This window comes from Lygodium microphyllum, chromosome 1 (assembly GCF_053477565.2).
Source record: "Lygodium microphyllum isolate KBCC chromosome 1, Lygodium_microphyllum_v1.1.10, whole genome shotgun sequence".
NCBI lineage: Eukaryota > Viridiplantae > Streptophyta > Polypodiopsida > Schizaeales > Lygodiaceae > Lygodium > Lygodium microphyllum.
In genome coordinates this window covers 154,401,380-154,473,468 of record NC_141135.1, presented here as the reverse complement: position 1 = coordinate 154,473,468, position 72,089 = coordinate 154,401,380, and the positions used below count along the sequence as shown (strand labels likewise).

The window sequence follows — 72,089 nt, the reverse complement described above, 5'->3', positions numbered from 1 at the left end:
TCTTTATGGCCTTAAGAAGACACCTAGGAATGGTATCACAAGTTTGACGCCTTTATGCATTCAGAGGGATATTTCCATAGTGGTATGGATTCATGTTTATACAGAGGCAGGATCATGATAGCAACTTTACGATTTTGATCCTCTATGTGGATATAATATAGATTGCTAGGAGTGCTCATGATGAGTTGGATGCCTTGAAAGGTTGACTCAAGAAGAGCTTTGAGATGAAGGACATGGGACAAACCTCACACATTCTTGGGACGTGCATTATGTGTGATTGCTCTAAGGGGATCCTCTACTTGTCACACAGAAGGAGTACATCTCAAATGTTCTTGACCAGTTTCATTTGCAGGATGTCAAGCCTATTGGCTATCCTTTACCTTCTCATGTGAAGGTTAATCAAGTTAATTGTCCATAGTCAAATGAACAAAAGGCCGAGATGGCCAAGATCCCTTATGTATTTGTAGTGGGTAGTTTGATATATGCCATGATAGCCACTCATTCTGTCATAGCATTTGTAGTGGGATTTGTGTCATGCTATATGGATACACCTTGTAGATGGCATTGGGATGCCGTCAAGGGTATCATGAGGTACTTGAAGGACACAACAACTATGTGCATATGTTATGGTGGCCAGGATACAGGAGTTGTGGGGTACATTGACTCTCTTTATGCAAAACATGCAGATAGTAGGAAGTCCACCTTTGGCTATGTTTTTCTAGAGGTGTTGTTTCTTGGATGTCCAAGGTGCAGAAATGCATGGCCCTCTCTACTACCAGAGGTAGAGTATGTTGTAGCCACCATTGAGGCTTGAAAGGAGGCTCTCTAGTTAGGCCCACACCTTGGCATTACTGATGTGGTCCCTACACTGGATTTGGATTCAATGAGTGCTATTCATTTGACCAAGAATCAAGTATTCCATGCGAAGATGAAGCAGATTGAGGTGTGTTACCACTTTATTTGAGAGGTTGTTGAGGACAAGTCTATTGAGCTTGTCAAGATCTCAACTGACCAAAATCCTACAGATCTACTCATAAAAGTCTCTTAGCGAAGTGTTTTTCCTTCCTTAGGAAGCTGATGGGCGTTGGATGAGATGATGTCTTTTCTCATCCTGTTGTACTTACATACATTTGTATTTCGTCACATTTTTTTCTTGTTCTCTCCTCACTAGGGGTACATTTGCCTTTAAGTGAGATTGTTGGGGGTAAATGCGTCTATGCCTACTGCCCGTGTATTAGTTACACTAATAGTACCTGCACACCTGTACACTGTAGGTGGCGGGTGCCCATCACTGTCACTTTATTCTTTATTCTTTAAGTAACATTTAAATAAAGGGAAGGCCCATCACACATTGTGATTGTTGGAGTTCCCACATCGTGTGTGTGTCTCTCTTGCTCTTGCTCCTTCCACTATAGCTCTTCCTTCCACTCCGTGCTTCCACTTTAGAGTTCACTCCCTTTAGAAAGTGAAAAAGATATGGGAGTAAAATCTATTAGATTCCCAATCGATGACCATACAATGAAATTCACTAGTTCATGCACAAACACCAACCCCTAAGATAACTCCCTAGTGCTAATGCTCCATCTTGTGCGGGTGGACATTTATATATACTTAAACATGTTATAATAAAAGTTCCTTAATTATTTTTCTCTCACGTGTTCCATAACTACTTATTTTTAACTCCAAATAATTCAAAATAGAGAGATTGATATGTCAAGTCTTATCCAAACAAAATAACAATTTGAGGAACAAGATATGAAACAACCATTGTGACTCTAGAAGATAGTTGATATACGTGTAGTATGGCTCCCAAATCAAAACGATAACCAAATCTTCATTGAGATTAGACACTAACAATACACCATTACTAGATTAGAGTTGTCACTTAAAAAATCTCATGGAAAATAAGAATTTGAGTATGTTGATGTCATAATATCGATATGTCTTCCTATCTTGGTGTTTTTCCAACTAAACTATTTTCTTATAGTATCATGCATTGTCAACTTGTCTATTTTGGCATATAAAGCTATCTACATATCTAAATGTAATTGTCATTAGTTTCCCAATATTGAAGGGATCACCTAACCGTGCATGCAACTAACTACCAAGCTACATGAAAACTAATTATGCTATAGTATGTGAGAAATTAAAAATAATAAAGATTGAAACAAAGTGTGATGTGATTTGTTTTTTTCCCCCCTTTTTGGGATCATAGTAAAATGGACACTAAAAAACCTAAGAGAACAATAGATCTAAGTGAAAGTCTTTACTTCTCTAAACTCCTCTAAGACAAACAAAAATCGAAGACAAAATTATCTACACTATCAAAATCAAACCTATCAACCAAACTACAAGATAAAGGATGCTCATGAATGGCCTCTAATGTAGGCACATAAGATATAACTGAACTACTATCAAGTGCATCATTGAAAATCCCCATCACTTCATGGAGTGGAGCCTCTGCTACATTGTCATAAGAAGACTTGGGTGCCACTGGTAAACATCCCAAGGAGTAGCCCTTGGTCATATCCATGTATTGGCAAATATAGTCCCAATAGGAACAACTATTATCTAGTGGAAGGTCAAGATATGATGGAGTAAGATGATATATATTAGATTGATATTAGGCAAATGACTATTGCTCTCTATCCATCCTATACTTAACTAGGCTACACTCATGTGAAAAGACACGATCATAGTCATGGTGCTTATAGGTAAAGCCTATAATCTTGTACATAGCAATGGTACCATAGCATCAAAATTAAGTGCGACACTACCAACACAATAGTTGTACATGGATGTAAAGATGGCACTGACAAGGCCTACAACTAAATTGTGGATGGTACTGTAAACAAAAAATAACTACAAAATGACAACTAGAACATGCCTTATCTCTCAGTGCATACAAAAGACTTGTCATGTGATTGAAATCAAGGAATACTATAAGGTCCTACATACATAGGTCAACATTGTCAGCATCAAGATGAGGGTGAAGCACATCCATCCATAGAATATCCATATATGTATCCCATTAAAAATCCCCCCCCCCCCCCCCCCCAAAACAAAAGAAATCCAAAAGTCAAATTAGTTGGGGATTTTTCCTAACTACTAATCAAATTATACCTTGCTAACTCTAGTCAAAATGCTTAAAGCATAGGCCATTGACCCTAAATATCTCATTTTAAGCATTAATATCTTGCACATCAATAGACTCATTATTGTAGACTTTGATAGCCATAAAGGACCCTAACCAATGAATTTTGAGCTTCCTTGGAAATTTGTTATAACAAGTATATAGTAAAACTAAATCATCCTCTTTAAACTCCCATACTTTAAGATTCTAATCATGCCAACCTTTATGAAATTTTTGCATTGCTTCTAAACTCTATAAAGTCAATAATCTCTCCTCATCTAGTTGTACTAATTATAAAATTCTACATTTCAAAACTTAGCTTCTCCCAATTGTAACAAAAGGGATACTCGGAGAGTGGGCAATTCTTGCTCAATAGGGAATATGACATTGGTTCCATAAACCAAATTAGATGGCATATTTTGCACTTGCATCTTATAGGTAGTTTGATAGGCCCGAAGTGCCTCTGAATAAAGATGCTCATCCCAGTCTCATCTATGACAAACACTTATTTTAGGTAAAATCCCACAAATAATTCGAATCACCACTTCTACTTGGCCATTTTCTCTAGGATAATAAGGCACTAATTTATGATTCTTAATCTTATATAATTCAATTAACTCACTAATGAAACCATTTAAGAAATGGGAATCTCTATCGCTTTACTAATTCCAATGGGCAACCAAAATGTGTTATGATATTTTTATACATAAACTTAGCCACCTCAATGGCTTTATTGGTCTTAAGTGCTTTGGCTTCCATCCACTTAGTAATTACATTAGTATATTCTAGAATATATTGATTAGATTGATATCTTGTAGGTAGGTAAATTTATAATTTTGTGTTTTACTATTAAGCTTTCTATAATCAATAGAGATGCAAATTTTCTTACCATTCTTCTTGGGTACTACCACAATGGGAGATACCCATTTAGTATATGCAACAAAATACATAAATCTGCATATAAAAGCTTAGTAATTTGAGCTTTTACCCATTTCACATACACAGGATTTGTTCTTCATCGATATTCAAGTTTTGTACTTGGTTCTAGATCAATATAATGCCGACAAAGTTTAGTCTTGATGCCTTTAAGATCCTTATATGACTAAGGAAATCCCCCAACATGCGCTTGCAATACTTCTTTAAAATTTCACAATCATGGGGTTCCAATTAAGCGTCTAAATTTAGATATTTCCCTTTCACCATTTCTATCTTAATTATATCCACCTCCAGCTCCTCACCATATAAGGGGGCTATTTTGCAAGGTTTAACCATAGGCACATCTTCTTATATCTTTATTGAAATTTTTTCGAGTAGAGTATGCCTTATACTTGTTTTTTATGTTGTGTCCTCCACATTCACAAAATGGACCAAGGGGAAATCCCTATAAGGTATAATAGGTAGATTCTTTTAAACATCATTAGGAGTTTCTATGTTATAGACACTTGATACATTAAGCAAAGATCTTCTTGTAGATCGTTTTGGATTTGTACTTGTGTAGCACATAGTAGCTTTCAAATCCGTATTGGACTTTACGATAAATGAGGTTTTCATAGAACCAATTGCACATAGTATTTGCTTTGTTCCACATGGATGTTGAGCATGTAACATTCAACAATAGTGGCATAAGATCCGGTTATGTCTTTCCAAACATTCTTGAGCATTTGAGCTCTAGGACTATTGGTTACCTCTAAGCTTGAGGATTAATGAGTGCAAATCCTCATCATCTTCACCTTAGATCTAGCAAGCTAGGTAATGCATGACTCATTTAAATCTTTGTAAAGTTATGAGGTGCTAATGGTTCAAACCATCTAAGGTATGGTTTAACTCCATCCCCATGAATAGTAAAATCAATTGCAATTTCTTGCGGGACAAGGCATCACAATCTCATGAATGTCTCACATGCAAGTCTTAATCAATTTGATGTGACTTCTATAATACCCAACCATCTGCCTCTCATAATGTAGGTGCATCTTTCGATTATTATTGAGAGAGTGCTTAAGGGATTGATGTAACTAAGGAGCATCGGTGGGACTTTTCACTTGTACTCTAGTTCTGAGAGAGAATGTAGAATTGTCTTCCTTCCAAGAATTATCCATTTGCCCATGTTTGATTGAATATTTGTTATAGTAGAGGAGGGCCATTTCATTCATAGAATATCACTATTTAATTTAGATTCTTGCTCCTATAAATACATCTATAGAAGTGAAATTTCTTCGACATATCACCTCTCCCTAAATTGGAATTCTGACTTCTCTTTTTGTAACTCAAAAATTTTCTTAATTGCTTCATTTACAAAAGTCATTGCTGCTTCTTGCTTGCTTTCTAATTCCTCATTCAATTCTCTAATTATATGTTCATAGTTGTCCTAACATCTATTGGTAGTCTGCACAAATATATTCAATGGTGAAGATGGATCATCCTTATCATTAGATAACATCGACCCTTGTAAATGCTTGCAATTATCCTTGTTTCTCCTATCCCTTTCCTTCTTTTTTAGCTGGCAATAGTAAGTCCTTTTAGCTACACTTAGAAGTTATTCAAATTCAAAAGGCATAAATCATTCCCATCAACATCAACTTTCTTCATAGTTCCTGAAGAGTTGTCGATATTTCATCTAGATATGATGTTAGTCTTTCATCCACCACCTCCTCTTCTATGTCATCAGTGGAAAATATTTCCAACCCATTATATCCAAAGAATGCATCCTCAAGGTCACTTCCCTCCTTCTTTGCAGTAAATTTAGGATATGCCTCCATGAACAAATCATTTGATTCATTGTCATTGTGTCTTGCAGTACTGGAACCTTTATCTCCCTCGCATGAAATCATTAAACAATCTAGGGTTGTATCTTCCGATGTAGATAACCTATGGGTAATATCACTATTAGAATCATCATTGATGGATGAGACATTAACAACATATTCACCAATACCTATTTGTTTGACTTTGTGAGGCTGATGTACTGCTTTCACTTCTACTTTTTTTGTTCTTACTAGTCATTGTGTCTTAAATAACAAGGCATAAGGGCCTTTGTTATGGGTTTCCTCTAATTCCAAATCATAAAACTCACTATTGGATTTCTCATCCATTTCACTAAATACTTCATCTCTTGACTCTCTTAAAAATCCCTTTGAGATAACGTGTATTTTGACCCTATCATTCGAAGGATCAATCACAATCAAACCTTTATACCAAGCTTGATTGCAACATACTTGGTATATCCAAGGTCAACCCACTATACAAAATATGAAGTGGTATTTGTTGAAGAGCGGACTACTAAATAATTCACATGAAATTCTAATCCAGTAATCACAAATTGCACATTTGCAAAGTAACCCAAAGGAGTTACTTTTCTTTGATCAACCATATGTAAAACTATGTGAGTAGGCTATAGATTTTTCAACTTTAGTACTTGCATAGTTTGTTTTGCCATCAAATTTACTATTGATCCACCATCTAATTGTATGTCATTTAACAAATGGCCATTAATGGTAGTATCTATTACTACTACTCCTAGATCCACAATAGATTTACTATCTTTATCTCCTTAGTTGTTTTCCTTTTGGATGCATTTGCACTTTAGAGGTGTTAGTGTCAATTCTTTTTCTTTTGCATCAAACTAATTAATGATAAAGTTGTCTTTAGCATGTAGGTGCTATTCAAGTAATTTTTGGAGGTTATTTGTTAAGTGTATTTCCTCCAATGATTCCCAAAGATCATAAGCTTTATTCTAGGTTTTCACTTTTTGCTCTTTACTTAACCCTTTGGGGTACTAATCTTTCACAGAATAGAGCTATCCCCACCTAAATTTTAGGATTTTCCAAGGTCACATGCATTAACTGATGATTAGAAGAATGTTGATGAGAATTTGATCCATGTAACTCCACATTAGGATCTATACCCTTAGATTTTTCTCCCATAGCTCCTTTTGGTTGCGAACTCTCTTACTCTGAACCTTATTTCTTTTGTTGTTGCTTTTGCACTCTAATGGCAACATCAATCATGGGGTTAGCTTTAAAAGTCACTTTGTGAGGAGGTAGGAATTTTGACTTAACTTAGCACTCTTCCTCTTTTGTTTCCACCTTGACTAAATTTGCAGATGAAGTCAAGGGATTAGTAGAGACTTGTTTATCTTTATTGTTAATATTGCTATTATTATGATTTGAAAAACTTTCTTTATAATGCCTTTTGTCGATACAGTTCCTGCAAAGAGACGTATAAGCTTGATTCTTATGTGCATTCGGATTGTGTGTAGCTCTGTGACCTTCTTGTTGGCATCAATAATAAATTGCTAGTCCTCTAGGCCATTGTTGTCCATTTTGCCCCATTGTATTACGGAAGTTTCCATTATTTCTCATGAAAGGAGAATTCCTTTTGCGATGCCAATCACTACTATAATAGTTTTGGGGCACTAGAGATCTTCCTTGTGTATGCAAATCTCACAGCCTAAATAGTTGGTTGGGTGGTCCAATCTTGTAAGTAGTATTATTCTTATCCATATAATTGTAATTTGTTTACGTTGCTCGTGCTTGTTGCTACTCTAAACCTATGTTATGCCAACAATTTGTATCGAGGTGCCTAGTCTTTACACAAAAGGTGCAAAACGGTGGATGATCTAGTAGTGTTAGCCTCGAAGGCATCAGACATTTAGTAGCCACATTACCGTACCCATGGCACTTACCATACCAAATGTTTGATCAAAGTAGATAGGAGTTGAACTACTTGAAGGCTATTGTATATTGATGGTTGGCATCATTATTGAAAATTTTTCTTTTAATGGTGCTTGAACTACATCAATTATCTCCTCTTTTAATTTTCTTAAGACTTTGCGATTATGTCTGCTACTTTAGCTTCATCTAGTGTAGACTAAGTCTGAGACATAGATGGCATGCATGTATGTGTCATGTAGGCTGGAATTGAAGTGTATGGATTCAAAGGTACACTTAACACATTAGAACTTGTAGTTGTAAATGGATCTAGGAGAATGGTCACATATGACATGTTTTTAGGTAGCCCACTTCTTAAAGTACTTGGATGTTCCATTCAAGGTTCCTTGAAAAGATCTTTCCATTGTTGTTGGTTGAGTTGCACCTCTTTCCACCATTTAGCATGTGTTTTAGCATCTACTAATGTGATGGCCTTTACATTGAGCATCTTGGTTATCGTACCACCATGCAGCTTCATCTTTTCATGTTGCACGAGAAATATAAAGCTTTTGATTGTCATCAACTATCTCATTCGTGATGCAAGTTACTAATCTCTATATGTATGCATTAGGATCTTCATCCCATAGTCCCCAAATTGGGTAAAATCACCTAGCCTTACAAGATTGTGAGTCATCGACTATCTCATTTGTGATGCAAGTCACTTCAAATCTCTACATATGCGCAATAGGATCTTCATCCCACAATCCCCAAAATTGGGTAAAATCGTCTAGCCTTACAAGGTTGTGAGCCATTGCTTTTCTAAATAATATTCATAACCCAAAATCTTGAGTTAAGTCAAATCGTGGGGGTTCCTTAGGCTCCTTAAATAGGGATCTTAACCCTATATCAAGTACATCTTGCAATGAATCTCGTTGGTGGAAAATTCTAAATTAGGACCATAATTCTAAATTTGATACTCGCTTTATCTACAAAACTTGGGTTGGCTCTTTAAGCAATTATTTAAAACCAAAGTTAGACTCTAAAGTTCAATTGATGGATGGTTCATCACTTTCCATTGTAGCCTTAGACTCCCTTTTTATACTTTCTCTTTGTCTACTTCTTTCCCTAGTGGGACTATTGGTACTTGAGACCACTTAGTCTCATTGATATGAATCTCCTTTGCTTTCTTTCGATAATGTTCTATCAATTGGCATGTTAGGTCCAAGAGTCTCCTTGTTCGAGCTAAACATAGGGTCTATGCCTAGATTCAACAACACGTTCACCCTTTCTAGCCTCTCTAGCAACCAAGCTTCCTATCGAGTTGCTTGTTCCCTTGCTTGTTGATCTTGGGCTTCATTCTATTGTTTTTGCCCCTAGAGCCTCTTAATTCATCCACAATTAATTTAGTGCCTACTAATGTCATACTATGTAATCTCTTTCCACTTATACATTTTCACTTAAAGCTCTATTAGAGTCTTTGTGGTCATGCACGTGCTCAATAGTTTGAGAATAGTCACTAATTTTGGGTCTGCTTCTCCAATCAGTTTCTCCTCCTACTTATGAATTAAACCTAAAATCTCTACAACCTCTCTCATGTCTTTTGTATCAAAAGTACCTCTCAAGCCTCTGGATACACAAATCCAAGGCAACACATCATCCCACTCTACCCTTCTAAAAGTCCTATAGGCTGTCTAATAGTACCAATCAAAGTGGTATGACATACTAATCATATTTATCTCAATTTCATCTACCAACCCAAAATGTGCCATTGAAAAAACATTGGTTTGCATGCAATCATTATATACAATGTCTATTGCTAATTGTAGGCCCCCTCGACTAATTCTATATCTCTTTCCCAATCTAACACTTGCCTTTGGCAATCTTGGAAAAAATTCACAAAATAGTTCCTTAAGAAAGAAACTTTGTATTCACTCATTAATTTAACTACCCATTCGTAGGGTACATGTCCTAAGCAGATTCATCACCTGTTTGAGTGCACTTGGCTCCCACTACCAAACATACCAAAAAATGACTAGCCAAAGTCCAAGCCACTTTTAACCAAGTTTTCAAGCCAACTCTAAGAGTTGTTGCACTAGATAGATGGGATTTAGCACTAATACCAATCACTCTAACTAACCTTCCAAGCTTTTGTTATTAATTGCTATAGTAGTATAACCAACATAATGTAATATCTATGAACTAAGTAAACCTACTTAGTTCCATTTACATTACTTTTCACAATGACTCACATATGGTTTCTAGATAAGCACTAGAATTCTAACACAAGCTAACTATGGCTTTCCCCTATCTTGCAGGGACAGCTCTTGACAATTTTCCTTGTCTCTTTGAGACGGTTTTTCCATATTTTTATTTGTTTGAATTTTGGAAAGATTGTTTTAGAGTATAGATCTATTCGATTTATAAGTTTACCGTTTAAGTTTAGTTTTAAATATTTCTATCTCCTCCTTAAGAAACCCAATCCTTTGATTTAATTAAAAAGTAAGCATTCAATAGAAATCAAGCTAACATTCGTAAAACCTAAAATCTTAATCCCCTTTGAAAGTGTTATCCCACTCTGTAAATAATGGCTCATCGTTGTACTATAAATATTTAAATAATTTATTTATTTTAAGTTCCAATGGAAGCGTCCTCTCTCTTACTTTATGTAACTAGATGGCAAACATCATAAATCAATCTTCTTCTTTGCACTCACACTTTTACAAACAAAGTTCATTCTTAAAATTTGAAACTTTTCCTAGATTAAAAACTTAATCTATTGACCCTCCTCTCTTCACCTTACTCAAACAATCAAGTGATGCTTATATAATATAATTAAGTTTAAAATTTCAACGTTGATGCTAAGGCTTATTCCCATGCCACTACATATTGGTTAAATGTAAGATCATGTTTTGTTTATAAAATGTTGTATTTAATTTGTAAGCGTAATTGTTTTCATATTGTTTCTTTCTCTTAAAAAATAAATAAATTTATGTCAATGCTAATGCTCATTAAAGATTTTTAGATAGCCCGCTATCTTTATGTGTCATGAGTCCTACTAATGAATATATTTTTGTTTGTCATGCTGTTAAAAATGTGAAGGGTTTTAATAAATATTTCTTTTAAAATATATCTTATTATTTATTTAATCTAAAAGTATAAAAAATCAAAATAATTTAAAAATTATATGTTTAACCTCTCAACAAGATATGATGATTTTTTACTAAGGAAATCCAAATTTTCATAAATACGAATCCTTACTTTCGGTTTATATTAACTATTTTTGAAAGTTTAAATATATTTAGTCTTCTCTAAAAGAATTTTAAAGATTTAAAAAGTTTTACATATCCCAGATTTTATTTAATTTTTTTTAAAAATATGGATTTTGTATTGCATCTCGTTCATATTTAATAAATATGGTCAAATGCTCACTTAGAGTTTCGCAGGTCATAATCGCATCTTTGAAGTCTATATCTTTTGCAGACTAGTAAAGGATATTGGTCTAACAAATCCCTTCACTCAATGGTTACTTAGTTTTCACATTCCTTTTGCATCCCATACTCAAGATTCACATTAGGGAAAAAATGAACTCACAAATGGACCTTTTAGCCCCCCCAGAAAAATAGTAAAATAATCCTCTTATCTCTCCACTTTTGCAATCTTTTTTTACATTTTTTATATTATCTACAAAGATATAATCTGATTCCTTCTTTCTCCTCATTCAAGAAGTCTTTTTCAACCAAATTTTATATTACAAAAGGAGTTAGTTACATGAGTGTGGTGCTTTGTTTTCAATGCAAAATGGTTAGTAGATATGAGGTAATTGATTTTTTAATCGAGAACAAGAAAAATGAAAATTTGAAAGTTCCTTTTAAGATATTTTGGGTATTTTTTATATTCTAGCTTTTGGTTAAAAGACAAACCAACTCCTTAAATTTCGTGTTTTTTGAAAATGTTTTTGGAGGTAAAATAGAAATGCCTAAAATACAAAAATTCTTGGATATCCCTACCCTCTGAGCTATTTTTTCCCATATCTATACTCTCTCATGGTTTTATTGTGACCTCTTCTCTTTGTTTATGCAACGTTCATTAACAGAGTGAATTACTTACACCCTCCTTTCTCTTGGCACCTTTGTGTGCCTCTCTGTGCATCTCCATTCTACCTCCTATGACAACCAAGTAGGCTCCCATTTCTATTAATAGTAAAATGAATACAAGAAAGAAGGAGCTACATATTGAGGTAGAGATCGAATACGCCCCATTATTCAAAAGAACCTAGCGTACTAGTGTTAACCCTCAAGTTTTGTAGAGTTACAGGCAAATGAGATTGAAACATGTGGACTTGTGGGTTGATGGGGGAATCTATCACATTGACCCCTTAAACAATAGACCTCCAACTTTCTCAAGAATCACAAATTTGCTGAAGTATGTGTGAGAGGGTGAAAACGGGTTGCTCAGTTACACTAGGCGGCTCAATGATCAAGCGTTCAAAGTATTTACAACTTGCCAAGTAACCATCATGATGTGATCGATGCACATCAACTTCATATACAACACCTCATAGGACAAGTGGTACAGCTGAATGACACTATAGTTCAACAAATTAATCAAATTATTTCAATGCACGACACTATCCATGACATTGATATCTTGTATGAGGAGGCAAAGACACAATTGGACGACCTGAGAAAGATCAACAGCAAGCTAACACAAGAGCGCAAACAAAAGAAGAAGCCAATCAATGAGTTAATTATGAACAATGGCCAGTGGAAGCGATGTATTAAAGCATGTAAGGTAGCTCAGAATGAGAACCTAGGTGAGGGTGAGGTTGGATCGTGTATGAGAAGATTGTTGAAGGTAACTATTGGAAAACGCTTTGAGAAATCCTAAGTTTAAGGCTGTGAATGAAAAGGTGATTGAGTACACATTAAAAGATGTGTGAAATGAGTTCTCTGCTGTGGATGCACAATCCATTTGTGACAGGACCGGTATTAGCACAACGACTTACTCAAAGATATTCAAAGGTGTGAAGGTTGGGTTTGGTCGTGTGCTGAAGAGAAATAGAATCGTGCCTCTTCCTCAACCTTCAAAGTTAATAGAAACCCAATGATAACGTAATACAAAGGTTTTGGAGCTGATTGGAGATTCCATGCATGTTCAATGCGTGGAAACACTAAAGGTTGGGACCAAAAATGCATATGAGGTGAAGTTCACAGAACTCAACAATTACTATTTAGATTTGTACAAGGTGCAATCGACAATGGAAATGTACTATAATTTGTCTATTGAGGAATGTAATGGTAAATTACAGTTTGTTATAAAATTAGATGAAAGTGAGGTCTTCAAAGGAGTAAAGCTGAAAGAGTTAGTGTAACTCTAATGAATTTACTATTCGACAAGAACAACCTAGGGAACTTTAGTGTTCAATCCAAGTGCCATGTGTAGTGGCTCACTAGATTTGAAGTTCCTAAGGAAACATTTGAGGTGCCGCAGCTATTCTTTATGCACATAAGCATTCCAAGCATCATTGATCCGTCAGGAATATGGTGAGATGCTCTCGGTTAAAGGGTATGGTCAATACTTGGTTGAATGGCATGTGTGGAATCTCCAATGGTGCAAATACAAAGAATCCATGCCTATATTGCTTGACAAAGAGAGTGGAAGGAAAGGACGGAAATAAGAACTGGCAAAGCGTGACAAGTGCTGCACCGATGCACAATAGAGAAGATCCCACTTGGAAGCCCATCTTCAACATTCCATTGAATCGTATTCACATTTTTTCATTGCATGCTTTTGTCAGAATCATGGAGAAACTTGTATATGAATATATTTTCTTTGCTTATAGGATGCAACCAGAAAAAGAAGTCATTGCAATGTGTAGGAATGTGGAGCGAGTGCTATCACAAATTGGGCTACACAAGAAGCATCAAGTGACGATTGAAAAAGATGAGAAGAGATCATGAAAATTTGGTAACTTGCCAAAAAAGCCTTGCTTTGGAGGAGCAAAGGCTAGGAAGTTTGTCTTAGCACCTATCAATGAGGAAGGGAACGTCATGGTTCGTAGGCTGCATGACGACAATGGGTGGAAAAAGCTACATTTTGCAATTCCTGATCGAAGTAATGGAGGAAAAGCAAGGTTGGCCAAAGCTAAGGTTTGGATAAGTCTTAACAAATTGGCTCCCTTACTTCACAAGATGGTGTTTAACAATGAAGATAAGCAAGAATTTATCGATGTTGTACATAGCTTCTACGAAAACACGGTGGAAACATGGGGCAAAAGCTCTATCACACATTACATGGTGTGTACTAAGTTAATATTTTAAAATTATATGAATTGTATAAACTATTGAGCATAGTTTTTCTCTTGTGATATGTGTCTTTGTAGCATATCCATGAGGCACATGGGCCATACTTTGCAAAAAATGGAAGCATCGAAATTTGGTCCACACAAGGGATGGAAAATTCAGATTGGATAGTACGTGGTGCATACCAAAGAAAAACTGATCATGGTGGAGGGGTAAATGGTAGCAATTCAATTATCCAATTGCTATCGTGGTGGTATAGGATTATAGTAGTGGATGAAGCTAAATTCTCGCAAAAGAGAGCAAACGAAAGTGCTGATGAATCGACTGCAGACATGATGGAATCACGTTGGTGAGTGAAAATGAGCGACCGAGGACATGATGGTGCATGAAGTCAAGTGGGGTAACACATACAAATATTGTTTTTTTGTCTTTGTAACACTTACCCGTAGCAGGAGTAGGGTTTATAAATGGAAATCCCAAGTGCTACCATGCATGTTCAACACGTGGTTGTGATATTTCAATTTTGAGACACGCACCTCATGCAGGAAGAAAAGAAATGTATTCTCGCTTCTGATTTTGAGTCTCTGAGTGGAATTTTACGTGGCAAGGGGCATGTTTGCCATCTAACAACTAAGGGGAAGCAAGGGGCAACTTGGAAAAATAGAGAAAAAAGTAAAAACGTGAGGGGGTTTTAAAAAAAGAGGAAAAAGAAGAGAAGAGAAGTGTTCCACACAAGACAACAAGAGAGAGAGAGAGAGAGAGAGAGAGAGAGAGAGAGAGAGAGAGAGAGAGAGAGAAGGAGGGAAGAAGAAGAAGAAGAAGAATCTTGCAGGCTGAAGAAGGGAGAAAATTGAAGCTTAGAAGAAGAAGAAGAAATTGTCAGAAGAAAGAAACCATAAAGCTGAAGTTATTGAAGTTGTGGAGCAGGATGGCAAGGCTGTTGAAGTCAATGGGGTGATGCGAGTTCTCAATTTTCAGGTGATGGTAATAAGAATCTTCTTTTTGTCTTGTTTTCTTCTAGTACTATGTGGGGCAGAGAGTTTGCAAATAAGTTTTGATGTATGGATATGAGTGAAAGACAGCATAGGGCTGTTCTTCATCATGTTGAGAGTGATGCATGTTAGTTGTTGAGTGAGGCTTTCCGTCGACAGAAAAGAATGGAAGTGAAGGGTCTCTACTTCCGAAACTGGGTATGTAGTAGGGAATTCGTATTATGGTCAGGTGTTGAATGCACAAACTCAAGTTACTGGTCTGAAAGGATTTGTAGCCAAGAAAATAATGGATCAGATTTTGTAAAGTTCAAAGCTCTTGCGACTCTTCATCAATGCAAGATTGTGCTTTTGGAATAGAGAAGTTGTGTTTGCTGTATAGAGCATGTAGGAATTTAGGACTATAGACTGTGCAAAGCTATTTCAGGGTAGCAGATTAAGGAATTTGACTCTAAGTTGTTCTAGAGAATTATAGATTGGAAAGAGAGCTACAACTTTTCTTTTTGAAGCTTGACAATCTGAGGTCTGGTTAGAAAGTTATGAATTGTTCTGTGTAATGATCCATGAGGTAATTTCTATGCTCTATGAGGAAACATGTGAATTCAGCAGCATCTATGTCACCAACTTGGTTTCTCGTGAAAGTCATCATGATTATCCTTTGCTATATCAATGTAAACTCTATTTTGATGCAGTAATGGAATGTCCACAGCAGTGAAATGCTTATAGCAGCTGAGTTGGCATGAAAGTTGGCAGTATAAATCTTTGAGTACCTATGTATTTGGTTTGTATTTATGTGTGCTGCTCTGAGGAAAGAAGAACAGAGAGGGTCTATAAACTAATTTTATATTGCTTGAAGCAATCACGCTTTATGGGGTAGTTTGCTGCGTGGGGTTGCCATCCCTAAAAATAGGAGTTGTGTGAATCTGAAAGCTCGTGTTGTCAGAGTCTCTACCATGGTTGTTTCAGCATCAAATACTCTCTAAAAATGGTAATTTTGAGCTTGAAGGTTTAAACTTCTCAAGTTGTTGAGTTGAAGTCTCAGTGAGGAGTGAGTGATTAAGAATTTTTAATCATGTATTCAATGGTGCTGTCTGGTGGGTTTTGTTGAGGTGAGATCCTCGGTCTTTATCCTGTGGTGTTGTCTTAGGGGTCCTTTGAGGCCAACTACCCAATTCACCTACCAATGTCGTGTCACTAAAAGAGTGTGTTATGAAGCCTCAAGTGCCAAAGAAAACCATGCCAAGTGGTTAGAAAGAAGGCTTCGACAAGGTAGCAAATGGGTTTGAAGAGAGCTAAGATAGTAAGATGAACAATGTGTTCAGTGTGAATGCAATTCATAGTTTAAGAGAGAAAGAAAGAGTGTACATCTATGCGAATGAGTCTTACAGTTTAGGGTTATATAAAAGAGGATTTCACTTTCTATCTTATTCATTGAGTTCTCACATCTCTTGTGCAGGAAAGATGGCTAGGTTTAAGGTAGTTGCAAATAAGCTTCCGCTCAGAGCCCCATATCGTGTTCAACCCCTTGGAGCATCTACTAGCTTTGATGCATCCCCTTGTCAACCTAACCTAACTTTCTCAAGCTGCCCTCACAAGGGTCCTCCTCAGCATCCCCACAAGAAATGCAAGTGGAAGCCAAGTACAGTGGCCCTGAGAGAAATTAGGAGGTATCAACGCTCTTTTGATCTCATCATTCCGAAGGCGAGCTTCTCGAGACTTGTTTGTGAGATTGTGCAAGACCTATACCGCACAGAAAGCAGGAGGTGGTTTTTGGTACAAGGTCAGGATAGACCTGATCGCTTCACAAAAGAATGTCTTCATGTAGTGTGCTGCAGAGGCCTTTTTAGTTGACTTGATGATTGATGCTCAAAGTTGTGCAATACATGCGAAGAGCATCATTGTAACTCCCAAGGACTTCTAACTTGTAAGAAATCTTCAAGCAATGAAGGATGCATTAGTTCCAATGGAATGAACACAATTTGTAATGTTATCTTTTTTGGCATAGTGTTCTCTTCGTGCATTGGACATATGACTATGTCCCAATGCAAAACTATAGTACGCGCCCTTAAAATATGAATTAAATTTTTACTCTTATCCTTTGCTCTCAACTTTGATTGTACATCTTCGTTGTATTTTTAATTCTTACTTATAGTTTTTGCTAGCACTATCAATTTCAATAGGAAAAACATGCAAAATTTTTGCCATTTCTTGTTGCAGACTTTACTCCTGATGCCTTTGTATAGTTTATGTGGTGCAAAGTTTCTAAGGGCCAATAGTCGCGATGTTGATTTCTTGATTATCAATCCATTCATAATTTTGGTGTGTGATAATTTTAAAAACACTAAACTGTATCAGAATGCGGCGAAACTTCACACGCACACTCATTAGGTGGCCAAGAGCCCAAATTATTATTTTTTAGGAAAAAAATTCATGCTGACCCCTAGTCCGAAGTTCAACGTTTGGAGTCGCATGACTCCTGGACGCCCGTCTCCAATCAACATGCATTTTTTTTTCCAAAAAAAAAAAGACTTTTGGCCACCTAACGAGTGTGCGTGTGAAGTTTCATTGCATTCCGATAAAAGGTTATTGATTTACGATCACACGATAGATAGTGTACGAAGTTGCATTAACCTGATTTTGGGGTTAAATGGGTTAAAATTTCATTCTTCTTCTCATTTTCACATCTTTCTTTCTTTGATTTCTCCATTATCACACCCCCAACCTCTGTCTCTTCTCCATCTTGCCCTCCTTGAGCTTGCATGGTACGCACCAAGCAAGCATGTTGCTGCTTCGACCTTGGGGAAGACCTCACGCCAAGGCCCACCACCTAAAGCACAAGGAGCCTCCTCTAGTGCAACAATAGATGCTTCCCATAGAGCACAATGACCACCATAGAAGAAGAGGATATGGAAACCTGGCACTGATGGCAGATACAAAAAGCCGATAGCCAACAAGAACTCTCAATTGTTCCTTGGCTTTTTGATCGGTGGAGAGGAGGGGCCAGCTTCCGAGATGAAAATATAAGTTCCTTTTTTGCTTCAAAAATGATGTGCTCCCCCTTCAACTTTTTCTCCAGGAGAAGTGGATTTGACACTTTAGCAAGGTCACCTAATGTAGCAAGCACACACATTGCTCCACCACGCGTTTGATCAAACAAGTAAAGAAGCTTTGACCACTTGATTAGCACCACCTTCTCCAAGCTAGATGTCACAAGTATCGCTCAAAAAGGTCCAAACTTTGTCAAAACTTAAATTTTCATGATTATTTCTTGCCCTCGTAGTGAGCACTTCTTTTGGAAGATCACCAAGTTTGCAACAAGGTTGCCAATGTTCTCCTTCAAAGCTGAATCCTTCCGTCAATCCGCATGCCGAGCTCCTTCTTGCCTTGATGCAAACTCATCTATATACAGTATGTCCTGAATGATAAAGTCAAATCAAACAATATATTTAACAACTAACCTAGAATTATCAGAAAGCAACGAAACTTGACGGTAGGGTGCATTCTCGGAGTCCATCAGTGAAATATTGGTAAAAAATGATGCATGCAGTTGCCATGTCCGAAGTCTAGCGTCTAGGGCCACTTTTTGGCCATCCGAAGTCTGGCATCTAGGGCCACTTTTTGGCTGGCATCTAGGGCCACTTTCTAGCCAGAAAGTGGCCCTAGATGCCAGACTTCGGACAAGGCAGATGTGGTAGAAAGATGGGACCTTGGTCCAAACATATCATGCTATAATACTTCAAATTTAGCATCCGACACAAGGTAATATTCTTCAACCGAGGTAATATGCTCTTGTGCTGCTATAATGATAGTCAATGTATCTAAGCTTGTGCCATCATATCTTCCAATTTCTACCATCGTTGGATGCACATCCATGTAATCATAGTCGATCATGCCTTCCATTGAATCCCTGACTAGGATGGAAAACAACTCTTCTTCCTTCATTTTCAAGTATTGTTGCACATTTGATAGAAGCAAGTATTGTGTCAAGGAGGCAAGCTTGGGTTTGTCGACTTGTGGCTATTCTGAAGAAGATGGTACCATGAGATCCAACCCTTGCTCTGCCACCACCTGATGTTCCTCTTTAACATTTATGAGCTCTTCAATCAGTTCTTTTCCCGTGTATGTGATAGCAACAACCTGTGGAGTTGTATCTTCATCGCTCTCCTCCTCTAGGGGTGTATCCAATGCAAGGAGGTAAATTGCCAATGTGCAATCACACTCCACGACATCCAAAGGTGTTGTACTTCGTGCAATGTCCATGGGAATAGTGCATACTCTGTGCAAAGGATCCACATGGGCCAAACACCTATTCACCACTTTTTGGTGATTCTTCCCTACCTAAAATATAATGAGCTATTCTAGAGGCACCCAAGTCATGTCAAATCCCTCAATGGAGTATGTGTAGGTGGCAATGGTGCTCACAAAGTCTTCCAAAACCTAAAGGGGGGGATCCAGCGATGAGAGTACGCTTTCAAGGTTGAAGTTCTTAGAGAAAATTTGAAATATCTCATCACCATGGCTGGCAAAGATAGTCTCATGGATCCACTCATCAAAGTGTGCACGAGCATCCATTGTAGCAGGTAGGAGGGATGTGGTGGATATAAAGAGATAAAGAGAGAAAGTGTGGAGTGAAACAATGAAACAAGAACTAAACTAGTTCTACCTTAAAAACCTTAAGTTTTAAACCATTAAGGGTTGTTCACATACGATATTTAGTTATGGATTTACTTACGTCTTTGTAAAGTTTACATGCATATGTTGATGTGAAAAGTATATAACAAGTTTATGATTTTGCATGAATACCATAAATTTTTAAATATTGCAAGTTTGCAAGCGATAATATTTTATAGGAAAAAAAATCCAAAAATTTATAGGTGTTGGATATTACAACTTGTGGTGTTGGAATTTTTAGGGAGACTCTACAATTTCTAAAATATGTGGAGCCACACACTTTCCAGTGGTAACAGTATAATCAGCTTGGCTTCGAATTTTCCTACCATCTAGTTTAAAATAGAAGCTAACATGTGGATTCTGCATTAACATTGTGATTTCTTGGCGCATTATACTCAAGGGCCAATCATCCTCCATTTGCAACACTTGAGGCTCGCGGCCCTCACAAATGATAGTAACATCCACATTTGCACTTTCATGCATGTCTTGATCAAGGCACAACCATTTACCCTTGAGCATCCTCCATCTACGATACTTGAACACTAGGCATAAAGTTTGTCGTGTGACAAAGTACTTGTAATTGGAAAGGAAAGTTAACCGATTCATCCCAAAGTAAGATAATAGCCAACTAAGAGAGAAAAATTTTACCTGAAAGCCATGTCTCTTATTGTGACTTGACACTCCACTGTGTCACAACTATGAATCATTTTTTATGTCCAAGTTTTACCTAGAATCCTTGTTACATAATCCTCTGATGCATTTTTATGATGTACGTGCTTTTGGTACGTCTCAAACCCTTACATTCCTTGAACATATGTGCAAAAATTACAATCGGTGTGAACCAACTTAGATGTACATTCTTTGAGCTGGTGCTTGGCTTCATAGAATTCAATATGTTTGCTGAAATTTTTGTGCTATACATATGTAAAATGTCACTACTACACAATGACCATTCTATGCTATTAAGATTTAATATGTGCTTAGACTCAAGGGTTCCATATTCTTGACCCCCCTTGGGCAATATGTACTTGGAGTCATAGAAAAAAACAAGGTCCTCTGCAAGCTGCTTAGTTGTATGCCCCTCAAAGAGCAATCTACCAATTTCAAGGTGGTAACACTTAAAAGAACTTGTGAAACTCTCAACATTTTGCTACTCACAGCAATCCAAAGGGTATACTTTTTTAAATATGAGACGAGTAATTACATAGATATCATGAAATTTCTCATTCTCAATGAGTTACAAATACTTATTGTTTGCAATGTTTCGTTGAAAGGGCACACATTGGGCGCAATATGTATTTGTTTTTGCATGAATACATGTTGTACAAACGCCTCTGTTACAAGGTGAGAATCAGCATTTCTTTGTGTGAGAGCTAAAATTTTACCCTTCTAGTGCTATGATATATTTGCAATTGCATATACTTTCACTCTGAAATCTCCCTTCATACTTGGATGCATATGTATCCAAGACGAGCAATGATACGTATCAGCGATCCAATTCCCTTCTTCATCTCTTCTGTTACATACTTCTATCGAGAGAATGCTTGTTCTTCTTGTAGGCATTATAACCTACACATTAAATGCAACGAAGTATGTATTAACCCTTAAAAATAAGCATTTTAAGTCTGTCCTAGTAATCACCAATATGCCATACAAATCAACATGGCATTAAGAGATGTTTACACTTTTCTAAATAGATACAAACATCGATATCGAGACGCATGTGGATATATACATTGACACAAAGTATAGATTCAATTTCAAGGCATCACTTTAATCATACCATTTACATGAAATATAATGAAAAGAATAGCACAAGAATACTCAGAGAATTTTGCCAAAATAAATTTTATTATAATGAATAGGAGTCTGATTTGACTCAATACATTGTATGAAACGTGGGTGTTATAGAGTAGTTGTTACAAGGATAGCAGCCACATGGCATGCAAATCTTAATAGGCACATTAGATTGATACCTTAGATATTCTATGATTCGACACATTGTGTGTTATATATATGATATGATACAAGAGTTTCATGGATCATTGCTAATTGGCATGGAGATCCGAATGGACACATAGGATCAATAAAGCATAGGATTTTTGAAACATTAACTTTTAGCATATCCATATTGTCCAGCACAAAGGAATCACTCACTAGATCAAAATAGTCGATCGAGAATTATGTGCTTCACCTGAACCTTGTACAACACCTGCATGTACAAAAAAATACATGCATGAATCCCTTTTAACAAAAAATATCTAGATAACTGCATGAATAGAAGCAATACAAAATAGGACCAATTTACCTGTACGCTGATCTGCTAAAGATAAGATTGAATCGTTGCTTATCAAAACCCATTGCAAATGATGGACATAAGAAAACATCAATCCCATCAAACATAAAAGTCACTAATTAAATGTTTGGCACCACAAAATATGGTAGATTTATCCGTAAATTGAGCTACAGAATCTCTACTCTACCTTGTGTGAAGTGCTGCAACAACAATTGATCCTTAAGATAGAACTAGCATCAAACCTTATTGTAAAGAGAGTAGAAAAGGGGTAATGTAGAGAGAAGAAAGAGAGAGTGTGTGAGTATGTGGGAGAGAGAAAAAAATGAGCACCTATCCAATATTGCCCAAATTGATCTCCACAAAAGACAATAGCAAGAGTTAGTATTTACATGAAGGTATACTGAAAAAGCAGTAGAAAAGAGAAAACATAGGGAGAGAAAGAGAGAGGGAGAGAGGGATGAGCACTTATGCAATGTCACCCAAAATGATCTCTACAATAAAACAACAAGGGTTAAAACTAACATCATGTTGTATTGAAAATACAACATAAAAGAGAAACAACACATAGAGAGAGAGAGAGAGAGAGAGAGAGAGAGAGAGATGAGTGCCTTTGCTTCCTGCCCAAAAAAACCTTTGCAATAAAATAACAATAACAATAAGTAACGACATCAAACCCTATTGAAAAAATAGTAAACAAGAGAAAATTCAAAGAGAGATGGATACCTATAATTTGCCCAAAATCTGGAGCTGCATGGAGAAGAAAGTGCAGAGGTAAGTAGAACACTCAAAACCCTAATTACTCTCAGCAGAGGGAGCTTCAATGGAGACGAAAATTCACGATCATAGAGAAGAGAGGGAAATTGGTTTATTGCTCAACTTTTGGGTCAAATTAATTTCGTGAGAGAGAAAAAAATCAAAATGGAAAATTCTCTAAAAAAGGGGGGAAAATATGAGGTAAGAGAAACTCAAATTTTATGTACTATTAATTATCCCTTTTTAAAAATCCCCCACTACCCCTTTTTTTAATAGAAAACCCAAGATTTGGAGAGAGAAGATTCACCCTCCATGGATGTCAACATCTAGCCTTCCTATTGGACAATCCAAAAGGCCCACATCTTAAACTATATTAGTTTGAAGGGCCCATTTGTGAGTTCATTTTTTTCCTAATGTGTGATAACATCCAATGTGCATAAGAACTAGGCTTTAATTAACCTTTAATGATAAAATTTTAAAAGATAGGCTTAGGAAAAAGCTTTTTCACATCAATTGGTTTTGGAGGGCAGCCCTAACTTTGTAGTGCAACAAATTGATGTCTCTTTGATCGATGATTAATTGGCTTCATCACAGCAGACACAAAGAATGATTATTCTCATGGAGATTATGAAAATGAGAGAGAGACCTAAGTCTTTGAATGAGGAGAGTGGTGATCATAAAGAAGAAGAAGGTGATGACAAGCATGATACCTAGGTTGATGATGATCATCATCCTCTTGCCTCCTATCATAATGATCATACTCGCAGTGATGTGCTCTCTCTCCCTCCATGCTCTCTCTCCTTCCTTATCACAACAAGAAGATGGTGCCCCCTCCCTTCTCCCTGTTGGATTGCAATGACCTCCTCTCATCACATTTTTCCTTTTCTTTTAGTTTCATTTTCTATCATTCAAAACCTATAACCTTAGCTTATAAAATCCCCATTTTCAAAACTAAAGCATATCAAGAATTTAGCTAATTGCTTCGGAAGCCTTTCGTTGGATGGATGCACTACTAGACACCCGACTCCTTTATCACCCTTGCTCAAGAGACTAATTTGAGACATGGTGTCAAGATCTAGAAACTCCACACAGAATTTCCAGAAATGTGAACTAATGTTCTTGATGCAATATAAACCAAATTGTTCCTTCGGCCCCCCTTACAACTCTCAACTCTAATTCCAAAAGATGTTGCAAAAGAGACTAAAGGAAAAAATAATTTTCCAATTTATTAAAAAGAGTCTATTGCAACTTAATAATTGCCTTGGATCTACAATAAAATAATCTTACTACAACTCATCATTCAAGGGAACCTAAATGTGCTTCCTAAGATTTTGGTTGTATTCCTTCTTTTTTGCAACTCTAAATCTTGTAGCATTATACCCATCCTACCCGCCTTCCTTCCCTAATAGATTGCAAAGACACGTCACATGAAGATAACAATGACCGCACCTGCATTAAATTAATCTGAAAGTAGGGTAATAATGCATCAAATGTATATAATTTTGTTGAAAATTTCTACGATATTTGGCATGTTTGTTATGGGTTGTCACACAGAATTGTTGAGTATTAGAAGGAAAGGATGGTGATAAGAATTGGAAAAGAGTGAAAAGCACTACATTAACATGTGATGAGGAAGCCTATCTTCAACATTCCATTAGATTGTGTTTATATTTGTTCATTGTATGCTTTTGTTAGGATCATGAAGAAAATAGTGTATGAATATGTTTGGTTTGCATGTAGAATGTGACCAAAGAATGAAGCCATTGCCATGTGTAAGAATATAGAACAAGTGCTATCATAGATCAGGTACATTAGCATCAAGTAACAATTGAAAATGAGAAGAAAAGGTCAGCAAAATATGGTAACTTGCCAAAGAAATCTTGCTTTGGAGGAGCCAAGGCCAATAAATTTTTAAAGCACCTATTGATGAGGAAAAAAATGTCACAATTCAAAGGCTGCAAGACTATGATGGGAGAAAAAAGTTACACGTTGTGGTTCCTAATCAAAGCAATGGAGGAAAAAGAAGGTTGGCAAAAGAAAATATCTAGATTAGTCTTGATAAATTAGTTTCCTTACTTTGAAAGATAGTGTTTAATGATGAAGATAAGAAAGAGTTTACTGATGTTGTGCACAATTTCGACCAAAATATGATGCAAACATGGAGTAAAAGTTCTGTCATGTATTTCACGATATGTACTAAGTCAATTTCTTAGAAGTATAAGAGTCTATAAGTTCTTTTGGATATTATTTATGTGTGACATGTGTCTTTGTAGTATATCCATGAGGTGCATGGCCATACTTTGCGAAAAAGAAAAGTGTCAAAATTTGGTCCACACAAAGGGTGGACAAATCACATTGAATAGTGCATGATGTGCCCTTGTAGCATCTCCTTGAGGTGCATGGGCAATACTTTGTGAAAAAGAAAAGCATTCAAATTTGGTCTATAGAAGGGATGGAAGATTCACATTGGATAGTGCAAGATGCATAGCAAAGAAAAACCAATAATGGTGGAGAAGTGAATGGCAACAACCCAATGATCCAATTACTATATTGGTAGTATAGGATCATGGTGGCAGACAAAGCTCAAGTATTATAGAGAAAAGAAAATAAGTGTCGATGAATTGATAGCAAACATAATCGAATCATGTTTTGTCATAAAAGAGTGTGTTATGATGTGTCAAGTGCTAAAGAGAACCATGCTAAGAAAGAAGGCACAAAGAGAGAGAGGGAGAGAGAGAGAGAGAGAGAGAGAGAGAGAGAGAGAGAGAGAGAGAGAGAGAGAGAGAGAGAGAGAGAGAGAGAGAGAGAGAGAGAGAGAGAGAGAGAGTGTGTGTGTGTGTGTGTGTGTAAGTTTAACAGCTATATATTAGGGTCTTGCTCTCTATTTTATTCACTGAGTTTTTAAATATCTTATTGTGTAGGAAAGATACCTAGGCCTAAGGTAGACACAAATAAGCTTCCACTTAGATCCCCATATCATGTTAATCTCAATGTAGTGTCTATACTAGCTTATATGTCTTTTAACAATGCCACTTCTAACCGAAACTAGCTTTCTCAAGCTGCTTTCAAGGGGTCCTCCTTAGGATCCCCACAAGAAATATAGGTGGAGGCTAGGTATAGTGGTCCTGGAGAAAATAGGAAGTACTGATGCTCTTTTGATCTCATCATTCTAAAGGCTAGCTTCTTGAGACTTGTTCACAAGATTGTGCAAGATCTCTATTGAAAAAAAGAAGGAGGTGGTTTGTGCTACAATTTTAGGATAGACCCGATTGCTTCACAAAAGAATGTCTTCATGGTCTATAGGGTATTGCAAAGACTTTTTTGGTAGTCTTAACTAGTGATGCTCAACATTGTGGAATATATGCAAAGTGCATTAATTTAACCCCCACCAACGACTTGTAAGAAATCCTTAAGTAGTGAAGAATGCATTTGTTTCAATGGAATGAATATTGTATGTAATATTATCATTTTTGCAGAATTGTCCTACGTATGCATAGGTCACATGCCTTAAAATAATTGTATCAACTGAGAAGAGTGAATGAATTTTTTGCTTTTAAACTTCACTCTCAACTTTAATGTGAATCTTTCACTATTTTTTTGGCTACTTAATTGCAATATTTGTTATGATTGTCAACCTCAACATGAAAAAATGTGGAAACTTATTATATCTTATTGCACACTTTACTCTTGATGCTTTTGTAGAGAATTGTGTGAAACTTCTAAGGGATCAACAATTGTGATGTTAAGTCCTCAATTAACAATTCATCCATAATTTTGAAGAGGATGCCACCAAGGCCTTACCGGTATTTGTTTTGCTTTAAAAAAAATAGTGTGCTATTGGCCTTCTAATGGTTGCACATATTTCGTTTCATCACATTTCAAAAAAAAATAATGGCTTTATAATCAGACATGTATATAACATTATATTTAGCCTAGTTTAAGGTTTTAAAGGGTTAAAAGTCTAATCTTCTTCTCATTTTTATGTGTAAGTTTCACTCTTTTATCCGTAGCTTTCTCCTCTTCTCCATTCTTCTCTCCTTGAGCTTGCATCAAGGGTACACATATGGTTGCCCTTGGGGAAGCAAGTGCAATATTTTGTGAGATGGTGTGGAGACCTCAACAAAAGAAGAGAAGATGGTGATACCATAGCCATGGAAGAAATCATGCTAATCCAATGTGGTTATGAGCTCCAATGTCCTCTTGGTGGGTATCTATGATTACACTCAATGTATCTAAGCCCGTTCCATCATGCCTTCTGGCTTTTGCCACTACTCTATCCATGTTCATGTAATCATAACCAATGAGATCATCCATTGAATCTCTAGTGAGATTCGATAACAATTCTACCTTGTTCATCTCCAAGTACTCCAACAAATTAGAAAATAATAGCTATGGTACACCCTCTATCTCTATAGGTGTCAAGAAAGTGGGATTGGCTTTGTCTAGATTTGGCTTTTTTGAAGATGATTATATTGTGAGAACCAACCCTTGCTCTGATCACCATCTTGTATTCCTCTTAAAGGTCAATAGGCTCTTCTCCCCAAAAGCTATTGAACTTGCATCTTCATTGCTCTCCTCCTCTATAGGTATGTCCAATGCAAGTAGATGGTCAAGGCATGATCTTGATCCACAAGCTCTAAGGGTGTTGTATTTGGTGTAGTGCCTCTGGGTATAGTGCACGCTTTGTGCCATGAAGCCACATCAGGCAAGCACATGTGATGGCTTTCATGCTCAAAACCTCCATGATATAGAGATCAAGATAATGTGAGAAGTAAGTATGTTATCCTCACCTTCCAATAATATTTGAGTTGACTTAAACATGAAATTCTAAAGGAACTCTTGTAAAAACTCAACCACGTGATGCCTTCCTAGGCCCATGTTGAGCATAGGATGAGTCTTAACCTCAATGAGTTTGGGAGGAGTAAATATGTTATCCTCACCTTCCAATTGTATTTAAGATGACTTAAACATAAAACACTAAAGGAACTCTAACATGCAAGGGTAGTTTTAGTTCATATGCAATAGAGCAAGTAGATGTTTATCCCAACTTGATGGTTTCCCAATGCAAATAAACGAAGCATATCCTCAAATACATAGTTAACGCACATTCTTTCCCATCAAAGCATATATATTCATGGAACTCATACTTGACATACTATCTAATTTATTTAAATAGCTTCCTATTGCCAAAATGGGTTGCCAGTGATAATATAAGTGAGACCTTAGACTTTGTAGAAATTTTCAACAAATAAGTGACAAATGTTAAAGCTTTAACTATTATTTTCATGGATTTAAATGTGACCACATTACTATCAATCTATCCATGATGATCCAAAGGGCATAGCCCTACAAGCACATGTATTTAATTCCATGGAAATAATTTGTCACTTGACATAACAAAATCCCAAATATGTACAAGTACATCTCAATAAATAGGTGGATAAATTTCATTAAGAAGATGGTGAGCCAAAATAGCAATGTGCAAGAGGTTGTGGAGGAAGAGAAACAAAGGAAGATTCAAGTAGAAAATGTATCAATTAGTACTCATTAGAGTGGATACCCACTCACAAGTGTGAAGCTCTCTATATACAATGCTTGGACGTAACGAGCAGATCATTCCTCAACATGATATTGAAGCAAATAATTTTTGTTTCATTGTTTCGTTTTAGAAACTCTCCCTTCCACCTCTTCACATCCAACACATCCTCCCTACCTATGACAATGGATGCTCGTGCACATTTCAATCCATGACACAATTTGCTAGCCAATGTGAAGAGATCTAATGCAAATCTAACCACATAGAATCGTCATATTCTCTTGAGCACTTCAAGATCGTGAAAGAAACTTGTAAATTGGAGATCTTATGAGAGAGATCTCCATATGTGTACTCCACAATAGGGTTTCATTGCAGACTCTTGTGCTTGCGGCTCATGACTCCTTGCTTGAATGCCACTTTGATATTGTGAAAAGATTGGAGGGAGAGAGAAAGCTTGAGCTCTTGCAAGACACAAACCATGCAGAGAGAATGCACACAAGATACAAGGTTGAAAACCTAGCCTTTCTTATTCTTCTTCTTCTTCTTCATTGTATGAGTCTACCAAGAATAAGAGACAGTACAACATACATAATATACAAGCGGTCCATAGTGTGAACGTGCTAAGTAGAAAGATGACTAGATAGATATATTGTAACTTGGGTAGGTGGACTAACTAATGTCAAGTTGTAAAGTATCAATGGAATTATAAACCAATGCAAGTACCAATCATGTCAGCAATATAAAATGTAAAAATGGTCATCTAGATACATGAGTGTCACCTCGTGTTGAGCTTAACATTTCAACACTTCAAATGTTGGGTAAAAGTGTCAAGCTTAATGAGAGGATATAAGTGAATAGTGCAACTTGCAATGACTATATATATATTTTTTCAAATATGAATTGTTTGGAGGTTTGGAAGCATAACATCAAATTGTGATGGATTCTTTTAGTCGAGGATTTCCTTATCCCCATAACTAGTGTTATATACTAGTAGAGATGCAATATCTCCTTACTTTTTGCATCTCATGCATATATGCATGTGTTTACTACTAAGAGAAATATAAACATGCATAAGAGGATCTGTACTACTAGGGGTAAAGGCACATGTGCCTAACTGCCCATGCATTCATTACACTAATAATACATGCACACTTGTACACTGTAGGTGGTGGGTGCCCATCATTATTATTTCATTCTTTACTTTTTCAATGACTTTTGAATAAGGGAAGGCTGGTCACACATTGTGACTGTTGGAGTTTCCACATACGATACTTCTCTCTCTTTCTCTCTTGCTCCATCCACTATAGCTCTTGCTTCCACTTGTGTACTTCCACTCAGGGTCTACTTTTCAACTGGTGTCAAAGCCAACCATTCAAGGATCTTCTTCATCCTTTGCTTCAACCCAAATTCAAAGCTTCAACTCAAGGTTTCATGGCAACCATTGTTTCTTTCTCTCGAGGTATGCATTGAGTCTTTCCTCCTTCGGACTTATTCTAGCTTGCTTTGTACTTCTTGAGGAGCTTCCCAAGGCTTAGCTAAGCCTTGTTGAGTGGTTATTAAGTTGTGGAGCAGCCATTTTATCCATTTTGAGTGGATATAGAGCATGCTATGAAAGTCATGGATAGCTATAGTAGCTTGATAACACTGTCATATTTTGGTCATAATTTTTTCATAGGGTATCAGCTTTGATATTCTATTACTAGAAATGAAGAGTGCGACAAGAGCTACAAATCTACATACTCATAGAGTTGATTTTGTGCATCTTTTTATTATCTATTTCACAGAGAACATAGTAGTTCTAGTCTAGACAACAAAGAGGAAATTCCATAATGCATGTTTGATGCTTCAGGGATGCTACTTTTGTGCATGTTTGATGCTTTGAGGAGGATGCTACTTTGGTGCCTGGATGGTATGGTTATGCTTTTGGGATTGATTTGAGCTTGAAATAGCTTATATTTTACTATCATTTCAAAGCTATAATAATAGAGTAGCAAGAATTTATTAGTGAAAATCTTATGCCTAATGCTCATTGATGCTTGATGGGATACTTAGTGGATGTACCACTACTTCCATTTGTTATGTATACTTCTCAATATGCTATGGCATGATTTTGAGCCAAGATTTGGGCTCCTTTACATTGATCTTGGCTATGATTACATGCCTTGGTTTTTTTAGTGGCATACGCAATTACGAGCTTGAAGAGTCATGGGACACTTATTTGATGTATATGCTCTCTTGATACGAATTGGATGTAGTTTCCCTATGGTGGGCTAGTTTTATCACTTACTTTGGATCTGGCACTTATGTTTGTCACAGTGTATTGTCAGTGATATTTATGTGCTTTTGGATTATGTATTGAGATTTTCTCATTGGGTTATGCATTTGGCAACTCTCCTCTCTTTACCCTAAGATCTCCTATGTGCATGATGTCTATGCCTACCACATGTATAGTTACTGACACATTATAGCTGTAACAGCCTTGGGTGTCGATTGTTCCTGGTCTCTCTTTCTTGGTTGCTCACACTTGGTTGTTTGCATATTGTTGTAGTTTATTACAACATCCTATTATTTCAATTTTATGCATTCTATTTGAGGGTAGTCACTTGGATTTGACAGTTACTTGATTATAGTTAGTGGATAACTCATCCTTCTAATAGTTTCTCTTGATCAACCCTGGATTCAAAAGTAATTTTGGGGTTGTTTTACTATCATTTACAACAGTCTGTTTGTCTTGGATTATGCTTTTCATCTCTTACATTATGGATGGTGGACTGAATGACAATGCTATCTTTAACATTGAGAAGTTGGATGGCATAAATTACAACTATTAGAAGCCATAAATCTGGTAGGTTCTAGTGCAAAAATTGTAGATTAAGCCATCGATACATGAGGATGTAAAGCCCGAATGCAAGATTCACATGAAGTGGATGAGTTATATAAATCTACAATCATTTTGCCACTCTCTAAGCATGTCTCCTATAATGTTATCTCTCTGACGAGCAGATCGCATGAAGTTATGGGATAAAATTTGCAATGTCTATGAAAACCAAAGTGCTACCTCTCACATATATTGGTTGAAGCAACTCATGGATCTTCGTATGAGGGAGGAAATCTTCACGTTTTCCCACTTGAATGAGTTTCATTCTATTTTCAACCACTTGTCTTTGTAGGGAATTGAATTTAAGGATAATCTTCCTCCCTTGTTCTTATTGGTTACATCGCATGAGACACAATTCATACTACTATGTGTGCAAATATGTCTATTGATGGGCCGAAATTGCAAGATGTAGAGGGTGCACTTTTGAATGAAGAGGTTAATAGAAATAATGTTGATACATCTCACACCTCTAATGCTTTGACAGTCAGAGGTAATAATGGTTGCTATGGGAGACACTCTAAGAAGTCCCATTCTTAGTCATGTGGATACTCTCACAATAAGTCATGCGGCCGTACATCTGCATTGACTTGTCACTATTATGGGAAGCAAGATCATATTCAGCCATAGTGCCATAAAATACGTTATAACAAGTGCAAAGAAAAGAGATATGATAAAGCACATGAAAAGAATGATGATCACAGTATTGTCCCTAGCAAGTCCAATGTCAAGATTGAAGAGATTAATTTCGTGTAGACTAATTTTGATGATGACTACATACTTGCAGCTTCTTCTCTTAATGCTTCACAATTGATTGATGCCTTGTGTACGTATGCTCAATGTTTGCTACTTGATTTAGCGGCTTCATTTCATGTAACCCCTCATCGAGAGTGGTTCCACTCCTATCGGAGCATGATAGGATTTGTCAGATTGATAATAACTTGGCATTGAATATTATTGCTATTAGAGATATCCAACTATAGTTTCCTTCAAGTAGTATGTTTACTTTGCATGACTTACGTCATGTTTTGGCTTTGACCAAAAGCTTGCTTTTGGCTGGACAATTGGATAATGCAAGTTATGTTGTATCTTTTGGTGATTCCTCATGGGAGCTTACTTGTGGGAAGCTTGTCCTAGCATGAGATGCCTAGTCTGGTACTCTTTATCTGTTACTTATATCTGGGTTTATCGACCATGTTTTGGCAGTGGGTTTCCATACCACATGTATCATTATGGCATCAGTATTTTCAAAATTATCCCACACCAAAATTATGGATGGATTGATAATTGAGAAATCAACATCGTGACTACTGGCCCTTAGAAACTTTGCACCACATAAACTATACAGAGGCATCAGGAGTAAAGTCTGTAATAAGAAATGGCAAATTTTTGCATGTTTTTTCTATTGAAATTGGGAGTGCTAGCAAAAATTGTAAGTAAGAATTGAAAATACGCAAAGATACATAGTCAAAGTTGAGAGCGAAGGACAAGAGTAAAAATTTAATTCATATTTTAAGGGCGCCTACAATAGTTTTGCACTGGAACATAGTCATATGTCCAATGCACGAGGAGAACACTATGCCAAAAAAACATAATATTAAAAACTGTGTTCATTCCATTGGAACGAATGCATCCTTCACTGCTTGAAGATTTCTTACAAGTTGGAAGTCCTTGCAAGTTATACTAATGCACTTTGCATGTATTGCACAATGCTGAGCATCTCTTACAAGTCATTAGGTGATGCGAAGTTTTTTGTTACTTTCATTGATGATTACTCGGATAAGGTCTGGGCATACCTCGTAAAGCAGAAATTAGAAGTCTTGGCTACCTTTTAGCGATGGTATACTTTTGTTGAGAACAGAGGCTAAAATGTCTACGATTTGACAACGGGGAGGAGTATGTATCTAAAGCCTTTGAGCAATTTTGTGATGCGAGGGGTATTAAGTGTTAGTTGATAGCCCCATATACCCCACCCTAGAACGGTGTGTATAAGTGCATGAATAGGACGATTTAGGAGTGAGTTCGTAGTATGCTTAGCCAAGTAGGCTTACCCAATACTTTTGGGCTGAGGTAGTTACTAATGTCATACATTTGATTAATCGATCTTCATGCACTGCTCTTGACTATTAGGTTACAAAGGAGGTATAGTTTGGAAAACTTCATCATATGCTCATTTGCATGTCTTTGGTTGTGATACTTTCTGCCATGTTTCCAAGGACAAGTGTAATAAGCTAGATCCTAAGTCTGTGAAATGTATCTCTCTTGGTTATGGGGATGTAGGTGACATGGGCTATCACCTATGGGATCCATAGGCTTGAAAGGCTATCCACAATGATGATGCTATTTTCTATGGGGAGAAAATACATAAGCAATATGAGTAGGTTGTTGAGGCATGCAATGTGATATTTCAGGAGGAGCCTCGCGTTGTTGTATAGCCACCTAGATAACCTACAACAACTGATGCTTTAGTGGCCTAGGGCCCAAATGTTAGACAGGATGTACAAGCCCCACATCATGTTTTGTGATAGTCTACTAAAGATACATGTTAGCTTGACAGTCTGCATCCTTTATGGATTATTTGATGGATACTAGTGAATCTCTTACCTATGATGAGACCATGCATAGAGGTGATAGTCACTCTTAGGAGAGGACCATGCAATTAGAGTATGCCCCGTTGCAGAAAATTATATGTGAGATTTGGTTTCTTTGCCTAGTGAAAAATGTGCTTTGCTATACAAGTGGGTGTACAAGTTGAAGAGTACCCCTAAAGGCCCTAATCCAACCTATACAACTAGATTGGTTGCTAAGGTTTTAAGTAGGAGCATGGTGTTGACTTCGATGAAGCCTTCTCTCTTGTCATCAAGATGACTACCCTACACTTGGTTTTGGCTGCACAACTAGATGTAGACCTCTATTAGATGGATGTCAAGATAGCTTTTTTACATGGGAACTTGCATGATGAGATTTATCTGTAGCAGCCTAAGGGCCTTGAGGAAACAAGTAGGGGAACACCTAGTGTGCAAGTTGAGAAAGAACCTTTATGGCCTTAAGTAGGCACCTAGGGAATGATACCACAAGTTTGATTACTTAATGCATTCCCAAAGATATACCTGAATTGATATGGATCCTTGTTTATACATGAAGAAGACTCATGATGGTAGCCTTATGATTTTGGTACCCTATGTCGATGATATGTTGATTACTGAGAGTACTCCTGATTAGCTAGATGTCTTGGAAAAAAATCGTAAGAAGGCTTGAAATGAAGGACATGGGACATGTCTCATATATTTTTAGAATACACATCATGCATGATCGCTCTAAGGGTCTCCTTTACTTGTTGCAAATGGAGTACATCCATAAGATTCTTAAACGGTATCATATGGATGATGTTAAGCCTATTGGTTGTCCTTTACCTTTTCATGTGAATGTTAATCAAGCTGATTATCTATAGTTTGATGAGCAAAAGGCCAAGATGGCCAAGATCCCTTACGCATCCGCAAGGGGCAATTTGATGTATGCTATGATAGCCACTCGTCTTAACATAGCATTTGCAATGGGAATTGTATCATGTTGTATGGCTACACCTAGCAAGTGCCATTGGGATACTGTGAAGGGTATCATGAGGTACCTTAAGGGCACTACAGATATATGCATATGTTATGGTGTCCAAGATATAGGAGCCATGAGATCCACTAACTCTGATTATGCTGGACATGCAGACAGTAACCCTAGTTATGCCAGACATATAAGAGCCGTGGTGTACACTAACTCTGATTATGCCAGACATACAGGAGCCATGGGGTACACTAACTTTGATTATGTTGGATGTGCAGACAATAGAAAGTTCACCTCTGGCTATGACTTTACCTTTGCTGTTGGAGGTACTATTTCTTGGATATCTAGGGTGTAGAAATACATGGACCTATCTACTATAGAGGCAAAGTATGTTACAGCCATTTGGTTAGGCCGTCCGGTCTACATTAGGGAGGTGGTAGAGGACAAGTCTGCTGAGTTTGCTTGATTGACAAGAATCATGTAGATCTGCTCACTAAGAGTCTCTCAGTGGAATATTTTGCTTTCCTTAGGAAGATGATGGGTATAGGCTAAGATGTCATCTATTCCTCATCTTGTTGTACTTTACGTACATTAGTACTCTATCACTTTTTTTTCTTATTCTCTCCTCACTAGGGATACATTCACCCTTAAGTGGGAGGTTTTTGGGGGTAAAGGTGCTTGTGCCTAACTTCCCATGCATTTATTACATTGAAAATGCATGCACACTTGTACATTGTAGGTATCACTTCATTCTTTATTCTTTCAATGACATTTGAATAAGGGAAGGCTGGTCATACATTGTGAGTGTTGGAGTTCTCACATACAATGTCTCTCTCTCTTCCTCTCTTGCTCCATCCACCATAGTTCTTGCTTTTGCTTGTGTGCTTCCACTCAGGCTCTACCTTTCATATACTAACTTCTTTTGTGGATATATGGGCTCCCATAGCCAAGTCTACTTAGAGAGAGGGTTGTTACTAACTTTTTCACTACTATATAGTCAAACACACCCACCACTACTAAGAGATAGTGAGAGGAGCTACATCGTAGAGGAGCTTCATCTTTAGGGGGTATCTTCTTGGATAAAGCACTGCTACGCAATGAAGCAAGATGCCCACATCCATTTGGGAGGAAACCTAGACATCCTTATCATAGGCAAATTGGGGCTATCATTGAATGCCATAGGAGACTAAGGACAAGAGCATTTCTACCATTGTCCTTTCTTGTTTTCATTGTTCCATTTACGTTTATACCACAGACATATTCTTACATAGAATATCATCTAACAACTAGCCTCATACAATGTATTTTACCTTTTTTTTAATGAGAGATACACTTCATTATATGTATTGGTGGTCTCATAGGCCACATTGGCCTTTTAGAGACATTAATACACACACACACTCTCTCTCTCTCACATGCACACACACACACATGTGCGCGTGCACACACACACACACACACACACACACACACACACACACACACACACACACATCAATTGATCAAGTTGCATCCTATCAAAGGATTTAGCCCCCGTCTCTAATGTGGAAGGATGAGGTCATGTATCTTACATGCAAGTTCAAATATATACATGGAAATCTCATATATGCCTGTAAGTGTGAAATAGAGACGCATTTGAAGGAATAGATTCTAAATAAACAAAGTTGTAGCATGTGTTTCCAAATGGATTCATTAGCTTGTACTTATATTTAATAAGCTTCCATATCATTCACATATGTATACTAACAAAGGCAACATAATACATAACCAAGAGACTCAAAAAAGAATAAGGCAACCACAAAAATCTCCATGAGCTGCCCCTAATGGTCTTGCTACATAACTAATGATCGCTCCATATGCTCCCATTCATCATAAAACTCCCTCGTTGGTCTACCATAATTTGTAAGTGGTTGTATCCTCACATGATAGAGACTTGCGCCCTAAATTGCTGCCCCTTAGAGGAGTGAACATGTAACTAGTGTATCAAAGAGCCACAATTTGGTGCATGGCTTATGGAACTATATGCATGGACATTGTCTCTCTAGCACACCTAATCTTGCATAGGCTCATGCTAGTCAAGCCTTCAGTGTCTCTATTCAAGAAAATGATGGATCTTTGAAAATGATTCCGAGGTGTACATACTGTCTAAAAGACTCTACTAGTTCTCCATCAAAAGTAAACTAATAATAGGATCTTATCACCCAAGCAATTGAGCCGTTGAATACCATAATTTTGATCCAACCTTGGTGCCAAAATATCATAGGCATGTGAGAAATGCTCTATTACTAAGTGATCATAATCACGAGTTCTATACGACATGTTTTACTCTTTTTTCTATGAAAAGACTACAATATGTCATCCCAAAGACAGAGAGGGGAGGATAGGGTCCTGATCTAGAACATCATAAAGTATGCAAGGATATCCATACCAATCATTAGGACTAGCAATCTATATCAATGGGGCTAACTCTCATGAAGTTTCCTCTATGCTCTTTTTATCTCTTGTGCCAAGAACATAGAGTATATCTTTGCCTCCAATCTAGCCAAGTATGCCCATCTCTTTATTTACCTAGGCATTTGAAGAGTGTCCAAGCATGCATGTATGTGCATACATCAAGTGCAATTTCCTACTAAAGACCTACACAACAGCACATGTCTCTCTAAAATCATGATCATACTAACCATTTTGTGGGATTGAGCATCATGGTGGCATAATGTGCGGGAAATCATGGGTTGCTGAAGTGTGTAATCTTTTAGTCAAATACCTCGTGAACTCATCCAATGAAATCTCTAAATCTAGTTCCATCAATGAGTTTTGGACTGTACTATTACATATACGTGAGGTTGCTTCACAATATCATAACATGGAAACCTAGGTACATATAATTGTGCCTCATGTACACAATTGCATGCCATTATGAAGGTCAAAATAGTATGGTTTGCTAATAAGCCAATTATTCACTTGATATCTCAAAAGCTTGGTGAAGTGATCAAGAATTCTATAATGCTCACTTCCTTCTTATTGTTCTAGAATGTGAAACCATTTGATCTTGGACATTGTAATAGTCCATTAAGAATGCCTAGATTATGTGCACTCCCCAGTGCTAGAAATGTGTTCCATTTCCTGTTAGCTCTCTATCTTCGGTTGATCTAAGTGATCTAGTCCATTAAGTATGGCTAGATTATGTGCACTCCCCAATGCTAGTAGGTGTGTTCCATATTCAATTAGCTTTCTATTTTGGGTTAATCTATGTAATCTTATCTCATCCAATGCAAGCTCTTGGAATATATTGTTACTCGTCTCATAGAAAGGAAATTGACTATTTTTTTTTGTGGGCATATTGCAATCTCCTGCTAGCAAGACATCTTAGATGCTCATGATTCTCATGATGCCCTCATAAAGTGATGCATATGGAGACCTCTCTCTAGTGGCAAATCTAGAGTATGTTGGGGAAAAATAGCATATTGCAATGTAGATATCCTCACATCTATCTATAGGCACTCTAATCCACATGTATCTTGCTTCCACATCTCTATGCACCACATGGACCACAATATTAGAGCCCTTCTCTAAATAGAACAACTACACCACGGGATCCTCCCATCCCTCCATGCCTCCTCGATCGAGTGTAATTTCTCACATATATTTGCCTACATCATGTAAGTTGCCACCCCTACATTGGTGTCTATTTATAGATAGCAATATCTAAGTTCATGAATGTATCTTGAAAGTACATTGCATCAAGCCTCAAAGCTCCATTACGATTTCAAACGGTCATATGTAAAGTCTCATTAGATATGCATAGTCTTGTAAATTGGTGCTATGCAATAATCACTCATCCATCACAATATACAACATGCTTTTTCTCTTTCCTCACTTCAAGGATGTGCGGCATGTGCTCTCTCCTATGTGCTACTTGGGCAAGAGTAAGATCCTTACCCAATAATATTTTTTCTCCTTCGAGTACTCTCTTCTATGTTGGGAATGTTTTCTTTTCTATATTTACAATTTTCAAAACTAGAATCTTTCCTCTACTATCCCCATCTATACTAATATGCTTGGCATCCATAATGGGAACCTCTTGCCCCCATTTTATTGCTTAGTGTCTTTGTATCCTCATGTGGGGTGCCTTTTTCAACCTATCCCACAACCCGTACTAGGAGTGCACGTCACTTCCTTTTCACCTCCTCAAGTGTATCATTTGGCATTTCCACATTATTTTTAAGCACTCCTTTGAGCTTCTTGATCACATCTATCCATTGAGCATTTTCCTTCATTGCATTTATCACATTTTCATCATTTGCCTATGTATGCATGCTATTTTTCAAATCCTCCATCTCTATTTTTAACTCAGACCCCTTGTATTTTCACTTCTTGATTATTACGTATATTTAGCTCTTCATTTAATTGCAATATTTCTTCCCTATATGTATCTATGGTATTCTACATTTCAACCCTCATCGTGTCCCATTCTTGTGATGTTTGCATTTGTATTCCCTTTTTCATAGTTTCATTTATTTCTTCTTACGTTGTCTTCATCTCTTCTGAAGAATTCACTTAAATATTCTTGCACATTTCTTGTCTCATGATTTGCAGCTATGTGCAAATCACAATCTGCATTTCTATATACATGGCTTCATTAATTGTATGGAATGTCTTTCCAAGTCTATTTTGATCCAAGGGAGACTATCCGTTCTTAAGCTTTCCAACCATAGGTATTATACCATACAAATTTGGGTGGAGTTTGAAATACTACTTCCATTTGTCAGATGCAAAATCTCATCCTCAAAGGTGTTCCCCATGTATGCATTAGTCATAATTGGAGTGGTTACATTCTTTGGGTCAACAGACGTGTTTGTTCAACTGTGTACAATTGCATTCACCATACCAATGGGTTTTATTTTCCGAGTAGACTATGACATTCATAGGTCTGCTCAAGTTTTCCAGCAATTAGAACATGTTTTTTGACTTCCTCCTCACCCAAACGGTTGTTTTATTACATCAGCATTCAACAACCAACATTGCTTTCACAACTAGATATGAAGCAGAAGTTCAAAGCACACAACAAGCGAGAGGAGAGAGAGAGAGTGTGTGTGTGTGTGTGTACACACGCTGTGTGGTGCAATCATGTTTTGTGATTGAGCTCATGCCCATCACCATTCACAATTACATTGTGAGAAATAAGAACCAGAAATAAAGGTAACCCTTGTCTCAAATTATAACAAAAGTTTAGACTAGGGTAGAGAGACAGATAGAGAAACAACTTAGACAAGAACCGAAAAGGTGGCCCCTACTTGATAAGAACCAAAATAGTAGCCCCCACCCGGCATAATATGTGTGAGAGAGAGAGAGAGACATTGATTTTCAAAAGCTAATTGTTTGGAGGTTTGGAAGCATGACATCATGGATTTCCTTACAACTGATATTATATAATATTATAGATATAGATGCAATCTTCTTGAGTTTTGCATCGCCTATAAACCATTGCTCCAAAACCAAACCTCTATGGTCCATGAAGCATTAGCCGAATATCAAGACTTCAGGCCATGGGAGTCCACTGAAGACACGGTGGTTTTTAGAGGGAGGAAACCCCTTTTTTATTTGGGACCGGGAGGGCTTCACAACATTTCTTTTCAGCAGCATTATAACTGAACATGCTCCTCATGAACCTCCGAAAGGTTGAGGCATCCTCTACAGTGCATATACTTCAGTCTCCAAGAAATCAGGGTAACTGTTACTCGATAGCATCATTATATGCCATAATAGTCTTCAAACTCACCGGAGACGTGCAGATTCCTGTCCCAGTGACTTTGGTAAACATGTAGAAAATATATTATATGTGATCCCGAGAACTAAAAAGGACTGCCCCAAATGTTTTGGCCATGACGTTCTGTATAAAAGAAGCCATCAGCTTGATTTGCCACTTCCCTGTGTATACTTGGTGTCTATGCTTCTGATCAAATACATAATTGGTGCCTAAGCTTCTGAGAAAATATACAGCCAACAATAGATCCACATCCAATAATGCTTTATGAGGATTCCATGTTTCCTGACTGCTTCGACTGTTTTCTTCTTCCAATGCGTTGCAGTTCCTGAGAGTGCTCCATGCAATGCTGAAATCCAAAGTGAGGGTGCCTCTCATACCACGTTTCCTGTCTCTCATGGGTATCCCAATGCTCTCCGGAACTGCTTTTCCCATACTTGTGCACCCATCCTGTCCCATTGTGTTGCTCTCCCCAAGTGCGATTCCATCTTTCTCTGTAAGCGCCTTCCCACCAGGTCTCCCCTTGCTTTACCCCGTGTCCAAACTTATCGAAGTGTTCATCCCATTTGTCACCCCATTTTGACCAGGATCCACCATATTCTGCTCTCTCTGCCCATTTGTCAGTATATTTCATTGCTCCACCTTGCCCATCAAATTTCTCACCCCATCTGCAACAAGAAAGAAACAAGAAAGTTGTCGATTATACGGGTTTCGGACAATACATGGTGGTAAAAGAGCAAAGGATAAACGTTAACTGAAAGATGAACAGAACGTAAGAACACAATTGTAGTTTGGATTCTTAATATGGAAGCCAAGAGGACACATTTGTCATGCAAGGTCTAGTGACTCAGAGGACGAGATTGAGAAGAATAATGAACTTCCAGAAACAGGAAGGAAAAAGGGCGAGGGAAAGATGGGAAGGAATGCCATAGGAAAATTTATGTTCATAAGAGAGCAAAATCTAAACTTGCACTACTGCTTCTCTGTACAACTAGTGTGGATTCTAATGGTCTTCATGCAGGTCTTAACTTTTAAGAAATACAGTCTAACTTGGATATCTTACCTTTCGTGCCAAACATGAGCATGTCCAGGTTCTAGCGCAGTGGTTGGATCAATCTTGCTCCATTTATCTGCCCACTTCTCTGCATATCCAGATGCATCGTAGTGCTCCCACCACTTTTCATGCCACTCCCCACCAAAACCATTCTTTGCCCATTTATCAGCAGTTTTCTCAAAGTGTAAAAGCCCTGTCTGTGGGTCCTGAAAAAATCCCAAAAAATACATTACAATTGAACTTAGTCGCTGACCATGATTGTCAGCATCCACATCAAACAGTGAAGTTCACATAATTATTTAATTTCCAGTAGTGCTTTGCCCAAACAGTGGACCGTGATGTTTGAAACATCTTGTCCAAATACAAACAAATACTTGAACATGTACATTTAGAGAGCTAAGTTGCTAAGGTAAATTTGACTATAAGAACAGTTTTCTTTTGAGAGGATTAGAAAAGAATTGGCTTTTCTCTACAATCCATTCACACACCAAGTGTGGCACAATGTCCATCTTCATAGACCACACATGGTGTCACCATGAATGTTCCGGCTGGTCTGCATCCAATCCCATGTAGGTGTTCTTTGTGTGTGGACACAAGAGAGAAGAAAGAAATAAAAAAAGAAAGATCTATTAACATCTCTAGAAGGCCAGAATGGCCTATGAGACCATAACTAATACAATTGGCATCATCATCTCTCTTCAGAGAAGAAAATAGAATTATGTCTAGATCTACATGATAAATTGAAGTGGAAAATGAAGAATATGGAAAACTAAGAAACTGAAAAGAGTATAGAATATCTCCCTCTCAGCGCATGGAATCCACCAAGACTTTGCAAGCTACCCCCGACTAACTCAATGTGGTAATCTTCGTCCATAACGAGCAATCGTGACGCGAATGTGTCACATATGAGCATGCCTACGTTGGCGAGCAGGTACTCTAGAACATCGTGCTCTAGATAACATTGTAGCTCTGTCTATTGTGATGCCACCTGATGATGTCCCTCAATGGCGCCTCTCAGTAGGAGATGTAGTGTCTAAGGTGGTAGTGGTCAGGGGGTCACCTATACTAAAAAAGTCTATAACAACTCTCTAGAGGGATGGATGTGATTGGGGTTGCCTTTAATCCTGTAACAATGTTGCTCTGCGCCGTTGGAGCTCCAATAAGAAAAGGCCGAGACATCTCTGGTCCTCATAGTCTATCACTTGTCTCAATGGTCCAAAGCTCTCCTTAAAGAGGCAATGGTAGCAGTCTCAGATATCATAGTATGCATTGCATCATGTATCTACAAATGTAGTATTCCTCTGTCTCTACCTCCCATCCACAAAGTTCGCACATCCTCTCATTTGCTGCAACATGGCTTCATCAACTTGTCTCAATCATCAACTGATGCGATGAGATACGGATCTATCCAATAGCAAAGAGAGTTGAGCATCCATATATCTCGGCCTCGCTATGAAACCATCATGGAAAAGTTGCAAGAAGTGACACTGGTGTTGTGCCATCTTCGTTTCTAATGAGAAAGGGGGACTTAAACCAAGTCCTCTCTGTCTCCACTTTAGTGATGTCTACTCTGATCACTCTATTCAACTCTGAACAGCTAAGACTCAAAGTGGGACAATCAAAACTGTAATCGAACAGTAGTAATCTATCTATATTCATGCCATGCAAGTTCAATAATGCATATGCTCATGTGTGCATACCAACACTGTCTATCTCCCTTTGTTGCAAGCTGTCTTGAAGACTCCAAAGTTAGCCTAGGCTATCGATGATTGCTTGGAATAGTGCCTCCACTACCATGGGTGCTACACCCAATTCTGCTCGGATGATCTCTCGTGAGTCTTTCGCCCTCATCATATGTGCTATCATCATGATCAACAGTCTCTCCATATGTTCCCATCCATCGTAATGTTGTGCTTCAGATCTGTTACAATCCATGAGAGGCACTCGTCTAGTATGATAAAGGCTTAGGCCCCAAATGGTTGCTCCATAGAGTAGTGTGGCATAACTAAAGTATCAAAGAGCCACAATTTGGTATGGGGCTCCTAGAACTATATTGTGCACGTTGTCGCTCTAGAGTGCCCAAAGCTACATATGCCCGTGCAAGCCTAGCCTCCAAAGTCCCCTTCCATGAAAGTTGTGGCCCTTTGAAAGTGACCCCAAGGTATACATATTGTCTAACCATTTCCATAAATTGACCGTCGTACATAAAGTGATGCTTTGAGCGTGTCACCCAAGCTATTGAGATGTTAAAGACCATAATTTTAGTCTTTCCAAGATTAACCTCAAGGCCTTTCTCTTCACAAACACATGCAATGCATCCAAATGTCATTGTAGCCCCTCACGTGAATTGGAGATGAGGACAATATCGTCTACATAAAACAAAATTGGTATCAATACCCCAGCCAAGCTGGCTCCCATACCACCCCATCCTTGTATGTAATCTGAAATCTCGTCAATGTACAATCCAAACAGCAAAGCAGAGAGTGGACAGCCTTGTTTTACACCAACTGTGCTAGACACTAAGTCTATTATGTCTCCAAGCACTCGTACTCTACTTGTCACTGTCTCATACAATGTATAAATACACCACTGTATATCCTCTAGGACCCCAATGATTTGCAACCTCTGCATGAGTCTTGCATGTGATACCATATCAAATGCTTTGCAGAAATCCACGAAATAACAATTCATTTTTTGCCTTTATGATCGTCCCTCCTCAATCAAGGCCCTCAATGTGAATATATGGTCTAATGTATTGTATCCTTGGCGGAAGCCAACTTGTCTTGCAAACTGTATCCCCTTTGTTTCAGCCCAGCAACTCAACTCATGCTCCACAATAGAGGCATATATCTTTGCTAGCATATGGCCAATCATAATAGTGCGGTAGTTGTTAGTGACCAATGGATCTCCGCTCTTAAAAATCGGCACTATTGTGTGGTCACACTGACTTGCTGGAAACCCCTCACATACAGCTCTATTGAAGATATTTGATCAGAGAGAGAGAGAGATGGCAATTCCTGTTAGCACGTGGAGCTGCAGATACGGTGCAGGTGCTGTCAACCTCCTCTGAAGGACTTCTGCCATGTGGACAAGTGCTGCTGTCTCAAGCAGGAGCAGAGTTACATTGGTTGGTTTTGAGCTGTCTTTTTCAGTGCAGGTTGTACAGATATGGATCTTTGGACCAAAAGGTCAACTCTGGTATGGTTAAGGACCATGTGGCTCTGATGAGGGGTTCTCGAGCAGGAGACAGTGATGGTGAGGAAATGGGTTAGCATCAAAAGCTTGCAATGGATGCTTGGGGATCTGGTAGGTCTCCATGTCTCCAGCTGCATATAGGGAGCTGTCTACTGGTTTACAGCAGTGTCCAAGGTAGGGTATATCAGTCTGCTGGCAGCACCATCTGCTACTCAGTCATTTGCCGCTTAGTTGCAGAAAGTTTGGCCCATAAATCAGCTTGATTGTAGCCATCTCTGCAGCATTGCAGCCTCAAAGTAAATAAACAATATTGCTGTCAAAACACCTCCTACTCTCTTTGGTGCTCAGTGCCTGTTGCCATCATCCACCAAGTTAATCCAGCACACTCTACACCATGGGCGATTCCTACAACTCATGCAGAGCTGAGCTTATACTGCCCACCATGAAGCTATAGATAACATTGGGGTGACAAAATATGGTATTCAAATTGAACATTTCTCAAGTGTAGGCTTTGAACTATGGAAAACAAAAAGTTCACCTTGTGTTGATGGGGAAAGGAGTTGGTCAACAATAGTGTCAGAATAATAAATATGATATCGATCTCTACACACTGCATGGAGTGATAAGAATGATCCGGAGCTAGCAATATAGGTCTCACTCTTGCTGACAATTTAATGCATCATATGACTCAGCCAAAAGTACAAAGCTGCCAAACATTTGGAAGCAATTTAAATAACTCAAAATTATTTTAATATGCAGCTGCACACATGCAATATCAAGGCTGAGAAACTTTGAAATGGCATCTTGAACAGCTTTGTTTGCTGTTTCAGTAGGGTGCTCCCAAGTAGTGCTCTCAATGATAATGATAAGAAAGATGTCCTCAATGGTCTTGCCCTCAAAAAGAAATTTGAAGAGACAGATATAACATTAATGGTTGGCAGGAAATAAGATTGGAAGAAATGGTAGCTGTCCTCATAGAAGAAGATCGATGGATGAGGATGATTTTCAACCGAGAGTTTTCCTGGCTAAAGCTCAAGGTAAGCTGAAGAAGTGCAAAGTTATTGCAAGAAGCTTGGCCACACAATTGATGAGTTCTTCAAGAAGATGGTGAAAGACCACAAACTCTAACACACTAAGCTCATTGTGGAAGGGATAGTGAACATGACGTGATCCTCGAGCACACAACGACAATTGAAGTCTCCACCCATTCCATAAGACGAAGAATATTATGTTTGGATTGTTTAAGTCATATGATCATCATGTTTATATCCAGATAGGGGCAATGTTTGGATTGTTTTAAGTCATATGATCATCATGTTTATATCCAGATAGGGGCAATGTTTGTACAACTTGCAGGCAAGCATGTTCTACTAGATCATCCCAGCAGCAACTGAAATTTACCGAAGGACATACTCAAGTCATACTCAAGTTGTACTGCTGAATTAGTGGACTTCACATCTAAGTAATGCTTGGATGAAGCCATTGAGCCATGTGCAATTCTGACCCATGCTTCTCAACTGTTTGAGCCATGTGAAGCTATCTCTTATGTTAGAGATTGGCATTCCCTGGACAGGCAGGTGCAGTTTCCTGCAGATGCAGCAGGCAGTCCACGTGGCAGACAGCTGATATCAGCAGGTGACAGGCAGGGCAAATGACACGTGTCAGGTTGGACAGCTGTCACACTGTGCAGGTCAGACAGTTTTGTCCAATCGGTTGCATTTAATGCAGCCGACCAACCTGCATTATTTGGTGTATTTTTCTTTGGCTATTTATAGGCCCCAATTTCCACACTCTTGTATAGTTATGCTCTCAGTTTTCAGGCTGCAGCCCATGGAGACTACCCTCAGGGTTCACAAAGAGTGAGATCTTCGAGGTGGAGACATATGCAAACATTCTCTTTGCACCCGTGTATATATTTGCATCCTTATACAGCATTCTTCACAACAGATTTTCTGTTTCACTGTGTGTGTGTGTGTGTGTTCACACTTTGTCTTGGTCATATGTTTCCACACTGCTTCACTCTGACATGGTATCAGAGCATTGAAGGACTGAAGAGGAGATTTCAAAGCAACACAAGGTTGCATTTTCAGTGTTTTAAGGGTGAACAGGAGGGAACAAGGTTGGCGAGCATGGGCATACGATTGCATTGGCAGTTCAGCGGTCAATCATCCCCCACATTTGTTCAGCAGCTTCTTCACAAGAAGCTTGGCTAACTTTGGAGCAGATGTTTGCAGGCAAGAACGAGACTTGCATCTCTTTCTTAAAGAAAGAGCTAGAGACATTGAAAATGGATGAAGGTGATTCTATTCAGGATCACTTGAACAAAATTTAGGACTTGCGAGAGCAACTCATGAATGTTGATGAGTATTATTCGGATGCATAGATGATATCTACCACTTTGAACTCATTACCTCCTTCGTACTTGGCTTTTCATACGGCCTTAAACCTCACCATGAGGATTGCCGCACAGCCAATCACTTTTCTTCAGTTAGTCAGTTTTCTTCTAGAGGAGGAGCAAACACAGAGGAATAGTGATGCGGATGCTATAGCCTCTAAGCAAGCTTTTATGGCTAGACAGAAGGGCAAAGGCAGCCAAGTGAAGAATGCTTTGCAAAGTTCTGGGACTTCTAGCACATCACACGCAAACAAAAAACAAGGGGGCACACAAGCCAAAAAGAGCAAATGCCATTATTGCAAGAAGCCAGGCCGCTGCATCACTGAGTGCAAAAAGCGCATTGCCAAAGAGAAGAAAAAGAAGTAAGGAATGTCTGTTTCTGAGTTAGGAATGTCTGTTTCCGATGCTCCTTCCACTGCTATTGAGTCCGAGTCCTTTGTTGCAAACAGGAACTATTGTTTTTACACATGCAGTTATGACACCTCTTGGGCAAATCGAGCATTTAGCTCTACTGAGGATGCAAGCACTTGGTTTTTTGACAGTGGTGTTTCTAAGCATATTACATCTCGTAGAGATTTATTTGCATCTGTTCATGCAGCTCCAGTTGGCAAGTCTGTACAGTGTGCCAACAATGCATCACACCCTGTTAGAGGTATTGGGGAGATTGTGCTCATAGCCATTGATGGCTCTATTCTCCGCCTATAGAATGCTTTATTTATGCCAGGCATAAAGAAGAATTTGCTCTCTATCTCTTCTTTGGCACGTTGTGGATTGCAAGTCACATTTGATGATGACAGATGTATGGTGAGAGACAAAAAACACATGACTTTGGTCTTGACAGACACTTTATGTCATGGGTTATACGAGTTGGATGCTCTTTCGGTTGATCAATCAGCGTATTTGACATCCACTCTTACTCCTGCTATGATACACAGAGAGTTATGGCATGCTAGGATGGGGGCATGTGAACTTTGGCAGCTTGATGCTCTTACAGCATACGCAGATGCTAGATGGATTACCTCTACTAGAGAGATCTCTTGAGCACTTATGCGAAGGATGTATTTTGGGAAAAATGCATCGTTTTTCGTTTCGACATGATGTTCCATTTCGTGCAATAGCCAGGTTGCAGTTAGTGCATTCAAATGTATGTGGGCCTATGCAGACAAAGTCATTGGAGATATTACTATTTTGTGACTTTTATTGATGACTTTACTTGATTTTGCTAGGTCTACTCTTTGGTCAAAAAGTCAGAAGTGTATGATGCATTCTTGGCTTTTATTGTACTTGTTGAAAACCAGTCTGGTTGTAAAATTAAGACTCTTCATTCGGACCGAGGGGGGAAATACATGTCCTCTATGGTGAATTCCCTTTTGAAGCAAAAGGGCATTATCCATCAGTACACTACTGCTTATACTCCACAGCAGAATGGGGTTGCAGAAAGAAAGAATCGGTCACTCATGGAGATGGCCAGATGTATGCTAAAGGCAAAGAGCTTGCCTCATAGTTTCTGGATGGAAGCCGTCATGTGTGCTTGCCATGTTTTGAACAGATGCCCCACCAAAGCTTTGAAGAAAATTACACCTTTTGAGGCTTGGAACAGTCGGAAACCTTCAGTTGGATACTTTCGTACCTTTGGGTGCCTTGCAAAGATACTCAAGAAAAAGTTGGATAACAAGGCTGTTAAATGCATTTTTATGGGATATAGTAGTGAGAGCAAAGGCTACAGACTCTATGATCCTATTTCGAAAAAGGTGTTTGTCAGTAGGGATGTACTATTTGATGAAAAATCAGAATTGTCCCTCGCTCGTTTAGACACATAACAGGCTGCCCGTGATGTATTTGAAGGGCTGCTGCCCATTACCTTTGGTGATTTAGCTGGAGTTTCAGTAAGTGAACTCAATGTTCAGCCAACTACTTCTTTGGAAAATGCAGAAAATCAGCCATTGGCTGATCTGAATATTCAACAAAGTGCTGAAACTGAAATTCAGCAAGAGCTTATGCATAGTCAAGAGGCAAGGCAAATGCCTAGATGGTATTTACAGACTATGAAAGATAGTCATCTAGATGCACCCATGGCTGGTTGTACTAGAAGGCAAGCTCATATGCATGATACTGCACATACCATGGAGTTTGTTATGGCAGCAAAACCCTTGATGAAGAGGAGCCTGAATGTTTTGAGGATGCACAACAGAGTGTGCATTGGATGGCAGCAATGAAAGCTGAATTGGATTCTATCACTAAGAATCAAACATGGGATTTGGTGTTTTTGCCATTTGGGAAGAAAGCCATTGGAACAAAATGGGTCTACAAGCTGAAACGAAATGTAGATGGATCCATTGACAAATACAAGGCAAGGCTTGTAGCTAAAGGCTATGCACAGAAAAAAGGCATTGACTATGAGGAGACATTTGCTCCTACTTCCCATATGACGACCATCGGGTCTATGGTTGCTTTAGCTGCTCATTATGGATGGACTGTGCATTAGTTGGATATTAAAACTACATTTTTACATGAGGAAGTATATGTATAGTAGCCCATTGGTTTTGTAGTTGAGGCCTTGGAACACTTAGTCTGCAAGCTGAAAAAAGCTTTGTATGGTTTGAAACAAGCTCCTAGAGCTTGGTATGCAAAGATAGATGCTTTCTTGCTTAGCCAAGGGTTCATAAACAACTCATCTGAGTCTACCCTTTACGTATGTAAAGAGGGGGGATCCATGCTGATCATTTGTCTTTATGTTGATGATCTCTTACTTACAGGGACACATGCTAATCAGATTTCAGCATTTAAACAAAATTTGCAGCAAACTTTTGACATGTCAAACTTGGGGTCTTTGCATTATTACTTGGGCATTCAGTTCATACATGATGCTAGAGGTATTGGGTTATCACAGTCAAGATACATTGGTAAACTTCTTGAGAAGTTTGGCTTACAGGATTACAAGCCAATTTGTACACCAATGGAACCTGGACTTAAACTGTCATTACATGATGACAGTGATTTGTTTGATATACACACATATGCTCCAGCAGTTGGATGTCTTATTTACTTATGCAACACTAGGCCAGACATACAATTTGCAGTTTCAGCCCTAAGCAGATATATGCATCAGCCACGCATGTCACATTGGCAAGCTGTTAAGTGTGTCTTCCGTTACTTGCAGGGTACTAGATCTCTTGGATTGCTTTATGCCAAGGGGGGACCACTGCAGTTACATGCTTACAGTGATTCTGATTGGGATGGTGACTATGATTCACGTCACTCCACTGGTGGCAATTGTTTCTTTCTTGGCTCGTCTTGCATATCGCGGCTTAGCAAGAAACAGTCCACTGTTGCCACATCGTCATGTGAAGCTGAATACAAGGCAGCTTTCATTACCACCATTGAATGCGTATGGATTAGACACTTGCTTACTGATCTGGTTGTATCTGTTACGGAGCCTACTCCTTTATTCACTGACAGTCAGAGTGCCATTGCAGTGGCACGGAACCCAGTGTTTCATGCACGCACGAAACACATTGAGATACATTATCACTTTGTCAGAGAGAGGCTACATGCAGGTGATATCAGCCTTGTCTATTGTCCTATCACTAGTAATGTGACAGACATCTTCACCAAAGTTCTTCCTCGTGAAAATTTTGAAGCATTTCGCCATGCTTTAAATTTGATCTCCTTTGGTAGCGGATGATCCTTGTACTCCTGATCACTCCACTCCAGGGGAAGTTGTTGGGTATTTCACTCACGCCTCACTTACGCCTACGCTCATATAGGAGTGTCGGTGATCAGTAGGACACTGGGGTACTTTTTACTCTCGGTTGAAGAGGTTTTTGCCCCATACTTATGGTATTATTTTGTATGTGCTTATGACACACACTTATGGGCACTTACCATGTTCCGGTGTGAACACCCCCCTACAACCCTAAGGTTTTAAGGGTTGTACCTTGTACTTTCAGTTTACACTCTTTCAGTCAATCGCATTGGGTGTCGTGCTTTACTCTCACACTGTCTACTGGTTTTCTGTGCTGAGCTTCAATCCTGTCTTTCCTCACAACAGTTGGTTGGCTCCTTGATCTAGCTTCTCAATACTCGTGTTGACTTATGTAATACTGTAGGTGCGCTAGCCAAGTTCATGGGTGAACCCTAAATGGTGCATTGGCATGCTGCTAAGAGGATTTTGTAGTTCCTATAGGGAACTCCTGATCTTGGGGTCTATTATCCAACACGTATAGGTGCTACCGACTTGGTACTTACAGGATGAAGTGATTCAAATTGGGTTCGCGATGTGGATCATCAAAGGTCCACAACCTATCATTGCTTTACCTTGGGTGCTGGTGCTATTTTATGGAGCAGTAAGAAGTAATCCATAGTTGCCTTATCTTCCATTGAGGTGGAGTATCGGGCGGCATCTTCTACTACATGTCAAACACAATGTGGCTTTACAAGCTCTTGGAGGAGCCTGGCTGCCTGCAAAGAGGTCCTATTGTTCTTCAGTGCGACAATGAGAGTTACATTGTCTTGGCCAGAAACCTTGTGTTTCATGCTCAGACAAAGCATATCGAGATCCAGTACCATTTCATCGGGAGAAGATTCTGGATGAGTCTTTTGCCCTAGTCTACTGCAAGACAGAGGACAATCTTGCAAACTTGTTTACGAAGGCGCCATAGTTGCCTTCGTATGTTGTACGGAGAGATTCATACGATACCGTACGGCACGTATCTGTATAAATTCATACGATATTTTGGGTCTATTTAGACCACGTCGCTTGCGTGTCCTGCGTCACACGTTTCTTGCGCCCCCGCTTTTACTCCGCCTGCCTGCATGGCACTTTTTGGGGGGTGGGAAGCCTTGGATACCTCATCCCACCCCCTTTTCCAGCCATGCACTCCCCTTCCCAGCCCTCTTTGGATTCCTTCTAGCTGGCAGCCCTCTCTTTGACCATTGACCCCTCTTTAACTGTTTGAACTTTGACCCTTCTCTCATCTACAAAAGGTGCTCCTCTCCTCCATGCTTCCAGACCAATTCAGCAAGCACTTACCATTCTCATCTTCTGCTCTTGGATCTTGATTCTTGAATGGACTTGTGATTTGGCATTCTTAAATCTCACCCCCCATCCCCTCTTTCCCGCACCCTATCGAAGCATTTGCCATTCTTAAATCCATCTTCCATCCCCTCTATCCTGCACCCTATCAAAGCATTTGCCATTCTCATCTCCCATCCCCTCTCTCTCACTCTTGCTCTTTCAACTTTACCCCAACCCTCGAGCCTCTCGATTCTCCCTCCCTTTCAACTTTCAAGACTCAACTTTTAAGTTTCAAGAGTCGACAATCAAGCCTCTCTCTCTCTCTCTCTCTCTCTCTCTCTCTCTCTCTCTCTCTTAGGCCTCTTTATCCGTCATCGGCACCATGACTCGTAAGAAGCAAGAGGCCTTCAATTTGCATGCGATCCATGTGGAGAGCAACACAAAGAAGTCCAACTCCCACCATTGGACATGCAAGTATTGCAAGAAGCGCTATACAAGTGGTGCAACTCGGCTTCTCCAACATCTTTCCAAGACGCGCGGGGGGGGGGGGGGGGGGGGGGGGGGGGTGCAAGTTGCTCTATGCAAGGAGATCCCTCAAAACATTGTGAAGGAGATTCTCGCCAAGATGAGAGGGGGATCCACAAGAGGAGGAGGAAGTGGCTTATCAGCACCAACTCCTATGCCTACTAACGAGGAAGCATCCAATGTGGGCGCATCTTCAACCGATGCGGGAGAGGCCTCTACCATTGGTGGTGGGGGCTCCACATCCGCATCTGGCTCCAGTAAAAGACAAAGAGTGGAGGCTCATGCGATGCCGGAGAGACAATCCTCTCTCTCTCAAGCTCCCAGTCATGTATGTGGATCGGTTGCCTTTCTTAGAGAAAGACAACAACTTGCGGACATTAAATTTGCACGCACGGTGATTGAGTGCAATCTTGCATTCAATGTCCTAAAGCAAGAGCAATGGAAAAAGATGGTAAAAGCCATTGCCAATGTGAATCCATATGAAGGATGGACAGGTGTTACATACAATGACATGAGGACGAAAAAGATTGATGAAGAGAAGGAGAGGATTGATAGAGCCCTTGATCCTATTCGGGCCGCATGGATAAAATATAGTTGCTCCATTCTCACTGACGGATGGAGTGATCGTAAGAAACATGGCATCCTCAATATACTCGCCTCATGTCCACTCGGCACTTACTTTTTGCGGGCCATAGATACCGGCAAGAGGGGGAGAAAAACGACATGCGCATTCATTTACCGCCACATTCAACAAGCTATCATTGAGATATACATTGCAATTTGCCTTTTAAATTTGTTTCACTTTCTTTCATTATGATAATACCATGATTCATAATTGAAATTTGATTTATGGATAATGGCATATGCATAACCATCTATCTCCCTATTCTAATAATTAATTTCTCTCTAGTATCTATGATCTATGATCTAACTCAATTCTCTCTTTCCCCCTAAGCCGCAAGGCTCAAGTTTCAACTCTCTCTAGACTCTTTCTCTCTCTAACCTCCAATTTCCAAGTATTGTTAGTATTAAGTAATAAGTATACTTGTAATTTGTAAATTGTGGTTGTAGGTGGGCCCCTCAAATGTGGTGCAAGTTGTTACCGACAATGCATCGAATTGTCGGCGCATGGGCCGTTTGCTCGAGTCCGAGTTCCCTACGATTGTGTGGACTCCATGTGCAAGTCATTGTTTGGACTTGCTCATGGAGAACATTGGGAAACTCAAGTGGGTGAAGAGGATGGTCCACAAAGCTACATCAATTGTCACATTCTTCATGGTAAAGATAAAGGTGCTTGCGATGTACCGTGAGCATAGCACATTGGAGTTGAAGAAGCCTTCTTCAACTCGCTTTGCTTACATGTGGTTATTGTTGGAGCACCTTTATGAGGTGTGGTCCGCCTTGCGCAAGACAGTGGTGTCCACTCTATGGAATGAGTGAGATGAGCATGAGACAGAGGAGGCCAAAGCCATGCAACGCTTATGCCTTAATGAGCAGTTTTGGCAAAAAGTCTGTGTTGTTGTCATTGTCGTGACTCCCTTTTATAGGGTGTTACGTATGAGTGATTGCGAGGGGTCCACCATAGGCCTTCTCGTTCACTTCTTTAGAGCAGCATTGATGGAGGCACGTACTTGTATAATGATCACAAAGACACAACGTGCACATGTTTTAGAGATAGCAAAGAGGAGATGGGCGTGGATGCATAAGCCCATCCATGGTTTTGCCGCATTGGTACATCTGGCCTACAAGTCATCGGCGGTCATGGATGATAGAGAGTTCCGTTCACACCAACTTGCTTATTTGACTAGTGTGGTCCTTGTGGATGACACCAATGTAGTGCTGGAGGAGCTAGGATGCTACGCAGATCAGAGAGAGCATGTGGCTTTTGTTTCTCCCACTTGTTGGAGGAGAGAGTCAGAAGCCTTTATTTTGGTGGCAAAAACTTTGGATATGCACTGGAGACCCTTCAGCCCTTAGCCATGAGGATCCTTGCCCAGGATTGCTCTTCGGGTGTATGTGAGAGAAACTGGAGTGTCTATTCTCTCATTCATACAAAGATTCGCAATCGGCTTAGCACACGACACTTAGAGCAACTAGTCTATTGCCACACTAACTTACGCATGATGAGAGCTATGATGAGCATGTGTAGTTCGAAGTAGGTAAAGTTTAAACACTTAACCATAACATTTAAATTTTAAAATTTGTTATTTTAACTTTTAAACTTTGAACTTTGAAGCTTATACTTTACAATTTAGACTTTAGCATTTACAATGATCAATCTTACGTGCATCACTGCATTGTGTAGGTGAATGTTGATACATTCAAGTTAACGAGTGACACTCTTTCGAGTATACATAAGGAGGTGGACAAGGAGGAGATGATTTTTGCAAAGCTCTATAGACAGCTTATAGCAGCAAATACTCGTGACACTCACAGTCAGCATGCTCGTGGGCGAGGAGTTCGAGTAGGTGGTAGCAAGGGCATGGTCATTCGACGCCCTCCATCATCGAGGAGGGGTGGTTCGAGTAGCTTGCAAACATATGTAAGGCGGGACTCTAGTAGCTCACATCCTATGCCTCATGATGGCATCCCCCCCTTGCCTACATAGCCACCACCTAGGGAGCCATCATTTGATGATTATGGTAACCTTATCAGTGAGGATGAGTATGAGTATGTCTCATCATTGGATGCCAAGAAGTCATCTTCAGACTCTCTTGATGAGCTCTCAGATGGTTCTGATGATGATGATGATGATGATAGTGATGCCTCATCATAGATTCATATGACATAGGTCTCTCTTTTTTTTTATATCAGATATACTAGACTATAGTTGTATCGCATGTTTTGCGCAGCCCATGCGACTTCGATGGTCACTCCATGTATTCATCTTATTCTGTAATGAAATGGCTATTTCCACTTAAAACATGTATTCTATGATCTATCATTTAATGATTTATGGTTTTTGTTATTTTAAAAATCATATTAATTTTTTTTCGTACTAATATCGTACCGTACCTTATAAAATCATAAGGTACCATTTAGTACCGTATTTTATCATACCGTACCATATCGTACCTTTCGTATCTGACAACTATGGAAAGTGCTTCCTCAAGCTTTACTTCGACAACACTCCAGATCCCTTAGCCTTCTACTATGTCCAGGATTTGAGAGGGGATGTTAGAGATTGGTATTCCCTGGACTGGCAAATGCAGTTTCCAGCAAATGCAGCAAACAATCCACATGGTAGGCAACTAATGTCAATAGACGACAAGCAAGGTAGGTGACACGTGTCAGGTCAGACAGCTGTGCTGCAGTCAAATTGTGCAGGTCAGAAAATTTTGTCCAATCGGCTGCATTTAATGCAGCCGACCTGCATTATTTGATGCATTTTTCTTGGGCTATTTATAGGCCCCACTTTCCACACTCTTGTATAGTTGTGCTCTCAGTTTTTAGTATGCAGACTATGGAGACTGCCCTCAGGGTTCACAAAGAGTGAGATCTTCGAGGTGGAGACATACGCAAACATTCTCTCTGCACCCATGTATATATATCTGCATCCTTATACAGCATTCTTCACTGCAGATTTTCTGCATTTCACTGTCTCTTTCTCTCTCTCTGTTCACTCTTTGTCTTGGTCATATGCTTCCGCACTGCTTCACTTTGACATCTTAATCACCTATAAAGGGTCCCTAAGCCTCAAGGAAGATCATGCTGTAACTCTAATCCTAGGGTAGATATTGTGAAGGCTTTGATGGAGGAGGTTGGATGTTCTCATGGCAATACCCAAATTTAGGTGTCTCAATGGCATGTCTTGGATTTGACACAAGCCAAGCTACACTTTTTTCGCTCAGGAGTAATTGACTCTTCACAAAGGATCTTTACCTTTGACCTCTTGGTTTTTAGATTCTGTGTGTTCAGGGTTTATTCTCCCAGATTTGCTTGATTGGCCTAAAAAGTGCTTGCTACACAATAAATTCAACAAAATGGAATGATTGGGCAGAGAATGTTGCATGATGTCCTCTTATCTTTTTATTTGTATTTCCTATCTAATGGCTAGACAAGTGAGGGGTTTTATTTCCTGCATGTGGACTTCTGTGGCACATCAAGGAACCACCACCCATTACTCAACTACATGCATTCATGGTCATATGGGCCTTTCAGATTTGAAAGACAGGACACAAAATGCTTTTATCTTGATTCAGCTACAGGCATCCATGCCACAGTCAGATTGATCATATGTTGCACCTTCTATTGTGATAAACAGTGAAAGTAAAATTGTTAAGATGCATTCACATGTACTGTGCTTAGGAACCACATGTGCATGTGTATATTTGGGAGAATATGGTTAGCATTTCCCCTTTCTGTCATACGTGAATGATAATCACCTCTGGCACAAAATCCAACGCACGTGCAAATGCACATGGAAGGTCTTACCCATGCAAGATGGTGTTTAATTCCTTTTTCAAGTAAGGAATGCAAATGCAAGTGCAAGCTACCTGCAAAGGTAGGGATGCATTCACATGCACTATGCTTAGGAAGCCAAAATCCAATCTACATGCAAATGCACATGGAAGGTCTTACCCATGCAAGGTGGTGTTTAATTCCTTTTTCAAGTAAGGAATGCAAATGCAGGTGCAAGCTACCTGCGAAGGTAGGGATGGCATTGAGTATAAGATACATAACAGACCATGCAAATATGCTGTTCCACAAATAAATCCTAGAACGGAGCCATTCATAAAGCTATCATATGACTCTGTGAAGCTGTCTCACCCTTGCATTTAGGCATAGTGACATGCTACTAGGAGACCCAAACCTAACCTGGATGATTTCCCTGATTCTTCAATGGCATGGTTGATTAGGTTGCACCAACTCATCCAAAGACTTGTGTCAAAAGAAGCAAAGGCAAAAACTATGAACCTATACAGATCATTACAACCTGTCACACACTTCGAGATGAACATGCAAAAGCCAATCCTCTGATTTCCAATACATGAATCTATCTCAGCAGCAGGAGATCCAATCCAAAGAGTTTTAGGAGCCACATCCATGTTATTGAGATACCCCAACTATTTGGTAACCACACCATGACAAATGATAGGACCCTGCCAGCCCAAAGCATTCCAGTCTCTCTCTATGCATTTGATGAGAATGGACTTTCAGGGATTCGCATAGAGGCCTGAGGCCAACTCAAACAATCCCCATAATGCCATTGCTCTGTCCAAATTTTACTTCTCTACCTTGGTCCTTGAGAAACATGAAGAGATCATCGGCTAGAGGCTGACAAATTAGTATCACTCTAGTGGGAAGAGTCAAACCAAAGAGCTAACCATCTATAACAATCTTACCTAACAAAGATAGCATCAGGTGGGTCACCTAGGTAAAAAAGAAAGGGCCAAGAGGATGCCCTTGATGCCAGGAGGCATATTCCACGGTGGATTCCGTGAGGTTTTACGGTGGATTCCGTAAACTTAGATGACCGGGGCTCATACGCAAAGAGGATTCTTTGTGCGAGAAGTTGATGGGGACGCCTGTCCTTTTCGGGCGTTTCATTAATTTAGTGTGTACATGGGTGATTCCATAGCGGGTGATTCCGCAAAATGCATATTAAATTAATAAACGTTTATGAGTTTAGAGTGCGCACTCGTAATAAATTAAGGTTAGGATTTATTTCTAACCAGTTGATTTATTTATGTAGCTGAAGACTGCTAGGTATTCACTTTTGTCGGTTTAATTGTGTTATTTTACTAACGATTGTGAATGCTTCAGTTGATGTGTAGAGATAGCAGCAGTGGCAGAGGAAAGCATTGGAGTCTAGCGGGTTTCCGATCTTTGGACTATATTTTGATAGGCGCCACGCCTATATTTTGATTATGTCTATAGAGACATCGATTATTTATTATTATTTTGTATGCGCTTATGCGCCTGGATATGTTATTTTTATTTGGACATTGAGATTGGGCGTGCCAGACTCTTTGGGCACCGTCCATTAGCTTTATTTTCCTATTTTTGGTAGAAAGCAAACTCAAAAGCTAAAAGCTTGTCATATTTTTGTAATTGGGCTATTTTTGAGCAAAAAGATTGGAAATATATATTAAATACATGCTTTGTGAAGCGCTCACACAAGGCATGGGGGAGATTCAACCCAATTTGTCTCTTGTCTCATGTCGTGCTTGTTTTTACATTGGTTTTTGTGCTAAAAAGTAGAGTGCTTTGTTCTTGGGGACCTTTGGGAATTCACTACATGAGCTACCTGCGTCCGATCTGCGCACCAGTGATATCAGAGCGGAGCAGAGATCAAGGGCTTCCAATCGCTACCAATCTCGGGCGAAGGCGGAGCTCCAAGAACAAACGGCCTCTACAGTCAATCTCGTCGCGAACCGTCGATACAGGCAGACTTCTGGCGATCAAGAACCCCTATTTCCACTGTCAGATCGCGAAGGACCACTCTCTGTCGGCGGAGGACCACTCCCTCATCTTCATGAACAAGTCGTGATAAACCAGTAAGAGCCATATCTATTTCTTCATTAAAAAAAGCTTAGTTTTAAGCTTAAGAAGCTTATTAGCTTCAAAACGTCGAATCGAGGCAAGAGGAGGAGCATCCCGAAAATCGCGCGGAATCAAAAACGCCCCCCCCCCCCCCCCCCCACGATCAGAAAAAAACGGCGCCTTCTTAAGCTTATTAGCTTAAGCTTAATTTATTAAGCTTAAGTCATCAAGCTACTCTGCAAGTTCTACTGGGCAGACAAGTCTGCAAACTCTCGGTCACGCACTCCAGAAGACAAGTTTCGCAAGTCGACACTAATCAAGTACTGCAAGTCCTGCAAATCGGCTAAGTCCAGCAAGTCAACAACCCTGCAAGTCTGCTAAGTCTGCAACTCTGCAAGTCAGACTAAATCAGAACTGATTAACGCTCGAAACTCCTAGAAGACTTGTTCGTTTGCAAAAACTCAGAACTGGAAAGTTGTTCGCAGCAAGCTGTTCTACCTATCTACAAGTTCGTTGAAGTACTTTCAGCAAACGGAGACAGAAATATTTCAGAATTTCTGAAAATTGAAGAAGAAAATACCCAAAAATACATAGCCTTGTAACCCCAAATTTGAGCTACGCTCATCCCGCTAACTGATTTTGAGTGAGTAAGGTTTGTTGAGTTTTACAGGATGACTACCCCACATATGGATGATCCTATGGCTGAAGACGACCTACCCGAGCCTACCATGGAGCAAAAGCTGGATCTTATCATGTTACAATTGGACGAAGAGCGAAGAGCTAGGCAAGCCTTGCAAGCGCAATTGACAAAGCTACAAGGAGCGTCCACTGATAAAGAAGAACCTCAAGCTGAAGAACTGATTCGCCGTACAATCGACGCCACTCTTGAAGCACAAACCATTCGCAAGGAATCCAAGATAAGTAAACGAAGTTTCAAGTTTCGCACTTTCAATGGCATAAGAGAAGGAAAGACTGTTTTATCATTCATTAGCCAGTTTGATGACTATTTCCATGAGGAAACTTATCCTGAGAAAGATAAAATCAAGTGTGTTACTAATCATCTGATAGATAGAGCATCACTTTGGTGGACTGTCGTCCGCAAGAGCATAGAATGTCCTGCTACATGGGAAGATTTCAAGAAGAAGTTCATGCAAAATTTCCTACCACCGCAATTTCATGAGAAGGCTATCAAGCAATGGGATTTACTTCAACAACGCGACCGTGAGCCTATTCCACAGTATACAGAGCGTTTTTGGAATGCACTCCTACAGCTACGCATGCTTGAAGACGTACCAGAGACGACCCATAAGCGGAAGTACATGTCTGGACTTCTTGGACATTACTACGCTGAGGTGAATATGTTCAAGCCTGCTACCCTTGAAGATGCCATCTCCTTAGCTCACGACACTGAAGATAAGTTACGTGGAAGAGATCGACGACCACAGCCATTCCAAGCAAACGGTAATTATGGATCTAAACAATTCAATTCAAATTTCAGAAGGTTTAATCCAGGTCGTTTTTCATCACCATCTTTCCGCAAGAATTGGCCTAAACCACCCGCATTACCATCCACTATCAATCCAAATCCTAAGCCTATCCAACAAGCAAATCCAAATATACCCAGACTCCCAGCCATTGCAAATAATGTGACCAAAGCCAAGCCTATCGTATGCTACAAGTGTCACCAGCCAGGCCATCTCGCAGCAAATTGTCATTCAAAGAAGCCATCAGCACATATCAACTACCTTGGAGCTATGGACGAGGACGAGCATGAGGATATGCCGGATTTCACTGAAGAAGAAGATGATCCTACTACTACTTCCGACACTTTACCAGGTATGCCTACTTTACATTCATTGTTGACTATGAAATGTATGGTGCATGGAAAAGAAAGAACTGTATTGCATGATGACGGTAGTACGCATGACTTTATTTCAGCAAAATTGGTAAAGGAATTGAAATTGCATACAGTACCTACGCACTATCGCATAAAAGCTGCATTTTTAGGCACTAGGTACAATGGCACACAAGAAGTTCAAGATCTAGAAATTCAAATTGGTCCATATATTGAAAGAAGAAATTTCTTAGTTGTCCCATTACAGTCTAGCGACATTATTCTAGGAATGCCATGGAGACACCAACATAATCCCAATATAGATTATTCCACACACACAATGAATATAAATTTTCAAGGAAAATCTATTACATTATTTGGTATGCATGCATCTCATATGTTTCCACTGCTTTCGCATACTCAAGCAAAACGTGCACTACGCAAGAATACTAAATCATATCTCATTTGGGTGAATGAATTGCACGCAAAAGAAACTCATATGCACCCTAGGCATAAGGAATTTCTTGCATATTTTAAGGACTGTTTTGCAGAAGACCTACCACCAGGTTTACCTCCATCACGTCCAGAAGACCATAAGATTGACCTAATACCTGGCACACAACCACCTTGCAAAGCCCCATATAGGCACAATCAAATAGAGCAAAAAGAAATCCAGACTCAAGTAGAAGAATTACTAAATAGAGGTTTAATTCGACCTAGCAGTTCTCCATTCGGTGCACCTGTGCTCCTAGTCAAGAAAAAGAATAATACTTATCGGATGTGTATTGACTACCGAGCATTAAACAAGATCACTGTAAAGAATAGGTATCCTATACCTAGAGTTGATGACCTTATGGACAAACTGCAAGGATCTTCTATATTTAGTAAAATTGACCTTAAATCTGGATATCATCAGGTGAGGCTAGATAGATCCGACATATTTAAGACTGCATTCAGGACACAGTTTGGCCATTACGAATTCTTAGTTATGCCATTCGGATTAACTAATGCACCTGCCACTTTCAGTAGAATGATGAACCGTATTTTTCTAAAATATCAATATTGTGTGATTGTTTTCTTTGATGATATTTTAGTATTCAGTCAAAGTGAAAAAGAGCATTATGAGCATTTATCATTAGTTTTTCAATTACTAAAAGAAAATCAATTGTTTGCAAATCCTGACAAGAGTGAATTCTTTAAGACAGAAATAGAATATCTAGGTCATATTGTATCAGAAAAAGGAATAAAAGTTGATCCTAAGAAAATTGACGCAATATTGCATTGGCCTATTCCTAAAAATGTACATGAATTACGTTCATTCCTTGGTCTTGCTAGTTTCTATAGGAAGTTTGTACGTAATTTCTCATTATTTGCTTTACCATTGACCAAACTTCTTAAGAAAGGCATTGTTTATCAATGGACTGAAAACTAGCAGAAATCCTTTGATTTACTTAAACGTGCATTGACCAATGCCCCTGTCCTACAATTGCCTGACTTTAACAGACCATTCTTTTTAGTTGTGACTGATGCTAGCGGATCAGGAATAGGAGCCGTGTTAATGCAAGATAACCATCCAATAGCATATTCTAGTTCTAAGCTGAAACCCTCTGAGCTCAAATATTCCACTTATGACAAGGAACTCTTAGCAGTTGTACAAGCATTGAAACAATGGAAGCATTATTTAATGGGTTCAGAATTCATGATAAAGACCAACCAGCAAAGCATTAGACATCTACTTAGCCAACCCCAAATTTCTGACCGTCATATCAAATGGGCTTCATTCATTCAAAGTTTCCATCCTATCATTCAATACCAACCTGGAAAAGAAAATGTAGTTGCCGATGCATTGAGTAGAAGACCTGCAATTCATAACATTTCTATCATATCTTTTGATTCTTTGATTGCTATGAAAGATACATATCACCAGGATATTACTTTTCATTCTGATTGGCAAAAATTAGTTCAAAATAATTTCATTCCTGTTGATTCATTATCATATAATGATGGATTTATGTCCTTTGAAAAGAGACTGTGTGTTACTATTCCATTCCGATCTTTTGTTTTAAATGAAATTCATTGTCCCCCATATCAAGGTCATAGAGGTATCATTTCTACATTACGCATGTTAACTGAAGATTTTTATTGGCCGCATATGGATGCAGATGTGTCTAATTTTGTTTCTGAATGTTTGATTTGTCAAAGAATAAAAAGACATCATGGTAAACAGTATGGACTATTAATGCCTTTATCTATTCCATCTAAACCTTGGGAACATATATCTATGGATTTCATTACTGGCTTACCAAATACTAAATCTAACCATGACATGATTTGGACAATTGTAGATAGATTTAGTAAGCAAGCATATTTCATTGCATGTAAGAAAACTTTAACAGCATCACAAGCAGCACAGTTATTTTTTAAAACTATTTTTACTAACCATGGATTGCCGAAAGTGATTATTTCAGATAGAGATTCTAGATTTTGTAATAATTTCTGGATTACACTGTTTTCAAATCTAGGCACAAAGATTGATTTTTCATCTGCATTTCATCCAGAAACAAATGGACAAACAGAAGCCACAAATAGCACTATTTTAGATCTTTTACGTGCATACACTATCTCTAAACCTCAAACATGGGATACTCATTTGCATTTATTACAGTTTGCTTACAATAATACACCGCACACATCTACAAAGAAAGCACCTTTTGAAGTTATTTATGGACATAGATTATCTACACCTGTTGCATCTTTGTCTAATAGAATACAAAGTGCCGATGATATTGCTGTTATGCATAACACTATTTTTGATGAGGTAAAGGATATGATTGCTAAAGCCCAACAATCATATACCAAACAAGCCAACAAGAAAAGACAAGCCATGAATTTCAAAATTGATGATTATGTTTGGCTTAGAATAGAAAAGCGTAGACTGCAAAGTGTAGATAGACATCCAGTTGTCAAATTAGCCCCTAGATTCTACGGACCATTTAGAATCATTCATAAGATTAATGACAATGCATTCAAGTTAGAACTGCCATCACATTGGAAAATTCATAATACCTTCCATATTAGTTTATTGAGACCATTTAGAGGACAATTACCTATCCACACTGTCTATGAAAACCCACCTTTACTAGAGGAAGAGACTGAAATACTTGAACCAGAAGCCATCATAGACACTGACTACATGACCACTAGAACTGGCCGAAGGTATTCTAGAAATCTAGTGAAATTTAAGAACCATCCTGTAGAGGAAGCACAATGGATGCACGCTAGAGACCTAAATGCTTTCCCCACTCTGTTAGCTCCACATTGAGCTAATAGCAATTGAGGTCAATTGCTATCCCACCCCGGGCGTATGATGCCAGGAGGCATATTCCACGGTGGATTCCGTGAGGTTTTACGGTGGATTCCGTAAACTTAGATGACCGGGGCTCATACGCAAAGAGGATTCTTTGTGCGAGAAGTTGATGGGGACGCCTGTCCTTTTCGGGCGTTTCATTAATTTAGTATGTACATGGGTGATTCCATAGCGGGTGATTCCGCAAAATGCATATTAAATTAATAAACGTTTATGAGTTTAGAGTGCGCACTCGTAATAAATTAAGGTTAGGATTTATTTCTAACCAGTTGATTTATTTATGTAGCTGAAGACTGCTAGGTATTCACTTTTGTCGGTTTAATTGTGTTATTTTACTAACAATTGTGAATGCTTCAGTTGATGTGTAGAGATAGCAGCAGTGGCAGAGGAAAGCATTGGAGTCTAGCGGGTTTCCGATCTTTAGACTATATTTTGATAGGCGCCACGCCTATATTTTGATTATGTCTATAGAGACATCGATTATTTATTATTATTTTGTATGCGCTTATGCGCCTGGATATGTTATTTTTATTTGGACATTGAGATTGGGCGTGCCAGACTCTTTGGGCACCGTCCATTAGCTTTATTTTCCTATTTTTGGTAGAAAGCAAACTCAAAAGCTAAAAGCTTGTCATATTTTTGTAATTGGGCTATTTTTGAGCAAAAAGATTGGAAATATATATTAAATACATGCTTTGTGAAGCGCTCACACAAGGCATGGGGGAGATTCAACCCAATTTGTCTCTTGTCTCATGTCGTGCTTGTTTTTACATTGGTTTTTGTGCTAAAAAGTAGAGTGCTTTGTTCTTGGGGACCTTTGGGAATTCACTACGTGAGCTACCTGCGTCCGATCTGCGCACCAGCCCTTGTCTAAGTGAGTGAATGAGATCTATTTTGTTGGGCACTCTCCCATCGAGCGCTCTTGGTTATGAGCCCCAAGTTCTAACCACAACACTACCAGTTAAGGACCTATCGAGCCACTTACTGTTTGATAATGTGGGAAAAAAAGAAAACAAAGCACATTCTAAAAGGCTTTATGCAAGACACCATGAAGCTTTTGTGACTATGTTCTTTGTTGTTTCAAATGCACATTGCACCAATGTTGTGGTGTGTCTATTCAAATGATACAACTTGTATTGGGAGCAAGAAAATAATAAACAAAGGCCTCTCACTATTTTGCAGTCAACCATACCATCCAAAAAGACCTTTGGCTTATTCTAACATAAATTATGTAGATTGAAATTTTCTTTAGATGGTTAGTTACATGTAACAAGACAATAACGCCATGATAAAGTATAACTTAGATTGAAATTTTCTTTAGATGGTTATTTAACTATGATAAGTCACTAACAGCATGATCTATACTGTCAGTAATGCTGTATGAAACAGAATAACAAGGTCTCAACACAACATTAACGATTTTAAAAACCTGTGACTCTTCCAAAACAAAATCACAAAAAAGTGGATTCAACCTGCCACATCGCTTCCTTCCAAAACTCACGCCACACATTTCCATGTGAGTCACGACCAGATTTTTCAGCTCCGAGCTCCTTATAGTCAAGGTCATCGAGTGCCTCCCAAAACTTTTCTTCCCACTCTGTACCATCTGTGTTCACACCCCTAATAACAGTCCAAGTACACAAAACTCCATTTTCACGCTCTTCAGTTCCTGTTTCTTTCCACCAGCAAGTCCCATCTGAATTGACACCATGAGTTGTTTCATCCCTATTCCTGTCCTGTACTACAGATGCTACCTCTGACTCAATGTCTGGAATAGAGACAGTAAAATCTGGAGTATCTTCCTCAGCAGACTTTGCATCTCTTTGAACTTCTAGAAGAGATTGGAGAGGTGGAAGAGAAGGCTTTGCTCTGCTTTGGAACTTCAATGACAATTCCTGGGTCTTGTCATCCTGTTCTTGTTTGGTGCTTTCAAAAGAAATGATCAGTGTATCATCAGCCATCTCTTTCTCTAATGTTGCAGGAAAAGTTGTGGTAGGCAAAGAGTTGGCTCTTGACTTCTGTAACTCGGATTGTAGGTCTAACTCTGGAGGAGACCATGTCCAAAAATCTGGACCAGGAGTTGAATGGACTTTTAAATTTGGCTCAGTTGAAACAGTTGACTGTGTAAATGAAGGCCCTCTTTCGAACCGATCTGTTTCAAATTGTTGACCTGAAAAAAGGATGGAGAAAATTAGTGACAGGACACTGGGAAGATAGATATACAGGTTAGAATGGCAAAAGCCACAACCACCTCTAAAGCTAGCTATTATAAACATGAGTTTAAATTCTGGAATTAGCTCGATATAGGGGCTTCTAAAATAATGATAATATCTGCATGAATAAACCACATAAAATAGAGCATTGAAGCAGTGGAACAATGTCCTTAAGAATGTAAATGAACACAATACTGGACCGTACGTTATCATGCATTCCTCCTTATGGGCAAGTACAAGGCACTGGAGCATGCATAATCCCACCATTGAAAAACCAAAAAAGAACAGTAGAACACTCCATCCACTACTCTCTCTTCTAAGATGCATCACAATCTTTTTCATGTCATGGTGAATCTCGCACATAACAACCTATGTCAGTCATACAATACAGTAAATCCTAGTGTATCCCAGTGGGCAATCAGATATGGTGCACTTCATATTCATATTGGCAACACAGTATTCAAAGCAATTTGGAACCTGCTTGTGACTGGTCTCACAACTGGCCTGCAATGATCTTGCCATGATCTGGCACCGGTCTTCACAAGCATCAGGTGACTCTTGTTCATGACTGTTGGAAATATAGACTGAACAGTGAATGCATGTACTTATATGAAGCTAGATCTTGGGTTTTAGACAACCCTTACACCCTTGTGAGGGGATCTTATTCGTAATTCCTTGATCCTAATCAATTCATGTATATAGCCCCCTAACGTGCTTGGAGGGATTTAGTTCACCTAATTCCAACCTATTCATGCATTCTGGTTCACAGTCACTACTTAACCATTGGACTTCCCAACTCAAATTGCAGATTGCATAAAAAGATTTTAGAAATCACTTTGGACTGTGTGACAGATTTCTTTCTCCTCACTCAATTTTTTGCATTCCTTGCATAGGCCAGACTTTGGGCACTGCAGACAGTCTGAGCATTGTGAAACGGTCTTCCTTCCAGTACGTCTACTTATGAGTTTTCTACACTGCATTGACCACCTACTGGTCTTTAGCATTTCATGGCACTATGATGTGCATGATGGTATTTTACAATCCACGTGTCATCTATTAAAGCTGCTGTTAGGTAGAGCATTCCCGTGCTAGATTTGATCTTTAAAATAGAACTTTGCTTAAATGTTCTCCTAGACTTCAAGTTATCCATGGATGCAGTCACTGCTTGGAGAATTGCTGGCTATCTTCACAGCTACCCTCACAAAAAGCTCATGTAAAATAAGCTCGAGTACGTCAAAAAAGCGAATGGCATCCTGAGCGTACACAAGGGACATTCAAGCAGGCTGGCTGAGCATTATAAAACAAGGCACATATAGAGGATATATTTTAGGATGGTGTCATACAAGGCCCAGCAAGGAGCATGATGTAAATTATGGCATTGCCCTTTGTGGGATATGAAATGCCAGTATCTTGATTTTGAATGAAATTTTGCATTTTCCCTTCACTGAACTTTCTAGAAAATTTTGAGATGAAGTACGCACTTTTCTGAGACTCCACTGATGTCTCGGACTTCTTTCTATATTCTGAGAGAGCTCGCAGGTAAGAATCTGGCAGGGAAGCTGGAGAATTCTGGAAAGTCGCCTGCTCGGTCAGTAACGCCTCGGCAGCAGCCAGAGCGGCAGCTGCCCGGTCGACCACTTGCATTCGTTGGATCCGGTCCCTCTCTTCAGGACTCGTCTGCAAAATCGTGGCGAACCGCCTCTCTTTCTCCTGCCAGTCATCGCTTTCTGCTTGGGAGAACTCATGGTCCTGTTGCTGCAGCTGCAGCTGCTGCTTCTGCTTCCGCAGATTCTCGTCCTCGTATCGTTGCTTGGCTCTCTTCCACATGCTGAGATAGGAAGTGGAGGAGGAACGGCCATCGCTGGCAGCACAATGTACTCTACTGAGGGGTCTAATTCTGTCCGGTTCTTCGGGAAGGAGCAAGGCTATACGGAGAGGGGACTTGTTGCACGCGAATGACAGGCCGGAGGCTTCCATTCTCTCTCTCTCTCTCTCTCTCCCTCTCTCTCTCTCTCTCTCAGAATCACGGTTAGCTCTCCATTCCTTCTCCCTCTCTCTCTCTCTCTCTCTGTCTCTCCCTCTTTCTGTGTGTGTGTGTGTGTGTGTGTGTGTGTGTCAAGATCACCGTTAGCTCTCCTTCCCCATCGCTGACACGTGGCGAGCCTCAAGCCTCAAGTCTGTCTGAGTAGACATGCTAGTGCCCAAATGTCACGAGAAAGACCATTTTTCTTGACACATCTTTACTATTAGTTAAGGGGAGGTGGGGGCGGGTGCCATGTGGCAGCCCCAACCTCCCAACAAAGAAACGCGGGAGCGGGTGCCACCCATCCAGCACCCGCCCTCGCCACGAAAATCGCGCCCGCCCCGGCGCGAAGCGCTCGGGCAAGTCTAGGCACGGAGCGCCTAGTACAATAGCTATCAACCTTACCTACCTACTCCAACTAACTAAAATTGTTAACAACATCAACAACGACTTCAATTCTTAAGTCTAAACTTATCAACAGGGCACCATCATTCACTTCGACTCTTGAGCACATGGCACTTCATGCAATGGATGCCTTGAAAATGAAGGATATTTTGTAGTACTCCAAGTTTTCACGCGTGTCTAGATTTCATCTGTTTCGCTCTCTATGTCACATGTTGGCGCATTGGTACACAATCAATTCCTCTATATAGTTTACATACATATTGCATTAGTATACAAATTAATGCATCAGCATGAAATCTAATATATTAGCTTATTCCATACATATTGCATTAGCATACAATTTAATGCATTAGCATGCAATCTAATATATTAGCTTATTGCTTTATACAAGACACATTAGTCAAGTAGTCATCTCTCTCTCTCTCTCTCTCTCTCTCTCTCTCTCTCTCTCTCTCTCTCTCTCTCTCTCTCTCTCTCTCTCTCTCTCTCTCTCTCTCTCTCTCTCTCTCTCTCTCTCTCTCTCTCTCTCTCTATATATATATATATATATATATATAGTTTGTTGCATTACGAGAGCTTAATTTCTAGGAGTGCAAGCTAGAACGAGGAGATTGAGGGGGATATGGAGAATGAGTCATCATTTATTCTCTAGAATTAAAGAACAACATCTTAATCCTTTTTATTTTTATATTAAATATTGGGTAAGGTTTTTTACTTGATATATTCATGGTGTTATAAGACATAATATAGTTTTAAAATGGCAAGTAAAGCTTATATCCTTGAAGATTTGACATTGTTTGGAAGTTTACATTGTAGAATTTGATAATTGATTGTCTACATAATCAATACTAGGCACTTTGCACCTGGTCTCCTCGCCATGCACTTTGAAGCACCATTGTTATTCTCTTGGTAATTTACACTAAAGCTCAAAGCACTTCTTTATAAATGTAGCAATATGTTTAAATATTTTTTAATATGATTTTAGGGTGCATCTAAAATTAAACTAAGAATGTTGTTCAAATTCTTACTTTCTATACAAACATGTAAGCAATATCCCTACCCATAGTAATATCAAAGTATTAAAAAATACTTATTACACAATATAATTTTTTGTATCTCAACCATACAAAAAGATGAATGAATAAAATTACATCATTTTTCTAGTAACATAGATTTATTGTCCCATATCAAATAGAAAATATAACATCATCTTTCAAAACATAGTTTTACTAACTTCAATATCCAGAAAGAAATGGATAATATTGTTCACATTGCACACATAAATTTGACTTATACATTTATCATTCTAAATCACCCTCCATTGATTATTGAAAAGATAGCTTCCTCTTTCTACTTGAATTATTGAAAGTTAATGTGGGTTGCACAACATGCAAGGGTGATGTGCTACCCAGGTGGCTTGCCAACATTGTTCACCATGCCTGAATTTTTTTTTAAATTAGAAAATTTAGTTTTTGCTAATATATTTTATGTAAAAAAAGTTCAAGAATAAATATTTTGTAAGCATGACCTAGGGTGACGATATGCTAATCCTTAGCATTGATAGAGCAATCTATGGATTTTGGATGAAACTAATGCAAAGTAACAAAACATGAGAACTTGAAACTCCCATTTATTCCAATCAATTGGTATCTAACTGGTGTGTGAGTTGTGTATATGGTAGTCATCATTTGTTTGCACAACGTAGTAGCACTAGATATAACCATAATACAAAATCTCTATATATAAAGGAAAGTTTCCATTAGTAAACCCATCTCTTGGTAACATTTCAATCACCCTCAGAAGAGATCTATGAATAATATTATCCATTGCTAATGGTCGTAATGTCTCTTACAACTGCATTTGATAAGTTGAGGCACGATAATATTAGAAAACTGATTGGGTCATCTAACAAAACACAATAAAAAGCATCAAAATTAGTATTTATTATTGTTTTTTTAACAATCTCAATTTTAAAGATAAGATACCTTTGACACTAAGAATACATAAAGAAAAAATGAGCAAAGAAAATAAAGTTGATTTAGAGATCTTTAAAAAAGTAATGATTATCATTTTTTATGTTCTTTAATCATTTTAAAATAAAATTATCCTTGCGATGAAATAATAAAATTTATTTAAAAAAAAGCAAAGACAACAAAGATGCAACTTTTATGATAGTGAAATTAAAACAATACTTGATGTAAAGAATTCAAATTCAAATAAATTTTAGGAAAAAAATAAATAATCAAAGAAAATATTAAACAATATGAAAAAAAAGTGCCTAAACCTTCTTAGTTTAACAATAATAAAGTTATTAGTTACATGTGAATATATTTAGAGACAAAAATGTACTTAAAAGATAAAACTAATTTTAATGAAGCACAATTTGCATCATATATGAGCATGTTTTTTATGTCAAAGAACTAAAGACTTTAAGCAGGCAATGAAAGACTTTACAAAACAAACCAAATATCAATAAATTGTTATTGTTGGAAATGAGAGATTTTTGTAAAACTTCCTTCTATACAATGATGGCGGTATTTACTATATCCTCTTTCTCACTAAGCAAGACCTTCAATGTATGTGGCAATTTTACTCAATAGAAATTATATATAAATATATTCTTAAAAAGATAGGTATTAAAGTCTTAAAGTATGCAATAAAACACTTTACACTTGCATAAAAATATTGACAATTTGTCAAAGTAGAAAATGAGAGGTTATGATACTCTTTATAAAACTTTCTTAAATACAATATCAATGCTACTATTTACCATATTCTCTTTCTCATTAAGCAAGACCTTCAGTCCATATGGTGATTTTACTCGAGATAACGCAACATAATGTTGCCCATGAGTAAAGACTAGGGTCTGTAGATATAACCCTAAATATGATAGTGTTTGTCCTTGAGATTTATTAATTGTCATTACAAATGCTAAACGGATAGGAAACCACATATATTTCATAGAGAAAGGATGTCATAATGTAGTTGGGATAAAGGCTATTCTTGGGATGAATACTCTTTGGCCAACATTGGTTCCTATTATTATCTTAGCCTC

The 72,089-nt window shown here is 38.7% G+C and overlaps 1 protein-coding gene and 1 pseudogene across 1 annotated transcript; one reads left to right on the top strand and one right to left on the bottom strand.

Annotated features, from left to right (window-relative positions):
* Positions 1–39,950: 39,950 nt before the first annotated feature.
* On the bottom strand, positions 39,951–68,804 carry LOC148041853 (protein LIKE EARLY STARVATION, chloroplastic). The gene is made up of 4 exons (XM_087683322.1): positions 68,088–68,804; positions 65,866–66,563; positions 41,584–41,780; positions 39,951–41,188 (listed from the first exon to the last, which is right to left on the bottom strand). Exons 1-4 carry the CDS (start codon positions 68,581–68,583, stop codon positions 40,786–40,788), a joined length of 1,794 nt encoding a protein of 597 aa, XP_087539448.1. The 5' UTR covers positions 68,584–68,804; the 3' UTR covers positions 39,951–40,785.
* On the top strand, positions 44,891–53,523 carry LOC148041854 (uncharacterized; annotated as a pseudogene).
* Positions 68,805–72,089: the final 3,285 nt, after the last annotated feature.

What these genes read in the sequence shown, in the direction of transcription:
- LOC148041853 (XM_087683322.1), bottom strand. Translation starts at nt 68,583, where the DNA reads ATGGAAGCCTCCGGCCTGTCATTCGCGTGCAACAAGTCCCCTCTCCGT. An exon ending in ATCAGTGGAGTCTCAGAAAA is followed by an intron (nt 66,564 to 68,087) that starts GTGCGTACTTCA and finishes TCCTTTTTTCAG; the next exon opens with GTCAACAATTTGAAACAGAT. An exon ending in GGAAGGAAGCGATGTGGCAG is followed by an intron (nt 41,781 to 65,865) that starts GTTGAATCCACT and finishes GGATTTTTTCAG; the next exon opens with GACCCACAGACAGGGCTTTT.